The 72,089-nt window shown below is 36.8% G+C and overlaps 3 protein-coding genes across 3 annotated transcripts; 2 read left to right on the plus strand and 1 right to left on the minus strand.

Annotated features, from left to right (window-relative positions):
* The first annotated feature begins 13,703 nt into the window (after positions 1–13,703).
* Positions 13,704–14,801, plus strand: LOC110709048. Its single transcript, XM_021887258.1, has one exon. The coding sequence runs from the start codon at positions 13,704–13,706 to the stop codon at positions 14,799–14,801; it is 1,098 nt and encodes a 365-aa protein (XP_021742950.1).
* A 4,463-nt stretch (positions 14,802–19,264) lies between these two features.
* Positions 19,265–21,385, plus strand: LOC110709068. Its single transcript, XM_021887279.1, has 4 exons — positions 19,265–19,508; positions 20,270–20,340; positions 20,436–20,824; positions 20,909–21,385. Exons 3-4 carry the CDS (start codon positions 20,451–20,453, stop codon positions 21,168–21,170), a joined length of 636 nt encoding a protein of 211 aa, XP_021742971.1. The 5' UTR covers positions 19,265–19,508; positions 20,270–20,340; positions 20,436–20,450; the 3' UTR covers positions 21,171–21,385.
* Positions 21,386–43,009: 21,624 nt separating this feature from the next.
* LOC110709069 (3-ketoacyl-CoA synthase 11-like) lies at positions 43,010–47,847 on the minus strand. Its single transcript, XM_021887280.1, has 2 exons — positions 46,989–47,847; positions 43,010–43,983 (listed from the first exon to the last, which is right to left on the minus strand). Exons 1-2 carry the CDS (start codon positions 47,751–47,753, stop codon positions 43,186–43,188), a joined length of 1,563 nt encoding a protein of 520 aa, XP_021742972.1. The 5' UTR covers positions 47,754–47,847; the 3' UTR covers positions 43,010–43,185.
* Between the last annotated feature and the right edge of the window lie 24,242 nt (positions 47,848–72,089).

The following is a 72,089-nucleotide window of genomic DNA, read 5'->3' on the forward strand; positions in this document are numbered from 1 at the left end:
TTTGTAATTAAAATGTTGCTTTTGTAAGGTAAAAGGTACGCCAGACATAATTTATGAATTATGATGATAATAGTACGACTAGTTGGGAATAAAAGAGCAGGCGTCAATTTTCTTTTCCCCTGCCGCCTTGCAATACCGGATACCGGCTAGCAGGGCTTCATATTCGGCCTCATTGTTAGAGACCTGGAACTTGAACCGTAGTGCATATTTGTACTTATCTCCCTCAGGAGATTGACAGATAATCCCTGCACCACAGCCGTTCGTAGTGGAGCTCCCATCCACATACACTTTCCAAACCTGGCTATTATTGTCCGGTGCAATCGGCCTTGTCATTTCAACAATAAAGTCGGCGAATGCTTGCCCATTTATTGCCGTTCTTGGTTCATAAGTGATTTTCAATCCTTGCATTTCAATCGCCCATTTGAGCATTCGTCCTGAAGACTCCAAGGTTGTAAGTGGCCGCTTGATCGGTTGGTCAGTATAGACCACTACCGCATGCGCCAAGAAGTAAGGTTTTAGCTTCTTGATGGCCATGTAAAGAGCAAGGCCAAAATTTTCAACCATGGGGTACCAAAGCTCTGCGTTCCTAAGAACATGGCTAATGATATAGACTGGGAGCTGAATGCCGTCTCTTTTAGCTAAGAGAACGGCACCGAGGGCATGATCGGAGACGGCCAGATACATGAAGAGCTTCTCTTTGGGCAAAGGGCTAACAAGCCTCGACAAAGAGTGCAGATGAGTTTTTTGCTTTTGAAAGGCCGCCTCTGCATCATCCCCCCATTCAAAGTTGGTCTTCTTCTTGATTGCCTGGAAGAAGTAGAGACACTTGTCACCTGACCGGCTGAGGAATCTCCCTAAGGCTGCCAGATAACCTGTTAGCTTTTGAACTTCCTTCATAGTACGGGGCGACTGCATGTCGTTTACCGCTTGTATCTTTTCAGGGTTGGCCTCTATTCCCCTTTGGTCAATCTAAAATCCAATAAACTTCCCAGACTCAACAACAAAGACACACTTTTTTGGGTTCAGCATGACCTTGTGCTGCTTGAGTGTGGTGAATGTTTCTCGGAGATCAGCAACATGATCCGCCTGTTGTTTGGATTTGACTATCATGTCATCAATGTATGCCTCTACATTCCTTCCTATTTTATTAATGAAGACCGTATTAATCATTCGTTGGAAAGTCGAAGGCGCATTCTTCAAACCAAACGGCATCACCGTATAATAGAACAACCCCTGATCAGTAATGAACGTCGTCTTCTCTTTGATCTTTTTTCCACAGGGGGATCTGGTGGAAACCTGAATAGGCGTCCATAAAACTCATCAGGGCATGTTCAAGTGTTGAATCGAATCGACCAGACTGTCGATCTTAGGCAGTGGATAACTATCCTTCGGACATGCCTTGTTGAGGTCGGTGTAGTCAACACACATGCGCCAAATTCCATTCGGCTTTCTTACTAACACAACGTTAGCTACCCACTCAGGGAAATTGCATGGCCGAATGAACTTGGCGTCCAGCAGCTTTTTCACTTTGGCGGCTGCCGCCTGACTTCTTTCCTCGTCGTGGTTTCTCTTCTTTTGCCGAATGGGCTTCTTTTTGGGATCCACGGCGAGTTTGTGGACAGCGAGATATGGGTTGATGCCAGGCATCTCTTCCACTTAAAAGGAAAAAAATGCCTTTGAATTCTCTCAGCAGCAGGTGCAGGCTCTCACCCAACTTAGCAAATGCAACCGTCCCCACCTTAACCGTCCGGTCTGGCCGACTGTCGTCCAGAGGGATATCAATGTGTTCGCCAGTAGGCTGGGGACAAAGATCATCTGACCGTTCCCCGGTTAGTGATTGCTATTGCTTTTCTTTTTTGACCACCACCAGCTGATCAGTCTTTCTTTTCTTACCGGCTGGTGCGGCCGAATGTTCTTCCCTGACATCATCAACGTCGATTGTTTGTTTGCCCCTGTCGGCTGCTGCGGCCGCGGGCTTGACGTCCGAGAGGTAACACTCTCGAGCCGTCTACTGGTCCCCAATGAGGGAACCGACTATTCCATCATCCTTCTCGTAGTTGAGCGGCATGAGAGCAGGAATGATGAAGGTCTTGCACTCGTTCAGAGTGGGTCATCCAAAGATGAGGTTGTAGGCTGTGAGCTCTTTAACCACTAGGAAACGGATGGTCATGTGCCGACCGTCTCCCTAATTCCCTAGGCGGACGGGCAAATCAATTCGTCCGACTGGGTGCACAAGTCCTCCTCCAAACCCAACAAGGGTGTGAGAGACCTCCATCATGCTATCGGGTTTGTACTTGAGATTGGATAAGCATTTGAGGCTGATGAGGTCAGAGGAGCTGCCTGTGTCAATTAAAATTCGACCAACCAGTTGGTTGGCCACTTTGCATTCAACGACCACAGGGTCATCATGCGGCCGACGGACTTTGCCTCTGTCCTGTTCGGTGATGATGACTTTAGGGAAGGTGGATGTGCTTGCCGCCTCTCCCTCTTCAACAGAATTGACCATCTTTCTCAGATGTTCCTTGGTGCCCCGAATGGTCGGGCCACCCCCGACGAATCCGCCTGCTATTGTATATACCGGATCTTCATCTATTTCGGCACTAATAGCAGGCTAGGGAGTTCTCTTCTTGGACTGGCCCAGATTTGCCTTGGAAGTCACTTTGGACTTCACATAGGACTTCAGTTGTCCCTTGTCGGCCAGACGGTCAAGCTCCCGCTTGAGACTGAAGCAGTCGTTCGTGTCATGGCCGACATCCTCATGGAAATGGCAGTGTTTGCTTTTGTTCCGAATTTCAGCGGAACCTTTCATAGGAGTCGGCTTCTCAAGAGTCAGCCGATCCTTGATCTCCAAGAGGATGGAGCAGCAGTCCTTGTGGAACTCGTACCTTGGAACGTACGGCTTCCACTATTTTTTCTTCTTCTGGTCCGGTTGATCGGAGTTATCAACGGCCCAGATCTGTTTTTTCTTTTTGCTCTCTTCTGGCTTAGGAGCCGATTGAGCAGGCCGACTATCCTTTTGCCGGTCGGACTTCTTTGAGTCCGACTGCTAGTTGGAGGAGCAGAGTTCGGTCGCCTGTATATAGGCTTCCGCCTCTCGTAATTCTCCTTGCAGGGTGAAAATTTATTTGCGGACGAGTTCGTACTTGAAAGTAGACCCGTCCTTCAGACCCTTGAAGAAGTCTGTGTAGGCGACCTCATCAAACAGCCCATGAATCTAGATTCTCACCAGATTGAACCGCCTGACATAGGAACGCAGCCCTTCTCTATCTCCGTGTTGTACATTGCCCAAATCAAGGCTTGTCTTTTTGGTAGGGATGTTCATAGAGAAGTTTGAAGCAAACAAGAACGCAAGCGTCTTGAAGCTATTAATGCAACCAGTCGGCAGATTGCCGAACCACTATTGGGCTATGCCCTTCAGGGTGGCTGGAAAACAGCGACACCATACGGCATCATCCAACCCTTGTAAGTACATGAGGTGGGTGTATGCTAGCAAGTGGTCTTCAGGGTTGGAGGTTCCATCATAGGTTCCAACCAACACATTTTTAACTTTGACCGGTTGTTCGGCTTCGGTTATTTCCCTGAAGAACGCAGAGGGTTGATCTCCAAGGTGTTGCAGCCTAAGCTGCCAATCCATCGGTTGGTAGCCGTATGCCGCTTGGCCTCCAAAGAAGGCATGTTGAATGTAAGGTAAAGCAGGCGACTGGTACAATGGCGGAGCCAAGTACTAGGCCGACTGTATCACATGAGGGCCAGACTGAACCCGAGGGCTGCTTACTGAGGTCTCATGTACATATTGAGAATACCTTACAGAGGTATTCTGGAAGCTATCATGGTAGGTCGACGTAGAGGCCGACTCTGATAGCTGGGTTCTCTTCCGCTCGATGTAATGTCGAGCATCGGAGAATGTTTTCTTGCTTCCATCCAGCTGTATGTGCCTAATGGCTTTTCTTGTACCCGTTTCTGGGAAACAGAGTCTAGAGAGGTCAAATTTGGGCCGAGCCTCCTCCTTGGGGGCAGGATGAGGAGTCGGCTGGCGGTCCTTGACCGACTTTTGTTTACCTGGATGGGCCGGCTTCTTGGCCATCTTCTCCTTTTTAGGAGTAGGCGACTTCTTGGTGGAAAGCTGCTTGATTTCACCCCTGAGACTGCTCAGGAGTTTCATAAGTTCGTCTCGGATGACTGGGATTGATCCTGCTGCCTGGGAAGGATCACCCGGCCGCCCTGAGGGCTTCGTTGGCTGACCAGCAGTTTTGCTTGGCCCCGCCTGATCATGGTGACGCTCCCGCTTTTCTTTACTGCGGATGCGTCTAGAGATGAGGGACCCATTAGGATCCACATAGATTTCGACATCAGCGTCGTCCCCTGAGTCATGGTCCGTCTGGACCACTATGTCTTCTGGAGGCCGATTGGTCTCAGGGTTCGGTACAGGTTCTTGTGAAGCCATCTGAGAGGTACTCTCCCCACAGACGGCGCCAAATGTTTCGGGGTTTTTTGTCTCTCGGGAGAGTTACGACACTAAGACTGGATCCAACAAGGGGCGCCTGTACCTGCAAAGCAAACGGACCGCCAGATGGTCGGTGGTCCGCCTCCGAAGATTAAGTTAGTAAAGTATTCGGAATAAAACGTGCGGAAATAGAGTTATCTGCTCGGATTCCATGCTCGGGTAAGGTGCTGTCTGTTTCTTGAGAACGGCAGCTCTGTAATAAATGTTGATGTGGCGTGTTGTCTCGTGTTACGAAATTTTTTTTCTCCTCCCATAAATGAGGGAATTGTCCCTATTTATAGGGTCTTTTGGGGAAGTGTGCCCTCCCTAGGGTTTGATGACCTAGGGATTGGGGCACGTCGCAAAACGGCGCCTCAAGGTTTGGGCCCTTGAAGGCCGCCATTTCAGGGGTGATATCCGAGTGACACGTGTCACTGATCCTAAAAGGCCATTTGGGCGTCTCTTCAGGTGACACATGTTGGCCTCCTAATGGTCCACTTTGAATCATCAAACATCCCAAATAAAGGGGGATATCTGCCTACCACGTGTCACCATCTTGGAAGGTCCGAGGTGGCACTTCTTCCAGCGACACGTGGCAGGCTCCGATTCGTCCACTTGGCCGGGTATAAAAATACCCAAATCACTACTGAAATTCCCGGATCACCGAAACAAATACCATGTGTTAAGCCCTTTGTCGAAAACAATTTTCACCCTGCACTATTCCGAACCACGAGAGTCCCTTCCATTGAGCCCAATGATGTATCAAAACTTCTCCCTGATGCTTTCCATATCCAAAAGAATCAGCAAGTGCCTTTAAAAGATGAGTTCCAATCACCTGTGGTAGAAGAAGACCTGAAAAGGGTGCAGGTGGACATTGACCTCGATGTTGCAGATCCTCCAATGACTGTTGATGGCGACACCAATCACTCGGTGATCGTTTGGAGCCTAAACCCCGGTGATGTGGGTGTGCTATATGACATACACAGCAACGAGACGTTTGAGGAAATTTACTCCAGAAAATTAATGTCCTTCCACGTGAGATAAGGCTCATGAAATGGTCAAATGATCGATTGATTCTCAGGACCGATAAACCTGGAGATGTTGACCTTAAGAGTTTTGATGATATCTACGTGTTGGGTCAGGTACAAGGAACTTTTTTTTTGTTTTTGAATTGAGTTCTTGTTAAGATCATATATATAACGTTTAATTAGGTATTAAGTTAATATGAATTTTAAATTGTTGTTATGGATGTTTATACCGTTCATAAGAAGTTGTTTATTTAATTTACAGCCTAGTATACTTAACTTAAACTCAAGGGTTAAGTGCTTCTACATCATCGAGTTTCGCTTAGTGGGCTGAAAGGGAGGTTGTGGATCCGAGCAAGGTTTTTTTTTTTTTACGCATGAGCGGAGGTACCTAAGTACCGTTGATACAATTGGCGGTGCGGGACTTTAGAATGGAGATGAGGTGGTTGCTTTCTTCAATATCCCGTGAATGGTGGTTTGTGGGTTCCTTTTGATCTAAGATGGTGTTTATATTTAATTAAGTTTTCGTTCATCTAAGTTTAATTAAGTTATTTATTTTGTCCATCCATGTTCTATCCAGATAGCTTAAAAGTGGGGATAGCCACTTGCTTTTGTTGTAATATATAGTCGGCTATAATACTAGGAAGGCCAAGTATGGTAGTGGTAAGTATTATCTTATGTAATTAGCCTTGACTTTTGTTGTTATTGTTAGGGTATAATCATGGTAGTATGCTTAATTGGGATTAACCCTTGCTTTTGTTGTATGATTTAGGGTGTAATCTTAATAGTGTCAGCATTTTGGGGCAGCCCAATTTTGTATGTACAATGTTGTACTGGATTAAATGATCCACTTTGTTTATCTTAATTGGGTTAGCCCAATCTGATTTTCAGTTGTAATGAAGTGGATTGTTAGGTAACACGGGTATTTGTAACGTTTTCACTAAGCACAGAAGAGGCCGACCCACCAGAGAAAGGCTTATTACTGGGCCACCCATCGAATATAGTGTGGAATATAGAATCATTAGCACAATTTTTGCTAATGTATTCCTATATATAACCGATTCTTTAATACAATTATGAAGCTACCGGTTAAATTGACTTCATCAGCAACATATTAGTATTGAAGTTTATCAATAGTTACTCACTGCCCCTGCAGTGCCGGGTTGTGTGAAATTCGAGTCTTCCATAATTCGGCTAACCCGGATCGCCAGTACTACTATTGCCCGGGACAGTTTGTTAGTATTCTAATTATTATATTAACAAATTAGTAATTATTACTTTAAATGATATTATGTATTTTTGTTTTATTAACTCATTATTGAGTAATTATTATATTAATGTAATAAATCTAAATGAAAATACTACAAGTTAGTACAAAACAATGCAAAGACCTCGACCATTATTATACTTCCTTATTACTTTAAACCTTTAGCTATATATTTATATCAACTTGAATATCTTTGTATATTAACTATTTACACGATTTTCGATCTAAATTAGTATTGTTTACAAGCCTAATTAAATTAGTATAAATTACATATCCACACACAATAAACATATTATATTTGTACGCAGTATTAAAATTTATCTGCCTTATATGCTCAGTATCACTCACAATTTTACCCTTTTAAAATTATTAACTATTATAAATTATTTATTGAGTTTTTAAAATTAGAAATAATACCATACTAATATTGCCAATGCCTTTTCTTAGATTATAATTTAATTTTCCCTTCCCCTTCTCCTCCCCGTTTTTTCTACTATGCACTATCACCTCCATCCCTATACTAATAAAGCTACCTACACAAGTTGTTCTTCAACTACAAGCAAAAGGTAACCTATCTTTTAGCCCTTTCATTAATTGTTGTGGTATTCATCTTTATATACAAAATAACTTAGGTTTCAACTTATGACAAAATTATTGTTATTCTATCATTAAGGCTTATTGTTGTCCTATTGCATTTTACACTGCATGCAATAAATAGAACAACATATATCGCCTCTTTTGTGGAAAGAAACTAGATGGCGGTATTCCATACTACCAAGAGTGTGAATTTTGTTACAAAATGGGAAAAACAAAGATCAAGCATGAAAAAATGGTTCCCTTCACACACTTTCCAGCTGATTAGTTTAACACTTATGACTTAGAAATTCCTAATATAGCTGCTTACTTTTCTGTACATTTCAATAGAAACTTCTAAAAACTTTGTGCCACTAAATACCCCTCTATCTAGCTATTTCAAGACTATGTGATATAAATATTGTCATTTTTCTATTATCTATAGAAGTTGGCTTTGTTATTCTCATTATAACCCTTTTTGATAACAAGTCTTCTGCAAAACCAATTAAGCACAAAATTATTAACAGGTAGCATTAAAAAAATAGGAAAAATACCATTTATTAATCCCAACTTTGGCCAATTCACTCTAAATAATCCCAATTATCGATTATTCTACAATAGTCTCAACTTTCACCTCCATTTTCTTCTAACAATTCCAAACCAGTCAACAAAAGTCAACAACCTCTTATTGTAGGTTGCTGGACACGCGTCGGAATGTCATTGGTTCAAAAAATATATAAATAAAGCAAAAACAAAATTTAAAAAAAAGAAAGAAAAAATTAAGTAGCTGCCTAAAAAAAAAAATTAAGCAGCCACCTCCTCCAACTTCACCCGCCACCTTCTACCCTAGCCGCACCGCCCAAATCACCCCCTCCCCCCCACCAATGAGCTGGAAAAGACCTCCCTTCCACAGCTCCAGTCCCGAAATCGGACGAAAAGCCCAAATTTTGACCCTTAAAACCATCCCGACCCCCCAAAACTGCCCAAGGATGTTTGAGTTATGGGCGGTTTTGAGGGATGGGGTTTGGTTTTACGGGCTAGAATTTGGGGTTTTGTCTAATTTCGAGGGAAGGGCTGGGGAGGGGAGTTCGTTTCCAGATCGGTGGTCGGGGGCGGAAGGGGATCACTTGGGCGGTGCGACAGCGGGTTTTGTGGTGAGGGCTTGTTGTGCGGGGTGCGAGTGTGCGACGACGGATTAGGGGTGTGAGGGTGGCTGTTAGGGACGGTGTTGGTGGTGTACGATGGAGAGTGTGGTTTCCGGTGGTGCTAGGGAGGCGGAGATGGGGCTGGGAAAGGTTTACAGATGGCTCGAGTTGGGAAATAGGGGTGGTTGTGGTATTTTTATTTGTTTTTATTTTTTTCGACCAATCAATGTGTGACAAGTGGCATTTTAATTTATTTTTTTAAAAAAAATAACCTTCTTAATAGGTAACCGGTTTTTGGGATTGTTAGAAAAAATTAAAACAGAGGTGAAAGTTGGGATTATTGTAGAATAATCGATAGTTGAGATTATTTAAAGTAAATTGGCCAAAGTTGAGATTAATAAAGTGTGTTTTTCCAAAAAAAAAATAAATAAATAAGAGAGACGCACCATTTTAGAATTAGTAAGTATCACATACGATAAAGAAAAGGCACATGTCTATAATCATATAACATTACTAACCAAAATCAAAATAGAAGTCATACAATTAACTTAACAAATTAAGTTCTTATTGATTCAAACTAACAACATCAAAAAATCAGCACTCAATTGCAAATAAACATAAAAAGCAATACGATTGCCCCGACTAAGCTTGAACACAATGCCTTCATCTATTTGTACATCATACCCATTGATCAATTCATCAACTCCTTTCTTAATAAAACACTTCACAATTTTATTTCCGAAAGTGTGCATCTTCAATTCGGCTTCAAATTCTGAATCATTAAGGCGAAACAGAATCTTCGTTGTTTCTCCAAGGTTTTGAAAATGGCCTCGATCAAAATCTACTGGAACATTATACATCCAACAAAAGAAACAAAGAAAAAAAAGGTGAAAACATACATGTATGAGCATCGCAATATACAATATAATATGGCTGAAAATATAAACATTATACACATAAATAAACCAAAACAAAAACACATACTATGATTCCTTGTGAATGATACGATTCAGAAATCACAAATTGGAAATTACGCACCTTCAATCTAGCTGACATACTATTTGCCCAACTATTTGCCTCAATCATCCTTGTTGAACGTCCTTGAATCAAAGGCTTACGACCACGCTTCTTAGCACCATTACCAGTTTACCACCTATATTTGCCATTTGTATAAAAATAATTCTCAGAATAAGGCAAAAAACAACACAACAAAGCTGCTTTTATAGGCAAAAATAAAACAACTGAAATATGCCGTCTACACTTAACTCAAACAAATACTTAATACTAATAAGTTTCACATTAAACTTTGACTTTAATATGCATGTGTAGACACCCATTTGTGTCTCCCCAAAACCAAACCCAGTGATGAATACCTTTCACATCATTTGATTATCGAACAAAGCAAAAGTGTGAAAAGTCTAGTGATAAGGATGTTTTTATTAAAATATATCTTCTCTCTGTTTTTGAAAATATTTCTTTTCTTACCCTATTTTTGAAAAACGTGCATTCCAGTTTAGCTTGGTCCATGATATGGGTCCAATAATGGTGGGATGGGCTTTGAAAAGACCTTTTCAACGATATATTATAAGCCCAATTCCGATGAGTAATGAGGAATTTATGGCCAAAATACTAAACTGGGCTCGAACTGGATTTTACCTACGACCCAATGATTATGTGGAGGGTCCAAAGGTCTAATCCTATTCCTAAACTAATTAGGATTCATTAGAAGCTTCTATAAGTTTTTAAAAGATCTTAATTATCCTTTTTGAAAAGATAAGATTAAAGAATTTGAGTTAAATAAAAACTTTTCTTTTTTTAAAACTTTCCTTTTCTTAAATCCTAATTCTATTCGAATTTAAAGATGTTCAAAGACAGTCAGATTTTATTTTCGTGCCTCATAATCTTTATCCAAATTTTATATGGTTGGATAGATCTTGAAATTATCTTCCAATGATATATTATAATATTAATTCCGAGCTATAACGAAAAAGATATGAATGAGATACAAAACTCTATCCAAAACTGACGCCGTCCTACTATTTCGGCCATATCTTTTTATCTACAAAAGATTTTAATCTGATTTTAATTGGGTTGGAAAGTAGACTTCAAAATCTTTTCAGCGACATATTATTTGCCTTATTTGGACTTTTGGATCAAAAGATATGATAAAAACAAAATCCGCAAAAACTACTGTCCATTGAGTTTTATTTCGATTCGAATTCAGATTCTTTTCTTATTCTTCGACCCTCTTTTTTCTCTATAAATAGAGGTCATATCTCCCCCTTTTCAATCACCAACTCTCATCAAGAATTTCTTGATACTCTCTCTCTCTCTTTTCTAAACCAACCCCTTTTACAAAATTCCGCATTCACAAGACCTAGACACACCTAGCATTGTTCGAAGTTGCTTTCGCCCTAGACGTGAAAGGTTTTAATATTTATGAGGGTTTGGTCCTTAATCTCTCTTTCAATTATTTAATTTAACTGTTTGACTTATATTTTCCTTAAGTTACTAACGTGTGTATTTTGTTATAAGAAAGAGGTATGAGGCATCCAAGTAAGTGCTTTAATTGATTTTATTGATATTATGATATAGAAATCATGTCTAGGTTGTTATTATGATTTCTAGTGTCATGTTAGGGTGTTTTGATCTTCCTAGTATCATGTTTAGGGTAAAGAATAAGTTCCTTAGATCAATTATGATTTCTATGATGCCTTTTATTGTCTTTCCTAATAGTATCATGTTAGGGCTAAAACTTTGATTTTTATTGTTTAGTGACATGCTACGGCTTGTTATTAATCTTGTTAGTATCATGTCTAGGATCTTGCTATTATTATTATGCTTTAACATGATTATGATTATTTTTATGATTTATGATTATAATTGTCATAATTATTGTTATGATGATTATTATACTTATTATTATTATTATGATTATGATTATTATTTGTTGCTTGATTATATTTTATTGTTATTTCTTGATCACACCTCTTATGCATGTTTAAAGGGAATTTGTACTTGTAATCACGCTTAATAAGATAATTAATAATCTTGTTTAGGGTTAATTTGATTATAATTCAAGTGATCGCCAATAATAGATTTATTTGTGCATTAATATTCAACCAACATAGATAAATAGGTTTAGGGTAAACCTATTGATTGCATGTTAGTCAGAAAGCGCACATGAATACGATCAGAATAAAGTAGAGGCCTATTATTAGGGCAGGTTCAATCTCTTTTAGGTTGGATTTGTACCTTTATCTCCGAACTAACAGTCATGGTTCCATACCTATTGGAGTTGACAATCTCTTGGATCGTTAAGGGGTGTAACCTTCACCTCGTGAACGGTTTACAAGTTCCTAAAACTTTTTGGCGACTCTTTTGCTCTAGCTTCCTTCCCTTTAGATGCCCCCGTATTTTAGTGTATGATCACAGTGGGGGTTCAAATTTGGGATAATGCTTGAAATATTCCCTACAGCATGAAACTGATTCCCTACAAAAGTCAAGCAACATAGTGTAATTGCATTCACAAGCCTATAACGTCTTAACTCCCTATGCTATTACATAGCATACTTGAATACCAATTTAATAGCAATATTTATAACTACTTATCACATTTTAATCAAACCAAGAAAAAAAAAGTCAACTAACAGTACCAAATTTTCTCTTATGAAATCATGGTTTTTAAAAATCAAAACTAATTCAATTCACACAATAATCTATACACTGTTAGAAGATAAGTCTAATAAGTGAATGCCAATTATTGATTTGATTACACAATGCTCATATAGGTCCAAACACTTGTGAACTCATATGGCTCTATGTGAGTAATTATTGTATTATTAGTGTAACTCATGGCTATAAATACAATGCCATAGAAGTAAGAATACGATGATAACACTACAACAATTTCACCCATCTTCTTTCACTCTTTTACTCCTTTTATTAATCAAAACTTTTCTGTCGGTAAATTCTTTAACATGTTATCAGCACCAGTTTTCAGTCAGGTATATTTATACCTACTTCTAAAAATTTATAACAAATAATACTATCTACTTCTAAATGTTTCGAGGAGTATGCTCTATAGTTGCCCATATTTGGGATCCTCTATAACAGAAACTCAAACATTTACTATATATACCTCAAAAACAACGGTGAAAGTTCTCTTACTTGTGAATTTACTACTATCATCTTTTGTTTATTCATGTTGATGTTTCTTTGTTTGATCCATGTTGATATTACATACTCATTTTATGTAAATTTTTATCTTAGTTATTATAATTGCTAAGTAGTAGCTTTGCATGCATATTATTATTAACTAGATTAACAAAAAGATGCAGCCTTTTATACTTATTATTTTTCTTACTTTTACATACTTTTTGTGTTTCTTTCCGTTTTCGAACCCATGATCTTTTATAGATATTAGGGCTCTCGGACCACTATGGCTTGCATTCCCAGTGTGATAACCTTTTACAATTATAAATATATATATATGGACCATAATTTTATGCCAGTACGTTAGACTATTATATGATATTTTTACAGTTGTACAGAACAGTAACGGATAAACCTACCTCTATAAAAGACGGATTTTTTCCCCCAATTTCACCACAAATCCCTTATCCCTTCCCACTTTTTATCCAAAAATCACCTAAAAAAAAATAAAAAAATTTCACCCCCTTCTTCTGCGATATGTTCCCCGACGACGGCAACCAAAACACCCAAAACACCCACAACTTCACTTTTGAGGAAGATTTAATGAAGATAAAACAATATTTCCTTCTAATTACGGCGCTTGTAATTTTATTAGTAGCAATATTAATTTTTGTCATTATGTATAAGTAAAACTCACTTATTTTGTCGTTTTAGTATATTAAAAGCTTGTTTTTGTTTTATTATGTATGTTTGTTGTTATTATTCATCATTGTATAATATTACCGTTATCATTATAATTATTGTTACTACTGTCATTGTTGTCGTTTTGCTGTTTTTTTTGCAACTAACATGATTAATTTTTGTCTAATCATATAATTACTCACAATAATAAACCAAGGGGGAGAAAAGACTATATTATTTATGGTTTATTATTATTAAATTTAATTATCACGTGTCTTATTAACTTAATTATAAATATGGAAGAACTAAACATGTGAGTTGTACATATAATTTGTTATTATAAACTAATTATCACGAAATTTGTTGTAGCTAAAATGGGAGACCTTATGAAAAGACAGTTCAGCATCTTAGATTTATCTGGAAAGAAATTTCTGGAATGGAAAGTGGACGCAATGATGAATTTGAAAGCTCAAGGCTTGGAGCACACTGTTAAAGAAAATAAAAGTCCCTCTGGTCAAACAACTGATACTACCACTTCTGCAATGACTGTTGCAAAACCTGTTACTGAACAAGATAAGGCAAAAGCCTTAGTGTTGTTAAGGCATCATTTACATGAAGGCCTTAAAACTGAGTACATGATGGTTGAAGATCCCAAAGAATTATGGGATTGCCTTATTGAAAGATTTGGACACCACAAAAGGGTGCTCCTTCCTAAGGCATTATTTGACTGGACAAATTTACGGTTCCAGGATTTCAAATCTGTAATTGATTATAATTCAACCATACATGAGATAGTGTCTATATTGAGATACTGTGATCATCCAGTTTCGGATGAACATATGATTGAAAAAACACTCACTACCTTTCATGCAAGTAACATACTGTTGCAAGAACAGTATCGTGAAAGAGGTTTTAAAAAGTTCAATGAATTAATGAGTGTATTGCTTGTTGCGGAACAAAATAGTGAACTTTTGTTGAAAAATCATAACCTGAGACCAACTGGGTCTTTGGCCACTCATCATGAGGCAAATGCAACAAATTCCTATCCACCCGAGTCAAATGCTACAAGAAGAGGTGGACGTGGAAATTACAATGGCCGTGGAAAAGGCCGTGGAAATTATCGCGGACGAGGCCGAGGACGTGGTAGAAACAATTTTCAAAGAAACAGTAATTTCAAAAATTTTGAAAAACAGAAGGGACAGTCATCTGGAAGCCACAAACAAACTCTTTCAAAAGGAAAAGACACATGTTACAGATGTGGCATGACAGGACATTGGGGACGTACTTGTCGTACGGCCAAACATTTGGTAGACCTTTACCAGGCTTCTGTAAAAGGCAAAGAGAAAAATGCAGAAGCAAATTATGTTAATGAAGAAAATGCTCCATGTCCTACCCTTGATGTGTCCGATTTCTTCATGGACAATGCTGAAACTGGGAATGATTTCATTCTTGGAGAAAACAACAATGCTTAGGTTCCCCATCTACTAATGTAACATATTCTATGTTTTAATGTATTTTCTTAGTTCCCTGTATTTTAAATTTCTAGTCATGTACTTTAAATCTTTATCATCAATAAAAGTTTGTATGATATTATTCTAAACTAATCTTAAATTTATTTTATGAAGATATGGATCTACCTGAAGTTAGTTCCGAATATCAATGCCTTTTGGACAGTGGAACAACACATACTATCTTAAAAGATAGAAAATATTTTTCACAACTAAAGTTGTTTCAAGCAAATGTAAACACCATTTCCGGGTCAGCTAAATTAATTGAAGGATCTGGAAAGGCTTGTATAATGCTTCCAAATGGAACAAAATTAATAATCAATAATGCTTTATATTCGAGTAAATCTCGAAGAAATCTCATAAGCTTTAAAGATGTACGCCAAAATGGCTATCATCTAGAAACAATGACGACAGATCAAAAAGAGTATATATGCCTCACGGCAGAAAAACATGGCAAGAAACATATATATGAGAAATTGCCAGCATACTCTTCGGGGTTATACCGTATAAACATACGACCCGTGGAAATCAATATGATATCTAACCAGAAGTTAGATGACAAACATTTGATTATTTTATGGCATGATCGTTTGGGACATCCAGCAACTGGGATGATGCAAAGAATAATAGCACATTCAGTTAGACATTCAATAAGAAATGTCAAAATTCCCCGATCAGATGAATTAACATGCTCTTCATGTTCACTTGGCAAATTAATAATAAGGTCATCTATGAACAAAATTGCTACTGAATCTCCAAAATTCTTGGAAAGTATTCAGGGAGATATATGTGGGCCAATTAATCCAGCATGTGGACCATTTCGATATTTCATGGTTTTAATTGATGCCTCTACACGATGGTCACATGTTAGTCTACTTTCAAGTAGAAATGTTGCCTTAGCAAAATTACTTGCCCAAATCATCAAATTAAGAGCACAATTCCCAGATCATACAATAAAGAAAATAAGACTTGAAAATGCTGGGGAATTTACATCCCAAACATTTAATGATTATTGTATGTCAATTGGAATTGATGTTGAACACCCAGTAGCTCATGTTCATACACAAAATGGTCTAGCTGAATCACTAATTAAGAGATTACAATTGATTGCAAGACCATTATTAATGAGGTCAAGATTGCCATCATCTGCTTGGGGACATGCTATAATACATGCAACAGCGCTAATTAGATTGAGACCTACAGCTTATCATAAATTCTCATCACTACAACTTGTTTGTGGTCGAGAACCAAGTATCTCACATCTAAAAATCTTTGGTCTGTATATGTTCCCATTGCTCCACCCCAACGAACAAAAATGGGTCCACAAAGAAGGCTGGGAATTTATGTCGGGTTTGAATCCCCCTCTATAATTAAATACCTTGAACCATTGACTGGTGACTTATTTACGACTAGATTTGCGGACTGTCACTTTAATGAAACAGTATTCCCAGCCTTAGGGGGAGAGAAAGTGGACCCACATAAGAAAGAAATTGAACTCATTTGGAATGCAACACAACTGTTGATGTTAGACCCACGAACAAATATGTGTGAACAAGAAGTTAAGAAAATTGTTCATTTACAAAGTGTTGCAAATCAATTGCCCGATGCATTTGTAGACACAAAGAAGGTGACAAAATCACATATACCAGCAGAAAATGCCCCTGCACGTATTGAAATCCCAACTGGTAATAAGGCCATAGAAAATGAATCTCAGGCACGCAGAAAGCGTGGAAGACCACTTGGTTCAAAAGATTCTAAGCCAAGGAAACTAAAAAGATTGGATGGAATAGAAAATGAGACTAATAATGTTCCCCCGTCAGAAGGTCAAGAAAGACCAAATGTGGATGAAAGTAAAGAAAATGATGATAATCCAAAAGGGGACGAACAAGAAGACAACCCTACGGGGAATGAACAAGATGTTCAAAACATCGATAACAATGAAATTTCAATGAATTACGTCTCTACAAAGACTCAGTGGAATAGGAAAGATGTTATCGTTAATGAAACATTTGCAAATTCCATCGCAATCGACATCGTGTCTGATGAAAATGACGTTGAACCAAGAACTGTAGAAGAATGTTGACGTAGGAGTGATTGGCCAAAGTGGAAGGAGGCAATGCTGGCTGAGTTAAAGTCACTTGAAAAACGAGAAGTTTTTGGGAAAATAACCCTTACACCAGCAGGTGTAAAACCCGTTGGATACAAATGGGTATTTGTAAGAAAACGTAATGAGAAAAATGAAATAGTTAGATACAAGGCAAGACTTGTAGCCCAAGGATTTTCTCAAATTCCAGGGATTGATTATGAAGAAACATATTCTCCAGTGGTTGATGCAACTACATTAAGATTTCTGGTAAGTTTGACAGTCACAAAAGGACTGCAAATGCGATTAATGGATGTAGTGACTGCGTATTTGTATGGGTCACTCGATACGGACATTTACATGAAAGTCCCCGAAGGACTAAAAACTACCAGAAAACCACAAGCCTAGACAACTGCTTTCCATAAAACTAAAAAGGTCACTTTATGGATTGAAACAATCTGGAAGGATGTGGTATAACCGTCTGAGTGAATACCTTATGAGAGAAGGATTCAAAAACAACCAAGTTAGTCCCTGTGTTTTCATAAAGCGATCACAATCAGGATTCGCTATCATTGCAGTTTATGTTGATGATTTAAATATCATCGGAACCCCAAATGAACTCGAGAAAACTGCAAAATACTTGATGAAAGAATTTGAGATGAAAGACCTTGGGAAAACTAAATTTTGCCTTGGACTACAAATTGAGCACTTGAGTCATGGCATTTTTGTCCATCAATCAAACTATACAGAAAGAGTTTGAAACGTTTCTTCATGGACAAAGCAACCCCAACCAACTTCCCAATGGTTGTTCGTTCTTTGAATATGAAAAATGATCCATTCAGACCCCGAGAAGAAAATGAAGAGATTCTGGGTCCAGAAGTACCATACTTAAGTGCAATTGGAGCCTTAATGTACTTAGCTAACAATACTAGACCCGACATAGCTTTCTCTGTGAATTTGTTAGCCAGGCACAGCAATGCACCAACATATAGGCATTGGAAGGGAGTTCGACACTTACTCCGGTACCTACGAGGGACACAAGACCTTGGTTTATATTACCAACCAAAACAAGATGCTGCTCTCATTGGGTATGCAGACGCTGGATACTTATCAGATCCTCAAAATGCCAAGTCACAAAATGGATATGTATTCACTTATGGCGGCACTGCAATATCATGGAAATCAACAAAGCAGACATTGACCGTGACATCATCAAATCATGCAGAGTTGATAGCCCTCTATGAAGCAGGACGGGAATGTGTGTGGCTGAGGTCGATGATCAGTAATATCCAAAAGGAGTGTGGAATGAACGCAATAACAGAAGACCCAACCATCATCTTTGAAGACAATACAACATGTATCGCTCAAGTAACTGAAGGATATATTAAAGGAGATAAAACGAAACATATTGCCCCAAAACTGTTCTTCACACATGATCTGCAAAAGGACGAGGAAATAAATATCCAGCAAATTCAGTCTTGTGAAAATCTTTCCGACCTTTTCACCAAATCACTTCCTTCGAAGAAATTTGAACAATTAGTTCACAAAATCGGAATGCGACATCTTCGTGAACTATGCTGAGATCAGGGGGAGTATTATATGTACTGCACTCTTTTTCCCTTCGATCAGGTTTTTATCCCACCGGGTTTTTCCTGACAAGGTTTTTAACGAGGCAGTATACCAAAGCATATAATACAATAATATTGGTGTACTCTTTTGGCTATGGGTCTTATCCCATAAAGTTTTACCTAACAAGATTTTTAGTGGCATTCAAGGGGGAGTGTTAGAAGATAAGTCTAATAAGTGAATGCCAATTATTGATTTGATTACACAATGCTCATATAGGTCCAAACACTTGTGAACTCATATGGCTCTATGTGAGTAATTATTGTATTATTAGTGTAACTCATGGCTATAAATACAATGCCATAAAAGTAAGAATACGATGATAACACTACAACAATTTCACCCATCTTCTTTCACTCTTTTACTCCTTTTATTAATCAAAACTTTTCTATCGGTAAATTCTTTAACATACACATCTTAATCAATGCAGACATATATTTTATGCACAATCGTTTCTATCTTGTTTTATATATACCAAGACCGATCGTACAATAGCAACAGAAAAAAAAACCCGATATCTTGGGGAAATGCGTGCAACGCGCGCGGGTCCACATCTAGTACATATAAATTTGCCAAAATAAGTAATTAAAAGAAAACAAAATATTATATAAATATTATATACATATAAATTTTTTTAAAAAAATAAAAAACCAATTATCCTTTCACAAATGAAAATCAATTCACCCTATCCACCCATTAAACCACGTGCAAAGGGAGGACTAAAAGCAATTGACCTTTTATAACACGTGTAAAGGGAAGATTTTTATTTTTATTTTTATTTATGATGGAAGTGAAAAGGAAGGTTTCGAAAGTAAATTTTCACATTTCAGATACAATGTTTAACTTAAATTTCACTTTAAACCCTAACTCCACTGTATTTAACCCCAAAATTCCCAAAACACAACCACTTCCCCTCTTCCGGTCGTCGGAACGCAGATCGTAGTAAATTCAACTTCGATCAGGTACGTATCCCATCCTCATCTATAAATGTAGTTCCAAGGCTTTATTATTCTTGTATTTAGAAACGTATTATTGTTGAAATTCGATTATCAATTGAGTTTTTGTGTGTAATTGATAAAGACGGTCGATTTCATGTGTTTGTGAAACCTTCTACAATACATGCACCTTATCCTTCGCTTATGAGTGTCAATTTCTTGTCGAATTATGATAATTTCGTGCACTGATTTAGTGTTTGATATGTGTCCTGCGTTTTCGGGGTGGTTATGGAATCGTTTGCCTAAAGGATTTTTTTCATAACCCTCCTCTGCTTTTAAATTGTTTATGAGTTTCAAGTGGTTGTCGAATTCTATTGAGTGCACTAATTTTCGTGTTAGATATGTCCTGCATTGGGGGGGGGGGGGAATATGGAATGTAAAGGATAAAAAATAAATGGAAAGGGTAAATCATAAACTGTCCTCTGTTACTCACGAAATTCGAATTAAACCATAGTTGTTTTGGTTTGCTTAGTTAGGAATGTGTTGACTTGAACCTTGGACTTTATTTTTATGAATATGCCAAAGAAATGCCGACAAAAAATAGCAAAAAGATGGTGCTTATTGGTGGAAAATGTTGTCCCATTTTTAGATTCATTTTGGAAAATGTACTTCATAGTATATGCAATTTTTGTATGGTTTTTTCCTACCATTATGAGCTATTTACTATACATTATCAATTATTGCTTTTTGGTTTTTTGTATTGTTAATAATTTGCTTGACATTGGTAGTGCTAAAGGAAAACAATGTCAGTTTGGCAGTTTGAATTCACACTTGATACTCCTCAAAGGTTTACAATGTGGTGAGTGTTACAAGTGTATTTTCTTAAGTCAACATTGGAGCTTTCTTTTACGCCTTGAACATTGTTAATATTGAACTAATATTAAATGTTACCAGCGCATTCCAAATCGTATGACTAAGGAGGTTCAAGAAATATGGGTTAAGAAGGGTGTTATAGATGGTGTGTTACGTCTTCATTGCAGTACTGAGATCAAAGTGTACCCCGTCCAGTTTAGACATGTGTTTACTGGTCTAGGAAAGTTTGAAACTATTTTAGGTGAAGGATGGAGGGAGTATGTCACCTCAAACAGTTTACAAATGGAAGACCGCATCCAATTAGTGTTAGAGGACAACGATGGAATGCTTTATCGGGTTAGGATTTGGCATGACGAGAAGGAAATTACAGTAGTGGACTCAATGGAGTATGTGCCCATGGAGGTTTTTTTTTTAAACCACCCTCTTTTGAATTCACATTCTCCAAGGGTTACATTGACAAACCTGGAATCGTAAGTTTATCCTATCTTAACTCAAAGGGTTAAATGATATTATTTCTTAGCGTTTATCCTATCCTAGCTAATTTTGATGTTTAGTGCAATTCAGAACATTCTTTTACCCTTCGATCGAGCACATTTCCACAGTCTTAAAGACCGGACTCCAGTAGAATTGTATGTCACCTGGTGGTGGAAAACAACAATGCGCATTAAGTTTGACACAAACAAGAAGATTGTAACTTTCAACGTCAAGAAAGGAGTATCGGAAATGATTGCAGGTGAAGTGGTTGAACTCAGTGAAAAGTCTTTGGTTGAGTTAGAAGGTATGGAACCCCTGGTATTAAGCATTACATTTACTTGATCCTTCTAAGTTAACAAGATGGTTTCTTTTTGTAATTTGGCTATTACTTATCTAGTTGCAAGTTTATGACTCAATGGATCATGGGATTTTGGTTGTGCATATTAGGACATGATCCTTTGCACTTGTTATTATTATTAATGGCTAACTAAATGTAAAGTATTGTACTGCTTGGTTGGATGCTTTTGTTTGTGCATTTTAAGACATGATCATTGCAATTTGTGTTTGACCTATTTATTGTCTTTCATTGTACTATATTTTAAGACATGATCCTTGCAATTTGTCTTTGATGGCATTTTATGGTCTTTCATGCTACTAAATATATGATACTATATTGGTATAATTTTCTGTGGTAGTTTTCACTTTATTGTAAATTTATGGTTTAACCACCAAAGACATCAAATTTATTAGACAAGTATTGTACTGGCCAAATTAAGAGCCAAGCTAAAAACAGCTTGCTCAATATTATCTTTGAACTTAGCAAAGACTGGCCAAATTATGGTAAGCTACTAAAACACTGTTATGATTCCATAGGGACATTGATAAATTAAAGGATGAGTGCTACTTATTGTATAATTAGCCAAAACAGAATTTAACAGTAAAGTGCCATGATCTACTAGTTGCTTCGCTAATATTATAATTTGTAAAGAAAAAGCTTTTACAGTCTTACCAAATGATGAATAGTTGATAATATAGCTTATCTAACTTTTATGGAGAAGAAAAGGAATCTCATATGCAACAACCTTACAAAGACGATGGAGATTAGAAACTTCATGAGAAAAAGCCTAGAAAAATTACAAGGTTATAGAATAATAAAGAAGCACTTTACTATTCCAATGCCCGGTCTTAGTTAAGTGAAAAAGGTACTTATGATAATTAGATTGTTTATTTTATATTTTTATAAAATAAAAGACCTTATTGATATATATTACTTTATTTGTTATCATTAGATATTTTAATTTCATACTTTATCATAAATACTTACATTGAATTGAGTAAGTGTTTTCTTTCATATAATTATAACATACGAAGTATGTCAATATTTAATTTTTTTTTAAAAGCACAAAGTTAAATATAAAAAAAAAAAAACTCAACCAAATGATTAATAATTAAAATATTAATAGCAACCTAAGATATGTAACACACAAATGTTATGGTAAACCTTAATACTCGTATTGGGCCTGATCCTTTTTGAACTCGTGTTGTAATTTTGGGCCTTAATAAACTTGTACAAATGCACATAAACTACATGAGTAGGGTAAGGAGTTGGGAATACGCAAGATTAATTAGATACTTGACTATATAATACATAATACTTTGATAAATAAAGTCATTCTACTACTACAGTAGTATAGCAAATTCTTTAGGTCACCATATAACACGACTGGAGTTCAACAACATGATAAGTAGTAGTTAAAATAAAAGTAGGTCTAAGACAAGACCCGAGACAACTTGAATTTGAACAACAGGGTACAAATACTAGAACACATCACAGTGAAGTTCGAAGACCTAAACACATAAGACCAGTGACCAGCAAAGCTTAAAATAATATTAACGGAGAAGACCATGCAACATAGGTGTCAAATAGTTGGTTGTCATCAGCCGTAATATCAACGCAACGGTCACCAAGAGTCTCATCAACAAGGTGTAGGTGTCGTTCAAAGTGTGCCTACGTTAAAGCATGTTGTGAATATGCTTTGCACTCATAGGAAGTGGGAACTAACATTATGATTAGGGACAACGATTAGGGAAAATGAAAGTAGAGAGTCGCCAACAAGTTTTTAAGGAACTTGTAAACCGTTCACGGATTATTTAAGGCAACCACGATTAAGGGACAACGAATGCAACAACGATTGACCCGTGAAGGTTACAACCCATTCATAATCCATGAGATTACTAACTCCATATGGTTCGGAACAACAAAAGGAGGATAGGGGATGATGGTACGAAGTGAGTTATGGAGTCACGTTCGCCCGTATTGACCTCTACTCGATTCTTATAGAGAAAAGTGATTCTTGTGATCTTAATGCAAACAAAGATTCAAATCGCTCTAAACTATTATTAAACTAAATTGGTTGAATATTAATGCAACACATAATTCTAAAATATTAGTGATCACTTGAATTAATAACAAGATTAAAAAGGAACCTCGGGTCAAGTATGGACTCCTTGGAGTACTTACGGGAAGAATGGTGTAATTAAGAATATAGGTTTAAGGCTTAGAATATGAGAGAGAGAGAGAGAGAGAAGAGAATGATTTTTGATCTTAAAGAGAGAAAGAGAGAATGATTGGTGTCCCGAATTGTAGAAAGGAGGGGGGTATTTATAGGGAAAATGAGCAGAGGGAACACACGTAACCCTAAAAAGATAAAAACCCTAAAAAAGGTTTTCGCGATACGACAAAAAAAAATCCGGCGACACGGAAAAAATTGCCGTGACACGGGAAACTCTTGTGGACGCGGCATACTCTGGAGTGACGCTGGAAATATTTGACCTACGGGAGTAAAAACGCGTGAAGGGTTTACGCGGAAAAGACACGAGAAAATTCCGTGACACAACACACGTACTTGACATGGCAGTGTCCACCGTGGCACGGTACAATTCACTATATCACGGTAGAAAAATTCGTGAGAAAACGCGGAAATTACACGGAAAAAGCACCGTCACACGGTGAGAAATACCGTGTCACGGCAACAGGTACCATATCACGGAAAAAAGGTACTGTGCCAAGGTGGAGTTTCACGCGAAAAAACATTGAAAATAGCACCGTGACACGTTGTAAAGTACCGTGTCATCAGGCGCCGTGACACGGTGCTTTTACACTGTGCGGGGTAATTCTAGTTTTTATACGTTTGTAAAATCATTATAACTTTTGATCTGTAACTCAGAATAAGGCATATAATATATCATTGGAAATCTTATCAAGTTTTCTTTCCAAAGCAATTAGAATCAAGTAAAAATCATTTGTAGAGTTTAATATATGGGCGTTTTAGTAGAAGGGTGTCGGTTTCTTATCAAGTCTTCTTTCCAAAGCCCCCACTTTGACTGAGTTTGTAGAAACGTCTGTTTCGAAAAGATAGTCAAAGTAGTTGATAGGGACGAAGAATGATTTAAGATGTTTTGCGATGCTAAATCACTCTTTATACGCCGATACTTGCAGAAAAGTGTTAGTTCTATAGATAAAAGAGTAAAGGGATCAAATGCTTATCTTACACTAGTGTATCGGTGACAAATGAGTTTGGTAGCTTCCTATGCTTGAAGGAATCCACTGGATGACGTTTGATGAAATGCTTTCCATGCCAGAGGAAAGCCGACTGACGAGTTTGGTAGCTTTCTATGTGATAAAGGAATAAACGTGTCGTCAATTGTCTATCCCTAGATCAAACACAATTTATAACATCCTAAACAAACCTAATACGAGTATAAGGCAAGTATAGGGTCGAACCCAAAGGAGTGAGTCGGTATTAACTTTAGCCTAAATCAAGCTACTTTGAAGATTGTAGTGAGAAAATGGTTGGTACTATGGTAACAAAGCTAGATTAATCAAGTAATTCAAGAAACTAACACTAGGGATGTAGGTTCCACATGCAAGTTCAATAATCATGCTAATTGATAGTTCATTCAATTGATTCAAGCATTGCAAAGGACAAACAATAGTAGCAATCAAAAGAATCCAAGAGCTATCTCCTATAAGCCAAGCTAGGGGTCACTATGAATGGCTAATCAAGGAAAATCACAATCAAACTCAATCAATTAAAGTAATTCTCAAATTGATGGTTCATGTCATTAAGAATTGCAATGCAATCTAGATTAATCTTATATGTTGATCACTCCTAATCAAATTAATCACATGCAAAACAATGTCAACCAATTTAATTGCAACAATTCAATCAATCAATGATCATCAACTAGCATAAATCATCAATCAAGCATGCTTCCCTTTCTCCCTAGCAACTAATCTACTCACTAATAATGGTGTAACTCAAGAACAAATCACTAGAAATTGCAATGATCATCATTATAAATCAAAATCAAGAGAAAACAATATCAACTTCAATATCAAATTCAAATCCAAGGAAATCAAACATGAATCTAAAACAAACAAGTAAAGAGATGAACTAAAAGAAGAGATTCTCACTAGTATTAATGATGAAGATGAAGAAATCCAAACACAATTGAACCAATGTTGAAATACCAATCCAAATCCAAGAACTTCTCTCTAACTTCTCTCTCTAAAACTAATCTAATGAAAATTATCTAAAAGTTCGTTTTCAAAAAGGAATTACAAGTGTATTTATAAGCAAAGAAGGAAAACAGGTTCCTCGCGCCCTCTCTAAGAAATCCCACGCCCGCGGAGAAATGGGTACAAAACCCATAACAAACTCCGCGGGCTGTCTGGGCAACACCCGCGCCCGCAGAAAAAGCCACCGCGCCCGCGGCAAGGGCGCGACAAATGCCCTGCTCCCAAAGAGTAACCAGGGGCCCGCAGTCTCTCTAATATGGAGTGCTCTCTCCGCGGGGAGCCCTCGGGGCAACCGCGGGTAGTTCTTGGTCGATTTTGGCTAATTTGGTGCAATCGAGCCCGCGCCCACGGCAACCTGGCAAAGGCTGATGCCCTCTCCAAGCCCTCTCCAAGCCCTCTCTGAGCAGATTGCTTCCTCCTTGCTTAGACAATATAGCTCATCTTAATCCCTTTGCAAAGACAACTCCTAGGTACCTACAAGAGCAAACAAAGGAAAGGAATAAAAGGGTAAAAGGGCCAAATAAAAATGAAAACACGAAGAAAACACGAAAAACACAAAGAAAGAAGGAAAGATAGGAACTAAAGGAAAAAGGACCAAAAATAAGATAAGAAAGCATGAAAAAGGGATGAAATCATCCTAAAATACTACCCTATGAGGGCCATAAATGACACTCATCACTATGCTTGAAGAAATCTACCGGATGCTACTTTCCATGCTTGAGGAAAGTCAACAAATGAATTGATGGTTTTCTATGCTTAAAGAAACCACCGATAATACTTTACATGCTTGAGGAAAGTCGATAGGTGATTTTGGCAGTTTTCTATGCTTGAAGAAACCCACCGGTTGAGATACTTTCCTTGCTTGAGGAAAGTCGACATATGATGTAATCGCTGACTTCTTCGCTTTGAGAGATGACAACGACTGACAATTTTCCATGCTCGAGGAAAAACTTGTCTAATAAGATTGCAAGTCTCTGTGTATAGAGAACCTTGTGCCATGAAATGATGGTGATTCGATTGTCCCCAAACGTGGGCTATAGTTGGTTCGCTTGTCCCCGAACGTGGACTGTAAATGGTTCGCTTGTCCCCGAACGTGGGTTGTTAATGGTTCGTTTGTCCCCGAACGTGGGCTGTAATTGTTTCGCTTGTCCCCGAATGTGGGCTGTAGTTGGTTCGCTTATCCCCGAACGTGGGATGTAGATGGTTCGCTTATCCCCGAACGTGGGCTGTAGATGAGACCTACAAAATAAAATTTGCCGAGGGACTCGTATAAACTATGATTAACTTGACCAACTGACTTGATCAATCTTGAATTGACATGACATGACGTGTGTATGAATTTTAATTGTGTGTATATGTGTATTGGGTGAGTGTGTGCACAAACACAAAAATGCAAAAGCAAAATTTTTCGTCATTTTCTTCATGAGACAAGTGGAGGGTACCGACTTTCTCCCGAAAAAGAAAGACATGAAAACGGAACTTTTATTTTGGAACTTCCCTCGATGAGAAAATTTTGAAAAAGTTTTTAAATTTCCCCAAAAGAAAAAAAATATGAAAACGGGAAGAAGTTTTGAACTTCCTCATTGAACAAGATGAAATGAATTGTATGGATTAAATTGCTTCTCTTGAAAATAATGTATGCATGATGCATGTCCTTAGGCCAGGAGGCTAAGGAAAATTATATCATGTGATACGATAGATGAATGAACTTAGGTCATGGACCTAAGCATCATATATGGTGTAAAGGAACGATCTTGAACGTCGCATATAGATGAAATGATTATTGCATAATGAACGTTTCTTAGGTCAAGGAGCTAAGAACGGTATGCTTTGTATGATTACAAATCATTGATAGATAAATTTTGTTCAGCACATTATGCGATGCATGAAACAATGAATATTGCTCAGGTCAGGAAGCTAAGCAAGTATATAATGTTTCTTCTAATGAATGTTGTCTTGAAAGATGATGAAGCATACGCGGTAGGGAAACAAGATTTCCCGATAAAGGGCTCTTAAGGGAAAGATGATATGGCTATGTATGTGTGAAAGAAGTGCGTGAAAGAAGTGTGTGAAAGTGATACTAAGGTGATGGTGATGGAAGGAGATATGAGAAGAGTCGAAATGGTGACCCTTTAGGCTAGGTAGGCTAAATGATGTGCGTTCAAGCCCCCAATTCTAGCTCTAGATGGATAGGGTCATAGGGATAAGCATTGGATATTCTTTGACTCGGTCATGCATATGAATGTGGCCGCACCTCAATGTGAGGTTGCCTATGTATCCGTTAGGAATCAGGCCGAACGTAGCTCTAACCGAACTTTGCACAAGTGTATGTACACCTCAAAGAGGTCTTTCAAGGGTTGTAATGTTGTTAAGCTGATGGTTTAAGGAAGAAAGGGGTAAAAGGCTCAAGACCCGAGAGAAGCCCCCAAGATATGCAATTATGTATTGGACTTTGCAAGTTTTATTTTTCATATATTTTTTTGTTTTGAATTTTTTTTTAATCAATGTAGGCAATCTCATATATGCGGTCCATCACTCACTTAGCATTCATGTTTCTCAGGCACGGTACTAAGCACTAGATGAGAGACGCTATTTGAGACGTGTTCACATCGAAGACATTGCCTTTAGACATTTTTTTGTTTTATTTTTTTATTTTTTTTAGTTGAACTTTCTTTATGAATGTTACACAATTTGCAAACCTTCCCATCCTAGAATTAGGTGAATGTGGGTTGAATAAATGAAGCCAACCGTTAGACAAGGCTCAAAGTGGTTGATGAAGAAATGGATATGTGATTAAAAATGGTTTAAGGAAAATGACAAGATTACAAAGGTGCCTCAAATCATTGGTGTACCTTGTTTTTAGTTCGACAATTGATTTGATTTGATTTTATTTTTTTGCATAAGAAAGTTATGATCGAGATATAAAGGAATAATTCTCTTGTTATATTAATGGAAAAGGTGAATCAACAAACACAATGATCAAATAAAAGAAAGGGAAATCTATGCTAGACTAATGGGGAAAAGGGAAATGATTAAAAAAAAATATCATGAAATCTTGCATGATGAATTCGTTGTGCGCTTGGTCTTTATTACTTCTTGCTGCCTGGAGGGACATGAAGTTTGTTTTCATCCACCAAGTCTTGAATGACGTCCTTCAAATTCCAACATTGCTCGGTAGTGTGACCCCTTCCTTGATGGTACATGCAATGGGAATTGGGATTCCATTTGGCGCTCCTTTATTCAGATTTCGGCTCTGGAAATGGCCCAATAGGTGTGATCAAGCCTTGACCGTAAAGGCGATCAAAGGCCGCATCATAAGTCATTACTAAAGGAGTGTAAGTTCTTTTTTTCTTGGGCAATGGAGCATCAAGAGCTAACACTTCATTCAGAACAACTTGGCTTATATATATTGTTGGTAGTATTTTCGTTCTTAGAAGACGAAGAAGAAGGATGGTCATTCTTCTTGTTTTTCCAAGTGTTATTATTGTTACTACTTACTACCAGTAGTCTTTATTAGCTCATCCTCGATATTGATGCCGATTTTGTATACAGCTTCGAAAGAGTTAGTGGAAGAAATTCGAGATGTTCCCTATACTTGTGAGTCAGATTTTAAATAAAGATGTGAACCATCTCTATTTCTTTGGGAGGATCTACCAAGAGTGAAGCCATTTCCCTCCACCTGTTCAGATAAGCGGTCAAGCCTTCATTCTCTTTTTGTTTGAGAATGGAGAGTTCACATTCAGATGTTTTAGTTTGAATGTTACACTTGTAACGATTCATGAAACTGTCGGTGAAATCTTGCCAAGTCGCAGTACGCTTGGCATCTAGGGAATAAAACCATTGTTGGCAAGCATGTTCTTAGGAGAGAGGGAACACCGTAGGGAAGAGTGTTACGTCCAATCCCTTAAGATCCATGGTTGCAGAGAACGCCTTCAAATGGAATATTGGATTGTCAGTAGGCTTGAACTTTGGAATATCAGCAGTGGAGAACTTTTTAGGGAGCCTGTATTTCACATCCAAAGGAGTGGGAGGCTGTTCCACATAATTGAAATCCTCATAAATCTTACTCATTTGTTCCTTCAATTTGTCAAGGGTAGAAACAGTGACCTTGTTTTGTTCCATGGTAGTGACCCTAGTGGTTAGGGTTTCCATCATGGAAGACAGTGCCTTGATGGATTTGTTGATGTTCTCAATATCTTCCTTAGTGGCTATTGAAAGGTGATAAGTAATGTGGAGATGGCGAAGTTCTCTTTGAACGCTTCTTGGATTTAAGAGATTGTTGCGGTAATGAGTCAAACTGTATTAATCCACCCCTGCTCCTTGGCCAAGTACTGTGAAATAAAACAATTCACTTAATTGTTTGACTCATTTCTCAAGATAGGGAAGGAAGGGAAAAAATAGACATTTGAAAATAGGTGAGAATAAAATCCACTCATTTTTTTATTATGACAAAAAAAAAGGTGCATGAACCTAGTATACGATCATAAACGACATGGTGCACGACTCGAGTCGGAACATAAAGAAAGTGTGTGGACTATACTTAACTAGTGAGTGATTAAGTGATGTTATAAGACTTGTGGAATGATCGTATGGCTAAACATGTGAACAATAACCAAAATGACTAACACGTGGACCAAATTAGCACGGAAGACCAAAATAGGGGCTGATTGGACTTAAACTTGGGCGTCGTGTCGCGGCGCAACTGCCGTGTCACGGAAAACCTGCATTATGGCGCGGTATAGGTTGTCGTGACACGGTACTGATTGTCGTGACGCAACGTTTTTTGCTGTGTCACGGTAATTAGTTCCAGTTTTTTTTTTTAATTGATAGTCATAAATAATCCACCATAGACAAAGAAAGGTCATTACGGATGCAAAGAATAGTTCGCAACCTAAGGTCCAGTTCATGTTCCACTATGGTCAGGTTTTATTTGGTGTCAAAAGGGTACCATGGTTAAGAGTTTGGACGCGTTAGCAAGGCAACCCCCCTTGAGGGTGTATGCTAACGGGCGGCTCCGCGGGTTCATGATGAAATCGAACTCGACTCCATAGTTTGGGCGGATTTAAAAACTCGGATGAACCCTTATTGCCATGAGCGTTTTTGGGTTAATAGAGCTTAAATCCCCCGGGACTAAGACGTATGTAGAACACACACGTTTTTTTAGAAAAATCGAAGGAAGCTGACTGTGAGAAGAGAAATAAAGCAACTGGAAGGATTTCAAGACTGCCGTGACATAGAAAAATCTACCGTGTCACAGTGCCAAACACCGCGTGACGATGCCCAGCGCCGTGACACGGCAGTTAAGAAATCTGACCGGTGCCTCTATTTTCTTCGTTCACGACCAGGTTATCTAATTTTTTCTACGGGATAGACCTGAGATACGACGTTAAAACATCTATGCATATGCAAAAATGCCAAATTAATCACAAGAATACTTTTCAAGAATCTTTTAAGTCTCATCCGCTCATCTTAATTAAATACTAATCACTTAAATCAATAAATAACCAAGAATCCTCCCCAGTGGAGTCGCCAAATTGCAGGCGTCGTTCGAAGTGCGCCTACGTTAAAGCATGTTGTGAATATGTTTGGCACTCATAGGAAGTGAGAACTGAAATTACAATTAGGGACAATGATTAGGGACAAGGAAAGTAGGGAGCCGCCAACAAGTTTTTAAGGAACTTACAAGTTTTTAAGGAACTTGTAAACCATTCACGGATCATTTAAGGAAACCATGATTAAGGGACAACGAAGGCAACAACGATTGACCCGTGAAGGTTACACCCCATTCATAATCCATGAGATTACTAACTCCATATGGTTCGGAAACACAAAAGGAGGATCGGGGATGATGGTAAGAAGTGAGTCATGGAGTCACGTTCGCCCGTATTGGCATCTACTCGATTCTTATAGAGAAAAGTGATTCATGTGGTCTTAAAGGCATGTAAACAAAGATTCAATTTGCTCTAAACTATTATTAAACTAAATTGGTTGAATATTAATGCAACACATAATTCTAAAATATTAGTGATCACTTGAATCAATAATAACATTAAAAAGGAACCTAAACCGGTTGTCCAAATTATCTTATTTGGCGTGATTTTCAATTACATATTCCCTTTAAACATGCAATATGGTGATCATAATAATAATAGAATTGACATTAATATTGGAAGAAATTTAATAATAATAACGTTATAGTCAAATCAAATATAAAATAACCTAATCATGATACTAGCAATATTAAAATAAAATAAGTAATTAAATTAATTAATTACTTACGTTCGGTGCGTTCCTCTAAATTGCTACATCATGAGTAAATTGTTAGTAAATTCAATAAAAAATATAAATCAAATAAAAATTAAATTAAATAAAAAGTAGAGTTGATTTGGTCCAAATCCTCAGTTATTATACCTTTCACGCCTTGGTTTAAGGACGGAACCTCGGGTCAAGTATGAACTCCTTAAAGCACTTACGGGAAGAAGGGTGTAATGAAGAATATAGGTATAAGGCTTAGAATATGAGAGAAAGAAAAGAGAATGATTTTTGGTGTAAAAGAGAGAAAGAGAGAATGATTTGGTGCCCCGAATTGTAGAAAGGAGGGTGGTATTTATAGGGAAAATGAGCAGAGGGAACACACGGAACCCTGAAAAGATAAAACCCCTAAAATAGATTGTCATGACACGGCAAAAACTACCACAACACGGCAAAAATTGCCGTGATACGAAAAACTTTGTGTGACGCGACATACACTGGAGTGACGCGGGAAATTTTGACCTACGGGAGTAAAAACGCGTGAAGGGTTTACGCGGAAAAGACACGAGAAAATTCCATGACACGGCACACGTACCGTGACACGGAAGTGTCCACCGTGGCACGGTACATTCCACCATGTCACGGTAAAAAAGTGCGTGAGAAAATGCGGAAATTACACGAAAAAAGCCCCATGACACGGTGAGAAATATCGTGTCACGGCAAGAGGTACCGTGTCACGGCAAAAAGGTACCCTACCGCGGTGAAGTTTCACGCGAAAAAACATCAAAAATAGCACTGTGACACTTTTAAAGTACCGTGTCACGGCACTAGGCACCGTGCCACATCATCAGGTGCCGTGACACGGTGCTTTTACACTGTGCGGTAATTGCAGAACGTTTGTAAAATCATTATAACTTTTGATCCGTAACTCGGAATAAGGTATATAATATATCATTGGAAATCTTATCAAGTCTTCTTTCCAAACCAATCTCCTAAATCTCAGCCCAAGTAAAGGATCCTGGGGCGTTAATCAGGTCAAAATCATTTGTAGATTTTAATATATGGGCGTTTTAGTTGAAGGGTGTCGGTTTTGGACCGAGTTTAGTGTTTGGCTCATATCTTCTCCGTTTTAAATCGGAATTGGGCTTATGATATATGGTTGGAAATCTAATTTCAAAGCCTGTACAACAAAATAATAATTGGATAAAAGTTATTAGGACAAAAAATCAGTTTCTCTCAGTTTTGTGATGTGGACACGAAAAGAGGAAAACAAGATATGGTTTAGGGAAATGAGCTAGGAAATGAATTGGTTTATGAAATGTATAGGATAGAACATGGATTTAAGAACTCCAAATATTAAATACTCAACCCGATCAATAATGGCGGTGAAAGGTTGTTCATCATCGGGTTTGGTTTTGGGGAGACATTTTTAGGTGTCTACACAAGGCAATCATCCAAATCTGCCAGTTTGTGCTTTACCTGTGGGTAATTATATGATTAGGTATGAGTTATAAGACAAAAGAAGGCATACCCAAACCAAAATCAATAAAAAATCTAAGGAATGGAAATATTTAACTAACAGGTTTTTTTAGTTAAGTTGGTTGAACAACATTTTTCTGCTTCCCCTTTTGTGTGTTGTAGTCGGTTTCTGCCAATCATTTGTACCTGGTGTCCTTTGGTCGTCCACGTGGTTTTTTCCTAGTCTTAGGATCCTTCATAGAAACATTGGTCTGTTGCGAATTGGGTTTAGTAACAGAAACTGGTGTAACATGTTGGCCTTCTCGGGTGTTAGAACATGTCTTGTTTGAACCTATCTCAGATGGAGGGATGGGTGCTTTTGGCATTAGAGGAAGAACCTTCTTTTCCTGAAAAGAAGCCTTCTTATTTTTAACTTCCTCTGCAAGCTGAGTTAGCCTCTGTAAAACAAGATCAACCGTGTCCTCATTGGCAGTGGATGCTTCGTCACAAATACACTCAAACCGACTCATCAAATGGTTGAACTTTTGAACCTGTAGTGTCTTAGAAGGGGCATAGTAAGAGACTTTGACTCTAGTGTATGTGCTTCCTCACAATGTCTTTTCTCCACCTATCAAGGATGTACTTCTGTGGAATCTCAGATACCAAGTTTAGGTCATAAACGACAATGGTGTGCTTGCACAAAATACCAAATGTTTCAATTCCTGCAATCACATGACACGTCCTTCGTTAAACAGTTATAAGTTACACAATATAACCCGCGCCTCCCAGTCAATTTTTCCATCTTTGATCCTTCGAGGATTATCCAAACCCGATCCTCCAACATGTACTCAAAAACATATTTTTCAACTTGCCGCTTCTCCTTGGGGTAGACATACATCATACGGGCATACTCTTTTTGCACTTCTTGGAATTTGGCATCTGTATAGATTTTTTGGAACAATTTCTCCACCTTGAAATCGCTAACAAGGTGCAGAATGTACTTGGAGAACCTGACGTATGCATTTGTTTCATCCTTCACCCTCTTTGTTATTTCTCTTGTGTACTTCATAGGAAACTCAAACAACTTCGTGCTCCTGTTTACAAAGCCGTCAAAGAAGCTGTTAATACTTTCCACGCGTTGTAATGTTTTCATTCCCGCCCAAAAGTGCTCCTTCATGAATGAGGGAACGCACATGTGCCTTTCTTCATACAGATCAGTTAACCATTGATTTTCCTCCAGTTCATATGTTGTATTAAATGAGTTCTATCTGTTTTCAAATTCCTTGGGTGTGAAACTTTCATATACAAGAGCCTTTAGAGGGCATTCACTACTACAAAAATGGCCAATGAGACCTATAATCAGTCTCTTTGATATAAGAGACCTGATATTAGAGATAACAGGTCTATAAAATGTCAAAGGACCCACATGAGATAGAGGGACGAAAATAAGAGACCTGTTGGTTTGCTGAACAGGTCTCTTATGTTATAAGGACCCATCAAAATTCTCGTCATTTTTTTTTAAAAATGTTTTCCTTTCTTAATTCTTATTCATTTATACAGCTCATTATTAGTCATATCTCATGACTATTTTCTCGTTCCCCCTTATATGCCTCTTTCTCTTTCACCCTTATCACTTAACTCATCTCATTCTCGTGTGTTTTTCCCTCACGAAGTAATTGATCGCGCCACTAATTCCTCCTCATTAACGGCGCTGCTGCATCCTCCTTCAACGCCGGCGTTGCCTTCTTCTTTTAATTCAAATTTGAAGCTTTCATGTAAATTTTAACCATAAATACTCCAGATCTAAAGTCTTATAGTCAAATTTGGCCAAATAATTCTACAATTGAATTAGTCTTGAAAAGGTATGTTTCCATATCAATTTAATTCTAATTTTTTTTTGGGTTGGTGACAAGTTGTTACTATGGCGGTGGTTTCTGGTTTGTTTGTGTTTTTTGTTAAAAGGTTGTTCTGGTTTAGATTGGGTAGTTTTTGGTTTTTTCACGGGTGGATAGTGTTTTACGGGATTAGGATTGTTTTTCACGGGGTTGGGGTTGGGTCGGTTTATGACGAGGTTGGGTCGGTTTATTTCGGGGTCGGGATGGTTTTCGTAAGGGTGGGTGTGGTTTATACGAGGGTTGGGGTGGTTTTAATGGTGGTGTGGGTGGTTTGTACGGGGTTAGGGCTTAGGGTTAGTTTATACAGGGTTGGGGTAATTTTGGGTTTTTTCTGGTGAGGGTGGTTTTCTTGGTGGTGTGGTGGTTTCTACGGTATTGTTAAGCGAGGTTAGTTGAGGCCTTTGTTATTGATGATATTTTCTTGGTTTTTTTAATGTTAAATTAAGTATATTATTTCCTTTGCAGTTTGGGTCAATTGATTTCTTGAATATTATTGATGATTTTTTTGGGTTTATTTTGTAGAACATGATTGATTTAGGTGCCCAAGAGTTGATTTATCTGGTGAAGGTTGCAAATGGGATAATATATGTTTAACTTGATTTTATCATATCCCTTAATTTTGTTATTGATGTTTAAATCAGTTGTTAAGGTTGTGTTTATGTTGTTGATGTCTAGTTTTTAATCTGAATTATAACCCTTGAAGCTTTTTTTTTTTTATTGATTCTCTTAATGGTGAACAGGAGTTAGGAGGCTGGATGACCAATTCAAGAAACTCACTTAGCTGATGTATGGAGGGCTAAAGAAATTACCAAGGAGATGTGTTGGATTCACTTGACGTATAAAAACGATGGGAATGTAGTTAGTTTTGATAACTTGTAAATTATTATTTCCATTATACTTGTAATTGTTACTACTAGCTTAGTAATTTACTACTAGTAAATTCAATAATTATATAAGTTTATGAAAATTTATTTAATTGTTTGGTTTTGTAATTTTCAATTTTAGTAGAATAATTACAAAATAATAAATATATATATCGTCGATTTATAGTTTTTTAACTTTTGAAAAATAAATAATGAAGAGACCCGTGATCTGACAGAACATGTCTCTTCATGGCTATCAAAGAGACCTGTTGTGTGAAATAATAGGTCTCTTCTCCTTCTTAAATATATGATGTATATACATGCAAAGAGACCTGTTACCTTACTTAACAGGTCTCTTATTAATTACAAAGAGACTTGTTTAGTTGAACAGGTTTCTTTAGCAAAGAGACCTGTGAGCTAGAGACCTCCTCTAAACAGGTCTCTTATGTCATTTCTAACGGGTCTCTTTGGCCTTTTTTGTAGTAGTGATTTAAAATCCATGTACCTAGATACTCCATAACAAGTAAATACATTATATTATATGAAATATACAATAACACAAAGAAAAAAATATAGATCCAACTATCAAACATCAACAAGAACAACAACTTTGAATATGCAAGTATGGCACAGAAGATACAAAAAAAAAAAAAAAAAAAAAGGAGATACAAACAAATTTAAATCGCCAAGTATGACACAGATACAAAAATAATATGATACAACAAATAATGATGCATGACATTAATACTCTAACAAAACCAAATGTGTTACATCCAATACACAGAAGATACAAACTGCAACAAACATAACAATATACAACAATACCACTTGGTACTTGTAGAAAATGTAGGCCATTCAAACAATACACCACAATGCAAGTCTTAGTTCCCAATTAACATACCTTGAATCTAATAGATTGAAACTTTTGTCGTCTGTTCCTATTAAGTATATTGAGTGCAGGTATATGTATATGGTCATGATGTTAATGATGCTTACTATTAATCATAATAGGGTGTTGGGTGTTGCCAAAACATCTTACTTTGAAGTGCCTAAGGCTTTTAGCATATGCATAGTAAAAAATAATTCTATGACTTATCCATCACATTTGCCTAACTTTTCGGGGATTTTCCGCATGATGTGCCAAATGCACCAACGGTGACGAGCGGATGGCATTTCGAGCATCAATGCCTTTCGTATGACTGCAGCTTGGTCAGTTAGGATTGCATTGGGCGGCTTATTGCTCATGCAAGCTAGCCATTGAGGAATTATCCAAGCATAAGTGTCTGTGTGTTCATGTGATACTAACGCGCATCCCAACAAAATAGATTGTCCGTGATGATTCACACCAACAAAATTTACGAAAGGAAGCTCATACATACTCATTGGTCAAGTAAGTTGCATCCATGCACACCACATCTCCGAAATACTCAAATGCTGCCTTACTACGAGCATTGACCCAATGACATCTTTCATCCATCCCTCATCATCTATACTCAAATGCTCCTTGTACACTTCATGTTGTAAATCCTTTACTGTTGGGCAGTTCTCACCATCCTTACCCAACCATAAACAACCACGTATTTTTGTAATAGGGACACCTTCCTTAAAGTAATGAATTAAATTCCTTCTCACATTGGTAGTGTATTTCTTCATACGGTATTCTTTCACTAACTTGGACTTGCTAGGGGATACTTTGTGGGTATGGTCGACAATGACCTTTCTCAACACCCAAAGCCCCTCCTCATTCACACTAGCATAAATTTTTGCTTCATATTCACATTTTTGGAGGTTCTTTTCTCACGCACAAGCTCATACTCCACAACAAATCCATCTACATCAGCACTAGTCCTACTTACATCCATAGACTTAGCCCTTTTCTTTGACTCCCTCCTAGCCCTCATGTCTGGATGACTCCAACATTCTCATTTCCATGTTGTCCCTCTCCTCTCCTTATCCTTCTTGGAAAGGTATCCTTGAGCCCTAGTGACACCAAATCCTTTTTGCTCAGCATACTGTTTATAATAGCATTCAAACATCCTGCCACGATTTAAATACCATGCCTACTCTAGGAGTTTCAACCGAAGCATATACAGAAACTTTGTTAGTTGAGACAATGGTTTCCACTGTCTCAATAGTCTTTCGAAGGACCTGCTTCAGAAACCATACAATCCGATACTGGATCAGACAAGGTAACATGCCCCTGTTCCCCGACAGAACTAAGTTGTAGATCATTGTTTTCCATTAATTATCCCTGTATTCACAATTGTATTAAAAGGATTTCACATAAATGACAAGATTAATAATTAACAGCAGTTCACATACTTTTCACAATAATCAACAATTTATACTATATTATTAATCTTATTAAGCACAAAATTATAAGTAGAACAAACAGTTCAAATTAACAAAATCGGGGACAATATCCAATCTCAAACCTAAAACCCAACACCCTAAATTATATGAACTCATGATTCCGTCATAATCCTGATTTTATGTGAAATCGACACCACTTTCTTATTTCAGAGCAATTGCAACTCTCATTAAGCACAGTTATAGAGCAATTGCATGCGCAACTCTTATTAATACAGGTACAGAGCACAATTTCAATGATATCTAAACAAATTATCACTAGAAAGTACGATTTAAGGAGAAGAGCAAGAAATTAACTTACCGAGCTAATTGAGCAATGCAATGTCGATTGATTTTAAACTACCTGACCGATCTACCACATCTTCTTTGGTGCGAGCTATGTCGTCGCTTCCAATGGGTAATTTGAGTTCAGAGGTCGCAGGAGGAAGAAGATGCAGATCCACGATAAATTTTTATTTTTTTTTGGAGGATGGGAAGGACGTTAGTTTAGAATTAGACGACGTTACTAACGGCCTTTTTAACGAGGCAAAATTTGGACGTCAACATAGCCATGTCACCATCAGTACAATTCAATATAAAAATATTACTTTTGCTGAGGAGGGCCCACAAATGCAGCTGATTAACAAGATTTCGTTAATCAGGCTGATCAACCGGGTCGGCCTCAGGTTAATCTATCCATATTAGGTCCAAGTTTGAGTATAATTAAGTTGAGTTTGAGTGATGTATGTTGTTGTGTTTGGTAAACAACTTATTTGAGCAAAATTAGCTTATTTGACCACTATTAGCTCATTGACTATTAAATAAGCAAATTCAAGATGTTTGGTGGGAAGCTTATATGAAGACCTTATTCCACTAAATAAGTTTTTTTTTTTTTAAAAAAAAAAAAAAAAAAACTCCTTTTATGAGTTTTTTCAATTAGCTTATTCATTAATTTATGGTGTAATGACACTTATACCCCTATTTAATTTAAAATCATACCTACAATACATACCCCACAATTAGCTCATTGGTCATTTCACAAACTCAATCAACTTTAAACATTCAGCTATTTACCAAACACTTTTATAGAATAAGTTAATAAACTATTCAAATCAGCTAGTCAAAATTAGCTAACATTACAAGCTTCAGCTTTCGAGCTTTAAGCTATTCACCAAACACAGCCTAAGTCTTTTAGTTGTAGCCTGCAGGCTAGACTTGATTCAAGTCAAATTTAGGTCGAATTAACTTTAGTTGTATCAAGTTGTGTTTGGAGTTGGTTTATAGCTTGTAAATTCATGTTTAAGTTAGGTTTAGGTCAGATGCTTATAGGATCACACAATATTTAAGTTTAGTCATTTTTTATTTTGGCTAAATATCTAATATGAGCAATATTAATATGTACAAGTTGAAACAATATAATTCCAATCCGTTTTAAAAATTCAATCAAATGTTATAAATATGGTATTGCTTGAACCTATATATATAATTGCATACAAGAGGTATCAAGGAGACGATATGATATAAGCAAATTAAATTGTATCAATATGTTAAGCAAAATTTAAAACCTTAATTAATAATAGAAACATAATAAAATGAAGCTTAAGATTAATCTCGGTTGAACTTGTTCCAAGTTGGGTAAAAATAGGAGAAAATTCAAATTTATCAGGTTGATTTACAAAATTTATAAATCATCCACATTTTATTTTATTTTTTTTAAACAAATACAGATAAAATCAAAAAGCTACCCCGTTAATAATATGAAATGGTAAAATTACCCCTCCTTTGTAAGCTAAAATGATAAAACTACTCTTTGTAAATTAGGTTTACACAATGGATGCTTCTCTAATAATAAGTCTAATTGACATCTAGTTTTATGCTACTTTTAGGCTAAGTAAATGGTGAGTCTAGTTAACAATGATGAGTCAAGCTAACAATGATGAGTCAATTATGATTGAGTTACAAGTCATCACCGAGGTTGCATCAATTATAATAGGTTGTGTCAGGTTATAATTAATAAGTAAGGTGATAATTCGAGTTTGGATCGATCATTGTCATGTCAAATTAAAAATCAGTTGTTGGATAATATTTAGTCGAGTGCAGCTTTGAGTCTGGGTCATAGGTATCAAGTCAAATTGGTTGCCAGTTTACATCGAGTTTGTTAGGGCAGGTTACATATCACTGCTTTCACTCCATTGTTCTAGTACAAGTCAAATTTAGATCATTGCGGTAGAAGTTGATTTGTCGGGTCAGGTCGGTTTTTGACTGCGCTAACTCGCTAAGTACATGCACTTAAGATGCGATAAAAAATATACTATTTGTGCTCTCTTTACAACCAATGAAACAAAATAAAAAATATGGATTATATAAAAACAAATCTTGTTGTTTCTAGCCATTTTATCTAAGAGTGCTTTGCAATTATAGTGCATTCTTTGGGCTTGTTCGCTTCAGCTTAATTTTAGTTCATTTCAGTTCAAGCTCCAATAAGTTCAGTTCAGTTCAGCTCTCATCAGTTCAGTTCAGCTCTTAATATCATTCTTTCATAAAATATTCAGTTCATTTCAGTTCAGTTCAGCTCCAATGAGTTCAATTCAATTCAGTTCAGCTCTAATCATTTTAGTTCAATTAAGTTCAACTCAGTTCAGTAAATATGAAAAGGTATTAGGGCCTGTTCACTTCATCTTCATTTCAGTTCAGTTTAGTTAATTTCAGCTCCAATCAGTTTAGTAAATGTGAACAGACCCTTAGTATAGTTGTGGCGAAGAATTATATCTACTTGCGAATATTTGACTTCTGCTGTTGAAAAATAATCAGAAAAACAAATCAAATAATGGAATCTAAGCTAAGCGTGGATGAAGAACACTTTCTAAACATATCATTTGCCCCTTTGTGCTATATATCAAGGCTTTGATTAGTACGTTTTTGGGATATAAAGAATCCTACATACACTCGAGAGAGTTTAACGCTAATGATAATAAACTACTAAAATGTTATGGAGATATGAACAGAATAAAAGATTGAGTGAAAGTATTCATTCCGTTCAATCTAGAAAACCGATCTTAAATAAATGATCAAAAATAATAATTGACAGTTATGTTAAAGAGATAAGAAGGAAGAATTATCTATGACAAAAAAAAAATTACTCCATCTTATTTGGTTTAATTTCTCGTGCCAAGTGGCCACGTTGCTAAAGTTTTTAATATATATTTGTTATTGTTAATATATATGCACCACTTAGCCTAACACACTTGCTAAAAACCACACTTAGGCCAATTTCGAAACTCATATACAAGTATTTACAATATAAACAACTCACATCCTCCTTACTCTATCCATGTGGGCTGTGAGTTAAGTCCAACCATACCACAATAAGAAGTAGAGAAAGAAATTGTAGCAATTTAGTAAGTAATGAACTAGCACTACAAGGTTCAACAAGACACAAAATTTGATGATTCATGAACCTAAATTGGATAGAGGACATGGCGTGAGCATCGGGGTAAAGGGAGAAATGGGGGCAAATGAGCGAGTTTTCGGGTGAGTGAATTGGGATCGGTTTCCTTGTAGAGATTGAGTGAGTTTGAGGGTGATGAACGAATTGGGAATTTTTTTTATTTTTTTTTGTGTGTGAACAGATTGAGTGAGTTTTAGGGTGAGTGAGTTGGGATCGGTTTCCAACTAGTATAATAAAATACTAAAGTCAATTGAGATACCTAAAACAATATGCTGGTCCAACCACGCCAACAAAATAGGAACAAAGAGAACTTAATTTATATTATATCTTGCCTCATTCTCCTTTCTTTAATCCTTTCTCACTTCACACATTTCTCATATGACACATGATCGCATAATGCGCATTAACAAGCAACATATATCTAATCTAAATCAATGGTCACATACAGTTAACAATCTTTTAATGCTCTTTTAAATCATATACAAAATAATAATGCTTCTCTTTTGGCGTCATCTTCTGCACTTTCCTTATTTTTCAAATACAAATAATACCACAAAATTGCAAAAAGCCATAAAGGAGGTGTCATCTGACTCGTGTCTAAAGAAAAAAAAAATGGGACTTGTCTATCTTAATAAGACACGATCCATGTCCAAGTGTCAACATGGTTTATTTATTAGCTTTAAGGTATAGCATGTTTGAGATGTATTGTAGTTTGTATCCTAAAAACGCACATGACCCTATATATGCTCCAAGACCGACTCCTCGGCCTATTCTAATAAAATACTTCTCGCCCCTACACTGACTTCTATTTGATTCACTAACAACATGCTTCACCAATTTTTTTTCCCAATTGTTTCTTGCCATGATATGAATATTCGTTAAATTACGTTTTGGTCATGTGAGAAATTGTGCCTAATTTAATCTCTCCTAATATCTTATCTTTAAAAGAAACAACTATTTCACCAAATGCCACTGAGCAATTCAAAAATTCACCAAATGCCATCAGACTTTTCAGAATTCACCAAATGCCACTAGTTTTTAAAAATTCACCGGGTGCCATTAATGACCAACGACCGTTAACTCCGTTAGTCATTAGGGTTTAATCATGACACATGTCATGATATGATTTGACCATTTATCTTAATTGATTGATGTGGTGTCCACATATAAGTTTATGGTATCACCTATGCTAGAATGCTAGATTGCTAGGTGAGTTTATTGCCCAATAAAAGAATAAAGAAGAAACAAAAGGACTAACATCAACTAATTATGTTGTACGAAGTAACAAGAATTGAAAGGGGAAATATTAAATCGTTCCAATACAGTTTACAAAATAAACCAAATTCAAATTTAATTTCATAGAGCTTATAGAATACATGGATCAATTTGAACCCACCCCCCATTTTTGGTTAACGTCATAGAAAAAGAGAAACAATTGCAAGAAATCCAAGAAAAACAGCATAAGTAGTTAATTGTATTGGTAGAATGGTAGCATAAACTCATCAAGTCTTTATCCCTTAGTTTGCACATCAACAGCTGCTACTCGTGGTACATGAACTGGAAAGCTATCAATCTCATCACTCCAAGGGTTCTTCTCCTTAGCAGCATCAATGCTACGTAAAGCATGCCAAATCGCGCTATTACACTTAAATCCTGACCCGAATCCAATCTGCCATATCCTGTCACCCTTTCGAATTCTTCCCTTGGCCTCTAGGTAAGCAAGCTCGTACCACAACGAGCTACTAGACGTATTACCAAATCTATAAAGAGTCATCCTAGATGGCTCCATATGCAAGGGAGTAAGCTCGAGATTCTTCTCGAGCTCATCGAGTACTGCCCTGCCTCCAGCATGGATGCAGAAATGCTCGAAAGCTAGCTTAAAATCTGGTATATACGGCTTAATCTTGTGCAACCGTAACACCTTTTTAGCTATCAAAGTAGCTAAAAATAGGAGTTGTTCCGAAAAGGGAAGGACTAAAGGTCCTAAAGTGGTGATGTTTGTCTTGAGAGCTTCCCCTGCAACGGCCATTAGGTCCTTAGACAGGGCAACACCGCGATATCCTTGTTCATCTTCCTGCTGGTAGGCACACTTGTAGCTCTTGTCATCTGCACCTTTGTGTGTGCGGACTACGTGAACGAGTCGGTACTTTGATCGACTACGATCACTGGCCTTGTTCGAGAGGAGGATGGCGGCACTGCCCATTCGGAATAGGCAGTTTGGAATGAGCATTGAACGGTTGTTACCACAATACCAATTTTGTGTTATGCTCTCCATGCTTACTACCATTGCATACGAATTTGGATGCACCTTTGACAACAATACAAATTATATTCAAAGCATATCATTGATATAATATGAAACCTAAACTTTAACAACTTCTATTCTCAAAGAATGGCCATATTTTGATGTTTTGATTAATCATTTTTTTTAAATGAGCTCAAACAACACAAATGATCAATATAATTGAAAGAACTTAAAATATGATTAATCAAATTTCTTTGTCCATAAAAGTTGCACTAAAAGTAGTAATAAATCCCAAGTCAACCCTCTATCCTGAAATGATTTTCTTGTTTAGATTTTTGTAGATTCATCTTTTATGTGGAGTTTGATACATCTTTATACTCCGTACATAATTGCAGAAAATTATTCTTAGATTCGTGTTTATGTGGAGTTTGATACAATCTTTATGCATAATAAAAGATATATTTTGACAAAAAATATATATAGATATTGATACTCAATTATACCATTCTAAAAATTGTACAAAGTCAAATGAGAATGAGAGCAAAATTATGGAACGGATGGAGTAACATTTTACATTTATATAACTTTTTATTTCTTGTTACTAATTTCGAAATATAACTTACTAAGATTAGTTGGTAAATGGATACCACTATTCAAGACGTAGACATGAAATCTCACTCTCAATGTGACAACGTGAGATATTAGAACGCCATGCATCTAATTCCAAAGTAGTAATAACTTATATACTTCGTATAATATATCAATAGTTAACACACATGAATCTAATCTTGGAAAAGCACTTACAAAGTTACAAGTAATTGCTTATTAGAAAATAACTCATTGTCAAATTACTTTAATCTTGATTATTATGGTATGTCTCTTTATTGTAGATAAACCATTTAGAAATTAGGTCACTTAGCATCCTTAAATGAGTAATTTTATCATACAACGGCAACAAAAGAGTTTAATTATCACGTTAAGACATTGCAAACCTAACTAAAGCAAGACAAAGTAATTCTTCATTCAAAGTAAAATACAATAAATATTAAATTTAATGCTATAAAAAGGTGATCAGTAAAATCGAACCAATTTAAAAATAATAAATTATTACCCAAAATAAATGTATGAAAGAAAAGTCATACGTCTAACAAATAAATTTTGTAAGAAAGAAATTTTTTTGAATACTCTCTCCAACTCTATTTTTTTGCCCCATTGCTGAAATCAGGGGTCAATCTTTGAAAAAAATTTGATCATAAAATTTTATTATTTTGCAAGAGCTAATATAATCGTATGAGATTTTGTTTGATTTAATTCATTGTATATTTTTTATTTTTTTGAAAGAATTCATTGTTCATTTTATTAGTACTCGTATTAATTTTCTAAGAGTATAATTTTTACGTAATAAAAATAAAGATGAACGTTTTAATGTATGACTAAAAGACTGTGAAAAAATAAATGAGGCAGAAAAATAGTGAAAGCAAAAGTAGTTCATATCCAATGAATATGAATATAATCAATGAAGTGGGGCCTTATTTTTCTACCAATTGTACTTTTTTTTCCTATAAATAAACTATCAATTGCTGATATTTACATAAATTGGCATTAGTTATACAATTTTGTACCCTTCAATCGATCAGAATAGATGCATTTATGAGAATGGTACTACAAATAGGTCTTTCACAAAAATCTTGAGTGAATTGATTATGTATACTTTTGTGTCCTATTCAATCTCATGTAGAGGTAGGCTTGCAAACAACTATTAGCATTGATGACCTCCGCCAACCCCATCAATGTCGTGTTTAGATTTATCTCTTTATATCTCAAATTGTGTGTAATATCTCAAATTGTATGTAATCTATAAAAGATGTTCACCAAAATCTTAATACATGAGGTATATGACAACGAAATAATGATAAAAAGAAAAGATTAAGAATTATTAGGGTTTGATAAAATCCAATTGGCACGTGATATTGTCATAAAATAACAAATATTGACCAACTTAGGAAGTGTATTATGTTTGTATGTTGCGATTACCGTCTTATAAAAGTATTTAAATACTTGTGCACAATACGGAGTACTAAAGTTTTGGAGTATATGAAGCACAAATTGTTATAAGCGAAGGGTATCTAGTGAACTATGTTCAAGACTGAAAATAAAGGATCCAAAAATTTTGGCTTAATCTCATGTAGTAGCTAGTTTGCAAGCATTAAGGGCCATCTAACGTTTTTCTTTTTTTTTGACAGAAGGGGCCATCTAACGTTAAAAACTCATATGTTCGTCAAATGAAAGTGAGACTGAAAAATGATTATGTAGTGTGACAATGATAAGTTGTAATTCATTTGGACAATGTAAAATATCCAATTGAACCACCTAGTATAGGAAAAATGATGCAACAACTTTAATATAATCTTAATTGACCAAGTTTTAGTAAACAATTTGACACTTTAGAAAGTGAAGCTACTACATAATTTAAATTGATTTGTTATAAGATTGGTAACGTGACAACTACTTACATAAAAATCGAATATAACATATTCTTACAAATAAGGAAAATGAACAACTCCATATGAATGTTTCTTACTATACATCATAAGCCAACTTATCATAACTACACCATGTCCCAAAATATTGCCCAATAATTCTTGTAAAATTGCTTGTAAGAGATTGTCTTATTATCATTTCAGTTATCATTGTCCCCACTATCTATCACAATTTTTATTACTCTCTTGAAATTTCTAGTCAACTAATACAGTATGTCACACGTGATTACGTATCGAAAACTTTAATAAACTTTAAAAGAAATTCCATTAAATTAAAGTTCTTGTTAGAATATTGATAATCACCACTTGAATATCCCAGCCATAAATTTGTTAAATTGAAAAATTAAATTTAATAATTTTTTTTTTCAACAATCTTATCTCCATTTTTATTTTAATTTACATTATCTTCTCATAATTTAGTCAAAAATCTACACTTCTAGCAAGTTACTCGTGACTAATATAAAAGCACAACAATAAAAATAATTAAAAGAAGAAAATTGATGTAATAAAATGCAACGAACAACAAACCTTCAATAGATCTTTAGCAAGATCCATGGAAATTAGACCAGCACTGCACCCCATTCCACCAAGATTGTACGTTATAATGTTACCTCTAAGCTTGTAACGATTAACGATCATGGCCGAAAGAGAGGGCAAAGGCGTAAACACACTACAATTCACAATTAGTATCCCAATTTCCTTAGTAAAAATCCTTGTTTTCGCAAGCAAATCATCAATAGCATCAAACATGAGCTTCTCCGTTTCCTTCCTAGCCTCGGCCAAGGTCGGCTTAGGAGGGATCCTAATAACGGAGTCTGGTAAATAAGTCTCGTCTCCAACACCAGATCTCTCGAAAATCTTCCTTTGAAACTCGATATTTTCATTAGTGAACGTACCATATTTGACAATTCTCTCCATGCACGTTACCTTAGTGGCTTTACGTGATGATTCGGGTTTACAACACGCAAAATCGACTAGATAGACCGTCTTAGGGCGACTCTTAATGTGTACCGTGCCTAAAAAGACTAGTATAGAAAGACACAAAGCTACCGCGAAAAGGTTGAGTTTTAAAAGGTTCCAAAGGTGATCAAAATTTTGGTTTGTGACTAGGGCTGGCAATGGGACGGATGATAATATAGCTAGGAATGTTACGACACCAAGGTATACCGCGTTTGAGATGAGATAGTGGTAGCCTAGCTTAACATACTTGAGTTTAATTGATGGTTGGAAATTTTTTGTATCATTTGAAGAAATTATTGGAATTTTTGAGTTGGGTTTAACTTGATCAGCCATAGTTGTTGACAAGGTAGAGGAAAAAAAAGGTAAGGGTGTTTGTATGAAGGGCAATAGTTAGTTTCAACACTTTATAGCCAATAAAAGTGAACAAAAATCTAAGTAAGCAATAAATGTTTTTAACTACTTACTCAGTTTTGAGATTGCAGAGATATGAATGGTTGTTTGACTTAGGTTTTATTACTACTTTACATGTAAGGTTGGCAAATAAGCCAACATGTTATTAAAGAGTTGAGGTTGAAGAAAAGGAAGTGCACCTTAATTATGTTCAATGAAGTTAATAGTGTACTTCAGAGTCTATTTCTAGTGTTTAACAATAGAACCATATAATATGCTCTCTAGTTTGGTCACATACACCCTCTTTTTTTAGCTGTTACAGCTTGATGTTTGCTTACACACAAATTAAGTCATAAATAATATCTCTATTTGTCTATTGAAAAAATCTATTACATACTTCATACAAATACTCTATCCCTCCCATATATACCGTCTCTTTCATCTATCACGAAAGATGAATTGATCATCAATATCTTAAATTAAAAATATTAACAAAAATTATAAGAAATAAAGCTGATTTATAAACTAAAAATGGGACAAATCTAATGCTACCTATACAGGGCCGTTGCAATGTTTTTGGGGGCCCTGTTCTAAATTGAAAAAATGGGCCCTTAATAATTTGAGGTAAAGACTAGAATAGACCCGGTCTACAATAACTTATTATAGACCCAATCTTCTAGTGTACCATACAAATGTGATTATATTATACGAAATGTGATTATATTACTACAAAAGTGATTATATCATTCTGAAACTGTTATGTAAATGTATCACTCAAAAAGTGAATTTATCATTATAAAAAGTATCAAATAGTAAATTACATCAGTCAAAAGATGATTTTTAAATTTTATCATCCTAAAGAAAATTATATAATCTCATTAAATGATTTACTATGAGATTATATAATTCAAAATATGACTCACAAAAAAGATAATTATATCATCTAAAAATGTGATTATATCATCCAGAATGTGATTATATTATTTGAAAGTGTCAAATTTTGGGTCTACAATAATTTATTGTAGACCGGGTCCATACAAGACCAACTAATAATTTGAAAGAAAACATACAAAATTTTAATTTTTAACCTATTATTTACGCCATACACAATTAGGTAACCCTTATATATTGGGAAGATATTTAGCAGCTTGATAAGAATAATTATGAAAAATTAAAATTAATTGCTTAAATGTTTTGCCGTTGTTACGGAATACGAATCGTTTAATTTTTAATTTCACTGAAATTAACTTTTTTACGCCAAATTTTTTGGAATGGGGAAATATTCATTACAATTTCATGGAATTGAATTGATGTAATTGTGAAAATACTAATTTGAATTGATAGAAGAATATGAAAAGTGTTAGAAATTAATACGAGAGCTTGGATTAATAGAGGGAATATGATATGCATTACAAATAAGTAGGCTCTTGAAAGTTGCAGCACTGTAAAAAAAAATTAAATAAGAATTGAAAAAAATAGGCCCTCTAATAATCAGGGCCCTGTGCTAGAGAGGACTTTGCACTCCCTAATCTACGCCCATGTACCTATATACATATATGATATGTTAGTTGTGTATATACAAGAGAATCTTTAGTCATATTTTAAATTCGATCAAAAAAAAAAAAAAATAAAAAAAATAAGAGGGAACAAAATAAGCACTACGCCACTACTCGTATGTATTATGGTACGAGGGGTATATAATTTTATTAGAAATATATACATTATGACATATGTAACAACATTGCTCAATTATATTGAGTTTTATTGTAGGTTAATAAATATTTGAAGTCAAGTATATGAACAATGCAAATAAGGCAAATTATAACACTGCACTTAAAAAAATGGATGTTTTTATTGTGGTCCACTTTATTTGGACCATCAATATACTTAATTATCATTGGTCGAATTTTTAATTTTTTTTTAACCTTGGTCAAACACTATTTTTAGTATTTTTCTTTTCTAATTCAATTTTTATTTTCCAAAGTATAATTATTGAATTATGAAAATTATTTTATGATTTTCAAAATTTATTTATTAAAATCAGTTTTAATTAAATAAAAAAATAACATTAAATTAAAATAACCAAAATAAAAAAATAGTTCATCATTGTTCTTCATTATTCATCATTGTTCTTCAAGTTTGTTTATCCATGGATGAGATTAACCATCATTATGGTAATCTTTGTCCCGTAAATACACTCGCACATCAATTGAAAATATGCATCGATTTACATATTATATGTGAAGAGTTCATTCGAAATTTGGATTCAACCTTGGTCAAACACTATTTTTAGTATTTTTCTTTTCTAATTTAATTTTTATTTTCCAAAGTATAATTATTGAATTATGAAAATTATTTTATGATTTTCGAAATTTATTTATTAAAATCAGTTTTAATTAAATAAAAAAATAACATTAAATTAAAATAACCAAAATAAAAAAATAGTTCATCATTGTTCTTCATTATTCATCATTGTTCTTCAAGTTTGTTTATCCATGGATGAGATTAACCATCATTATGGTAATCTTTGTCCCGTAAATACACTCGCACATCAATTGAAAATATGCATCGATTTACATATTATATGTGAAGAGTTCATTCGAAATTTGGATTCATTTATGAATCTTGGATTGTTTTTAATCCTAAAAGAATAAATGTTAATTGGATAATCGCAAACAAGGGATGAAAAATCAGTCATTATATGTATACGAAAATAAAAAAAAAATAACAATTTTTCGAAATCTGGGTTTGTGAGCAAATTGGAGAAGACATTGTTTTGAAATACATGTTTGATCCGAAAAAAAAGATATAGTTTTCGATTCCGTTTGCATATAAGGCATTAACCCAAATGCTAATAGGACATTAACTATAAAACGCAATATTATTGTTTATTTGGTCTACGACCATACATTATTTTGGACATTGCTAATGTTCATACTGTGCATGCATTAATATCCTAATATTTTTCTTAATTGATAACAAATAGGATCGTGGTCCTCAATCCTTATATACTAGCCAAGTCACAATTTACATATACCAAGTTTGGTATCAATGATCACTTATATATCAGCTATTGTGGTTTGATTTCTCTATGCATATTCCTCAAAAATAAATTAACTCTCAATTAAATCACCTTTAGAGCTATGCTAATGTCAACCTAATTGACAAATTAGATGATTATCTTCTTATCTTTCGTGTGACCCAATGGTTGGATTACTTGATACAAGTTTGTTATTAATTAAAATAATGAACCGCCTTCGGTTATTATTAAAATTTTACAATAATTAAGGAGATTGAGACCAATTCTAAATATATAAGTAATGTCATATCCTAATATTGAACGAATCCCATATAATAACCAGATGAAAAGAAAAAAAAACGTGGAGGTGAGAAATTACATGGCAATTTTTTTTTTTTTTGGAAAGAATACAATGAAAAATTGTTAAACATAGTAAATATATTTTTGTATTTATAAATTAGGAAACCAATATTCAACCCCTTATATTTAGGCTAAATACATGCTACTATTGCTAGTTGTATTCCTTATAATTAGGACATATCATGCTTCTGTTTTGTATATACACGAATTCTAGTTATATTAATGATAATCGAAAATATTCTTTTTCCTATTTGTCAAAATAGCGTTACATGTTAAATATGATTTTTTGTATCTTGTTTTTTACCCAATGGTTAGTACTACGACTCTGCGAGTATCTTTTTTTGATTAGTTTAATTTCATTTTTAATTTATAGTCTATATTTTATGTGTCATAAAAATTAATTGATAACAACACTATTGTATATCATTGATTTATTTCCTAAATAGTACGTTAGATATTATAATAGAATATTTGAAAAAGATTTGGATGACAATTTATATGGGATAACTTATGTTTCATTTAGGGCCTGTTCACATTTACTAAACTAAGCTGAACTGAACTGATTGGAGCTGAAATGAAATGAATTGAATTGAATTGAGCTGAAATGAATATTTTATGAGAGAGGGAAATTAGGAGCTGAGCTGAATTGAACTGAGTTGAACTGATTGAAGCTGAACTGAACTGAGCTGAAATTAAGTAAATGTGAACAGACCCTTAGTAACAATATTTCCTAAAAATAAGCAATCAATAGCCATCATATAGGCAATATTCTTCAAATAGATCTTAAATCTAACACATTCCATTGTTAATCTAATTTTCAAATTTGATTGGTTGCTTTAAATATATGATTTTTTTACCTTATAGAAATATGGTTTAAATTCCAAAGTATTACACAAACCAACAAACAAAATTAATGTCCAAACCTATATAATGAGAAAATTGATCAAAGAAAGAAGACGCAATTTTAGGATACAAAGATATATAATGAGCAAATCGATTAGAGGAAGAAGACGCAATTTTTTTTTAATATTCTTCTCATAAACCTTGTTTGATACGTAGAACACAAGTATGAGTTTTGTGATCTGTTTATAGTTCAGATTTTAACTTATATGTACTTTGGTTATTACCTAAAAAGGAAAGTTTATTGAGTTTGACGAATGACCATATGTATTTTGGATATTGTGAAAATTCCAGCTTTATGATTTTTTTGACATGGAGCTAAGGGAAACCAACATTTTGATTTTATTTTATGATAAGCATGTCAAAAGAATCTGAAAATCTGATCTTATTTTAGAAAAGAAAGACTTAAAGTGTTTCCTTAAAAAAAATAAGATAGATTTAAAATCATAAACCTTAATTAAATTATGGTATTGTCCTAATTTTTTTTAGGGAAAGTACGTAAGTTTTTATCCTAAGATTTTATATTCTATTAACCAAATTGGGTGAAGAAATAACAAAATCTCAAAAAAATCTAAAATTTGAGGGAAAGTAAATCAGCAATGATCCTAAGATTTATTAATATTCCATTTACTAAAGTTTATCCTCTTTTTAAGTTCATTTTATACAGTTGTTTATCAAACATTCCATGTTTATTGCATTATTAAAAATATATATTACCATAATTCTAGGCGTGATAAAAACAATAATTTTACAAAATCATAGGATATGTCGACAAAATCAGTAAGATATATATATACTCCGTATTCTAATATTTAGATTATATTAGAATATAATCTTTTGAAATTTGAAAATTATACTGATTTTAAAATCTTCTATATAATAATAATAATAAGATAAGAAATTAGGAAACTATCCTTATTATAATTGGTGATTGAAATGTTTTTAAAATAATATTTCTAATGTTAAAAGATATCCTAAAAGATATTAATTTCATTATATTTTTTTTATATATATATAATCATTAAAATAGATTCATTTTAAATTTTGTACATGTTTAGCTACAAATATTTTGCAAATTAAAGGTCGTAAAGTACTTTAAAATAATTGGTTAATTTTAACATAACGTATGGTCATAGTCGTTTAATATTTAAAATATATGTAATAGGTAATGTCCCATCCGTATGTGGGTAAATTCCTTAAACACAAATACGATTTGTAATTCGGTCTCCTTATTTTTGGATCAAACAACGTTTCGAAGAAAAATCATACGTTTTCTTATTAGATTATCTTGAAGAACGTAGATTACCGAATTAAGAAGATAACAATATATTAATGAATTATTAATCAGTAATTGGCAATGTCCAAAAGAACTTAATGTCATTTGTTTTTAATAATTACAATTTTCATAACAGGTAATGTCCTATCCTTTATTTGGGTAAAAAATTTTACACAAACAAGATTTAAATTTCAATTTCCTTTTTTTGGATCAAATAAGGTTTCGAAAAAATAATGATGCAATTTCTTTTTCAGATGTTCATGAAAAACTCCGATTATCGTAAAACTTAAAAATTGTTATTTCGATTATATAAAATCACAATTTTTGCAAACGTTGACTGATTTAGTACAATCCAAACCTATTGTTTAGGGATTTAAATCGCTGCCCAAATTCGCAACGACTACAACTTTTTGATATCTTAAAATTTCACATTTGCTTTTTAAATCGGTCCATATTGTTATTCGCTTTCGATGTGCGAGTGAATTTAATGGACATAGATCATGTGTTTGTGTTTAATCTCATCCATGAATGAAAAAACTTGAAGAACATTGATGAACTATGAAGAACGTTGCTGAATAATTTTTTTATTTTGATTTTTTTTAATTTAATCATTTTTTTTATTTTTTTAAAATCTGATTTTAATAATTAAATTTCGAAAATGTAATTAAAATGATTTTCGTAAATTCAGTAATTAAATTTTGGAAAATAAAAAATGAATTAAAAAAGGAAATAACTAAAAATAAGGTTTGACCAAGGTAAAAAAATAAATAAAAAATCGGCCAATGATAATTCAGTATAGTGATGGTCCAAATAAAGTGGACCATAGTAGAATTTTCGTAAAAAAATTCTACTAACTAGTGGCTTCATTTAACCTGGGAGCTTTTTTCACGTTACAACAGACTAAGAAGCTGGTTGTTCCATGTTTCGACTTTCTAGGAATTGAAGCTGGTTTCAACAAGATTACTTTTACGGCGTTGTTTTATGAGAAACACTATGATGAGTTGGGTGCTAATTAGAGGTGTTTGACGGAGGATTTAATGATTTATCTTTAGATGGATCACGGGTTCGGGATATCGACCTAGCACATGACTATTTCAATAGTGTTACTAACGATATGTTAGAGGTAACATTGAAAGTTTCATATTGAAATCAATTTTTGGAAGTTCTTGATATAAAACAAGAGAGTCGGGAAAAACAAAGAGTGAGAGAAAAACAAATGAAAGAGAAAAGTTCCACATTGGTTGGGGAATGAGGTTTTTCCTTGTTTTTATATTGTAGTGCTTTAGCCCTACTTAGTTGAGTGAGTGAGAGGTGTGTGTTACACCACACACACATGCGCGCCGGGCTAGGTCGGGCTCGGGCCTTTGGACTTGGGGTCTTGGGGAATGCGATGTTGACAAGCGCACTTTAGGGCGCGCTTTAGAGCATATTTTAGGATGATTTTGGATGTATTTGGGGCCGCTTTGGCCGATTATTACCTTGTTATGCTTACGTTCCCCATATTACGTGCTTCACGGGTTTTCGGTTTGTTTTTTATGTGTTTTCAGGTAATATCAACCGAGTTTAATCGGATCCCGAGCCCTTGATGCGTAACCGAGCTAGCCTTGACCGGAGTCCGAGGAGTTAAGGAAGTTCAAGTGCCGTGCATTGATTACATAGCACAGGCAGCACAGTCGTGTTACCATAGGCACACTCGTGCTGGCCTATAAGCAAGCAACCCCAGGAAAGGCAGCACGGCCGTGCAAGCCAATAGCACGGCCGTGTCAGTATCCACGCACCCGCACGGCCGTGCAGGCCATTAGCACAGCCGTGCCAGATGTTGCCCGTTCCCGTGTCAGCTTCAGTATGAGCCCCGTGCTAGAGCATATTCAGCACAGCCGTGTCATTTTTAGCACGGCCGTGCCAGGAAGCTGCACGACCGTGCCATATATAGCACAACCGTGCCAATTTGAAGAAGAAATCCGGTTTACTTACTGACAAGCTAGCACGGCCGTGCTGATCCAGGGTTAACTGCGCGCTTGACTTCTCCGCATTAGAAGACGTATATAAGGCCCAACTTTAAGAGGATTCCGCAGACAGTTTTAGAGATAGTTTTGAGAGCCTTTGTAGAGAGTTATTGGAGAACGTTCTTAGTATTAGAGATTCATTAGTTTTCTTAGAGATATTTCTAGAGATTTTAGTTTTCTTGGATTGATTTGAAGCAAGATTTGCGAAGATTCTTTGTATTATTCATTGACGACGGATATCAAAGTTCTGAACTTTTCCATTGATTCGCATCAATACAATTGGTATTATTCATTCTTGTTTATTAATCAAGCTTTATTATTCCTTAATCAGAATTCATGTTTATATCTATTATGCTTTTGGAATTCATTATTTCTTTGATTATGAATATGTGTGAGTAGTCTCCTAGCTAGGGTTTCGGGATGAAACCCGGCCTAGGTAATCTATGTAATTGAGGATTGATTTTGATAAACGGATTGTGATTAAATTGATTATATGCGATTGCATGTTAATTCATTATAATAGGAGTAGCTAACCTAGAATCTTGAATTTGATTGCATGATATTCTTGATTTGAACAAGAGATTGTGAATTGAGTATTTCATTATTGAATGTGGTTTGATTATGTATCGAGTAATGTTAAGTGCATGAGAAATCCAAGCTTAGTATTGCCCGTTGTCTTCCTATCACATGATATTGATCAGACTTATAGTCTTTGCATATCCCGTTTGTCTCTGTGATTCCTTGTTGCTTAGTTACCAATGGTTAGGCGGATTCCCGTTCTCCCTAGTGTCTTAGTTTATTGATTTATTCCATCTTATTAGTAGTATTTTAGAACACCATTTTCCATTGATTTCGAACTAGCTTAGGTTTAAGATTGATTTGCAATTACTCTCGTTCCTCGTGGACCGAACCTTTATTTGCCATTTTACTTGGTTATAGGGTGTTCGTATAAGTATTGTTTGATTGAGAGTTAGATTGTAGCGACCATTTTAACCCTCGTCAAAATGGCGCCGTTGCCGGGGAGCGGTGTTTGTTAATTGCTTTTTGATTTCTTGAGTCTAGTTCATCATAAAAAAGCACAAAAAGATTTTTCCCTTTTGGCTACACTTGTAGCCCTGCTATTTAATTTGTTTGGTTAGTGTGTATGCGCAGGTCTAAACAGAGAGAATTAATACCCTTCGATCCAGAAATCGAAAGAACTTTGAAGAGCAATCGTAAATCTCGATTGACGTCATCAAACTCTCAAGGAAAGGAACACAACACACAACAGGTTCCAATGGAAGACATACCGCGCCAACCCAATCGGCCAGCACCACGACCCCTTAAGGAGTTGGGAACTCCTGGGGCGTATAGAGCTTCAAGTGGGATTGCTCCACCCACTACTGAGGCCAATGATTTTGAGATCCGGCCGGCTATGATCACCCTCATCGAGAGAAGGCAGTTTAGTGGTGCCAAGCATGAGAGCCCTTTGGCTCATTTGAACGAATTTGAGAAGTACTGCAATACCATCAAGGTTAATGGGGTGAATCAAGAGTTCGTGAGATTGAAGCTTTTCCCCTTTTCACTTATTGGGAGAGCTCTCGAATGGTTAGAGAAGGAGGTGAAGCCGAACTCTCTACACACTTGGGATGATGTCACGACAGCATTCTTGGGAAGATTTTATTCCCAAAAGAAGACGGCCGATGCTAGAGCTTTGATCCAGGGATTTCGGCAAAGGAGTGGGGAGTCAATCTACGAAGCATGGGAAAGGTACAAGGAGTATCAAAGAGAGTTCCCACACCACGGAATCCCAACATATCAAGTTTTACAGATTTTCTATGGAGGATTGAGTCCTCAAGGGAAGACCAGTTTGGATGCGGGAGCAGGTGGCCCCATTATGAACAAAACCGAAGAAGAAGTCATTGATATCATAGAAGATGTGGTATGACACCACATGGATTGGAAAGATGGAGAGCGAGAGGCCACGAGCAAGAGTGAAGGAGCGGTCTATTCGGTAGACCATCTTAATGCAATCGGGAATTTGACATCGCAAATTGTAAATCTAGGTAAGGAAATGTCAATTATCAAAGAGAAGCTCAACGCTCCACCGCATCAAAATCTTCCATCCTATTCTAAGGGAGCAGGTATGCACTCTAACTCTAATAATATGCCTGCGGGATGTATATTCTGTGAAAACTGTGGGTCTTATGACCATGATACCTCTGCCTGTAACGTAGATTCCCAATTTCAATCCAACTATAATGATGGTAATGAGTGTGATAATGAACAAGTCAATGCCTTGTCTTATGATAATAGACCTAGGAATGACAATAACAGATATTTACCACCTAATCAAAGAGGGAACAATTATAATCAACAGGGTAATAATTCTGACTACCAACAGCAAAACAAGTGGGGAAACAGGAACCAAAGGGACCAAAATCCCAAGGGTCTTATAATCAACATGGTAATTTTGGTAATCAGAATAATTACCAACAAAATGCAGGTAATCAAGGGCAATACAATCAGAACATGAATGCCAATAACAGGGGAAATTGGAATAACAATGGTATCAGGAACAACTTCCAAAATCAAAATCCCCAACAGTCTAATGCGCGTGGCTCCCGAGCCTCTAATGACAGCTACAATGCTCAAGGACCATCGCAAAGGACTAGTTTGGAGGAGATGATGGAAGCACAGACCAAAATGTTCAACACTTTCATGGCCACCAGTGACAAAAAGTTTAATGAAGTGATGACACATAATAAAATGCTTGAAACCCAGATTTCTCAGTTGGCTAGTGCTATAAAGGATGGGGTTGGAGTGTCAAAACTCCCACCTCAAGGTATTGACCCTAAAAACTCTGTAAATGCTATCACCACTAGGAGTGGAAAGACATTGAGGGGGAGCGATGAAGTAGTACCCCCTAGGAGTCAATCTGTGACTACACCTACCACTGATACTGTTATAGAGAGTGAGGAGGAGAGGACCGGAGAGAATGATAAAACTGTAGAGGTCCTAAATGAAAAGGAAGTAACACAAGTCAAAGAACCCAATCTATTGCAAAAACTTCCTTACCCCCATAAGTTTGTGAGACATAAGTTGGATGTTCAATTCGGTAAGTTTTTAGATACTTTGAAGCAAATTCACCTTTCCATACCATTCACCGACGCTATAAAACAAATGCCTAACTATGCTAGGTTTTTGAAAGATATTTTGAGTGGCAGGAGGAATTGTGATGGGGTGGAAACTGTTAACCTCACCGCAAATTGTAGTGCAATCATCATGAACAAGATGCCTCCCAAATTGGGAGACCCAGGTAATTTCTCAATCCCTTGTGCTATTAATAAAATGAAAATTGATAATGCATTATGTGATCTTGGGGCTAGTGTTAGTCTTATGCCATATTCTGTATATCAAACATTAGGGGTAGGAGAACTTCTTCCTACCAACATTACCCTACAGTTAGCTGATCGTTCGATCAAATTTCCTAAGGGTAAGGTAGAAGATGTTCCCCTACGAGTTGGGAAATTTGTAATACCTGTGGATTTTGTAGTTTTGGAAATGGATGAAGATAATAATATACCTATTATTCTTGGGCGACCTTTCCTAGCTACCTCTGGTGCTCTCATTGATGTGAAGAGTGCCAAGATTTCTTTAAAGGTAGGAGAGGAGGTCCTTGAATTTGATCTGAACAAAAGCATGCAATATCCTTTGTCTACTTCCGAAAACTGCATGATGATTGACACTATTGATTCGATTGTCTCTAGTATGCATACACTATTGCTTTCTACTAACCATGATCTTGAGCCAAGTGATACCGATGAGATCAGGTACATAGAGGAGCAAATGCTAGAGGAAGATGATGGTGATAACGGTTTCAAGGAAATTACACCCATGTATGCACTTGCTAAGGCCACCACAAAAGAGGTAAATGAGGCCCCTAAGGTAGAATTGAAACCTCTACCATCACATCTAAGGTACGAATTTCTTGGCCCTGATTCAACTTATCCTGTCATTGTGAATTCTTCTTTAGATGCGGATCAAACTCGGAAGTTGTGTGATGTATTGAGAGAGCATCAAAGTGCCATAGGCTATACCATTGATAACCTCAAGGGTATTAGCCCCGTTATATGTATGCATCACATAACTATTGAGGATGGTGCGAGGCCTTCTATTGAGAGGCAGAGGAAACTCAATCCTCAAATGGGGGAGGTGGTGAAGAAAGAGATCACCAAACTTCTTGATGCAGGTATCATCTTCCCCATTTCAAGCTCTAGATGGGTTTCCCCTGTGCATGTTGTCCCTAAGAAGGGGGGAATGACTGTAGTTGAGAATGAGAATGGTGAGCTCATCTCAACTAGAACGGTGACCGGTTGGCGGATGTGCATAGACTATAGACGTCTAAACACATCTACCAAAAAGGACCATTTTCCCCTCCCTTTTATTGATCAAATGCTCGAAAGACTAACTAGGCACAAGTATTATTGCTTTCTTGACGGTTATTCGGGGTTTTTCCAAATACCTATAAACCCGGATGACCAAGAGAAGACGACTTTTACTTGTCCATATGGTACTTTTGCCTACAGGAGAATGCCTTTTAGACTTTGCAATGCACCGGGCACCTTTCAACGGTGTATGATGAGCATTTTTGGGGACATGTTGGAGGCCGAGATGGAGGTTTTCATGGACGATTTTTCTGTTGGGGGAGCCTCCTTTGATGATTGCCTAGTGAACTTGGGGAAGTGCCTACAACGGTGCGAGAGAGTGAATTTAGTCCTGAACTGGGAGAAGTGTCACTTCATGGTTGAAGAAGGTATTGTCCTCGGTCATAAGATCTCAAATGCAGACATAGAGGTGGACAAAGCAAAGGTTGAAGTTATAGCAAAGCTACCACCACCGGTCAATGCAAAAGGGGTAAGACAATTCCTAGGGCATGCGGGGTTCTACCGACGATTCATAAAAGATTTCTCTCTTATAGCCAAGCCTTTGACTGCCTTATTGCAAAAGGAAGTCGACTTCAAGTTCGGCAAAGAGTGCCTACAAGCTTTTGACACACTTAAGAAAGCTTTGATTTCGGCACCGATTGTGCAAGGACCACGGTGGGAATCTACCTTTTGAGTTGATTTGCGATGCTAGTGATACGGCTATTGGAGGTGTTCTTGGGCAACGAGTTGAGAAGAGGGTTCACGTGATCTATTACATGTCCAAGACCTTAAATGAAGCACAAAGGAACTACACCACTACAGAGAAAGAGTTCCTAGCCATTGTTCATGCATTTGAGAAATTTTGGGACTACCTCATTGGTTCCAAAACGATTGTTTATACCGACCATGCTGCCATCAAGTACCTAATTTCGAAGAAGGAATCCAAACCACGCCTCCTCCGATGGGTCCTCTCTTTACAACAATTTCATGTGGAGATCCGGGACAAGAAGGGAGCCGAGAATGTGGTTGCGGATCACCTTTCGCGCATGGAGAGGGAGCAACAAGAAGATGATGGGCTGCCCATTTGTGATGAGTTGAAGGATGATGTTTTATACCTCCTCAAGGAGAAGATTCTACCATGGTTTGCGGATTTGGTAAACTACTTGGCTTGTGAGGAGTTTCCCCCCGATTACTCCAAGAACCAACGGAAGAAGATTAGGAGAGATGCAAGGCATTACATATGGGATGATCCAATTTTGTTCAAGAGAGGTGTAGATGGTCTCCTAAGAAGGTGCGTTCTGGAGGAAGAAGTTCATAGTGTGCTGAAAATGTGCCACTCCGACCCTTGCGGAGGTCACATGGGGGCTAATAAGACAGCCCAAAAGGTTTTGCAATGTGGGCTATGGTGGCCCCATATCTTTAGGGACGCGTGGGCATTTGTGAAGACTTGCGATGCTTGCCAACGGAGTGGAAACATTTCCAAGAAGAATGAAATGCCTCAAAAACCCATACTTGAACTTGAGATCTTTGATGTGTGGGGCATTGACTTTATGGGACCCTTCCCTTCCTCCCGTGGGAACCAATACATACTTGTGGCTGTGGATTACGTGTCTAAGTGGGTGGAAGCAATTGCCTCCCCTACAAATGATCACAAGGTGGTGGTGAAACTCTTCAAGAAGATTATATTTCCAAGGTTCGGGGTTCCTAGGGCGGTCATAAGTGACAACGGGTCACACTTTGTGCATGGGGCCTTTCAAAGGATGCTTCGAAAGAATGGAGTACATCAAAGGTTTGGGACAACCTATCACCCTCAATCTAGTGGGCAAGCGGAAGTCTCCAATCGACAGATAAAGTCCATCCTTGAGAAGACAGTGGCGAAGAATAGGAAAGATTGGTCCGATAAGCTTGATGATGCACTTTGGGCATACCAGACTGCTTTCAAGACCCCAATAGGCACCACCCCATACCGCTTGGTCTACGGGAAAGCATGTCACCTCCCGGTCGAACTAGAGCACCGCGCTCAATGGGCTATCAAGAAGATAAATTTTGATCTAGCAAGCGCGGGAGAGCAACGGATGTTGGACCTTCATGAATTGGAGGAGCTTCGGATGGACGCATATGACAGTGCGAACCTATACAAGTCTCGATCTAAGGAGTTCCATGACCGGAAGATAGAGCGGAAGGTGTTCAATGTTGGTGACAAAGTCCTCTTATATAACTCTAGGATGAAGCTCTTCCCCGGTAAGTTGATGTCAAGATGGAGGGGTCCATTCACTGTCAAAGATGTTTTCCCTTCCGGTGCGGTTGAGCTTTATGATTCTAGTGGGTTGCAATCCTTCGTGGTTAATGGGCAAAGGTTGAAGACATACTATGAGGGAGCTCATGTTGGTGTGATAGATGTGTTCGAATGCGGTCACAAGAGTTGAATGTGACCACGTCAAGCTATCGACGTTAAACTTAGCGCTTCCGGGAGGCAACCCGATTTTCTTGCTTTTACTAGAGTAGTTTCTTTTGTTTTGTTTGGTTTAGCTCCTAATTTGTGTGAGTTTTGTGTGCTCTTGTGTGTTTTTGTGCAGGTAGAAGATTGGTTAGAAGTCGGAATGAAGAGAGTGATGCGTGCCTTGAAGGAAAAGAAAACCTGCAGACTGCAGCAGACAGCACGGCCGTGCCAGAATCCAGCACGGCCGTGCCAACTTCTGCACGGCCGTGCCAAACCTCAAAAGCCCACTGACATTCTAGCACGGCCGTGCCATTTTCAGCACGGCCGTGTCAAGTAATAGCACGGCCGTGCTAATTTTAGCACGGCCGTGCCATCTGAAATTCAATTTCGCAAAAAGCCTGCCAAGCCAACACGGCCGTGCCAAATTCGGCACGGCCGTGCCAAACCTCAACACGGCCGTGCCAGTTATAGCACGGCCGTGCAGCGCGGGTTCTGGATAGTTTTTTCGTGTTTTTTTTTAAACACGATTTCACTCAAACTCTCTCATTATTCCCCAACTCTCTAACACTCTTTCCTACCCTTTTTCTCTCTAAACTAACCCAAACCCCCAACCTCCTCCCTCAATTCCTCAAATCAAACCCTAATTCCCCATATTCTTCTTTCAAGATCTCGGCACCCTCCTTGCATTGGAGCATTTTTCAAGTGATTGGACGCAAAATTCGGCCCTCTTTGAACTCGCCACAACTCCACTTCGTGGAGTCCTCGGTGAATTCGTTCTTAAACGCATTGATTTTTGCAATTTTTGTCCAATTTCATTCGTTTTATTGAATATTTGTTGTTGAATTGTGCTTTATTGTTGCAAGTTTGGGTGAACTAGTAGTGTTAGGGTAGTACATTGCATGCTAGGATAGTTTCTTGCTTGTTAATTGGTATATTGTGCTTAATTTCTTGAATCAAACATGCCTAGAACAAAGACATCGACTAGGAGACCGGGTCGGGACGATGCATCCTCATCCATGGTTCCACCCACGGTGGACACCATGGGTATTGTTTTTAATAACCCGTCCTTTTTGGACAAATTTGTAGGATTATCCCACCGACCGATCCGGCCTACCAAGTTCTACGACCCTTTAGTCGCTAGGGCTCTAGGGATCGAAAGCGACATGGTTCAACTATTTTCATTTACCAACTTTGATTCTTTCCTTACCATGCATGATCTCACTTACAAGAGGCTTACCCTCAAATTTTTGTCTTCTTTGTACGTGCATCGGGATGAGAATAACTCACCCCGGTACTTGTCCTTTCAACTAATGAACTCGGGCACCATTCAAATATCGGTGGCCCAAGTTAATGCCGCCTTTGGGTGGACATCCGACCTGAAATATGGTCCTAAGGATGGCCACTTAAAACACTACAACTCCGGGTTGTTTTGGCGGCAAATCACGGGGAAAATGGATAGAGATCCCCGTAGGGATAAGGCGACTTCCATCGTCAATCCCGCCTTTCGGTTGTCCCACAGGACCTTCTCCTCTACTATCTTTGCTAGAGGAGATAGTTCGGGTGTAGTCTCCATTAGGAAGTTACAGTTTATTTGGCAACTCACCCGTGGGGACGGGCGTCTAGACATGGGAGCGTGGTTACTAGACCACCTCGACGGTGTAGCCCGGGGTAGGGGTGATATTACTATCGGTGGCATGATCACCATTCTTGCGCAATATAATGGGATTGATTTTTCTGAATTGCAGGCTATCCCAGGCACTACGAGGCTTGATATGCGCACCTTGAGAGCCATGCAGTGGCTTGAAGGGACATCCCAGCCGGATTGCTATTTGTGGCTCGTAGCAGGCAAGCCATACGCCTACTTGCCCGATCCGGAGAGGACGGTGGTTTACAACAAAGACAACTGGATCTTCGACCCCGACTTCGCCTGGCACGAGGACGGAGGCACGGAGTATGTAGACCGCAATCCCCAGCCTCACCAGGGGGATGAGCAGGCCCACGGGGGCCAAGGAGGTGACGATGCTGATGATGATGATGATGACGAGGAGGGTGGCCCGGATGCGGCCCAGCAGATCCCGGCGCAAGACTTCGCCTGGCTCCGCCAAGGAATGGAAGATTTGAAGCTCGAGGTAGCGGATTTGCGCCGGTCGAACGAGGATATGACCTCCGCCTTCAGAGACCTGAAGAGGAGTGTTGATGATATGGCCTCCCGTTTCCCTTATGGCCCGGGCGGGCCTAGCTCGTGATCCCTTTCCCTTTCCCTTTAGTTACCTCCCTCTCCTTACTATTGTAAGTCCTTGATGTATAAACATTGAGGACAATGTTTGATTCTAGCTTGGGGGGGGGGGGTCTTACTTGTATTCATTCTAAAAAAAAAAAAAAGATTTACTGCTTTCCTAGACTAACCTTAACTTGTTTGCTAGTATGTCTTTCCTTTTTGCAGATTGGGAACATTCGAGACGCGACATGAGTTTGAAGAACGATGCTATGGCCGTTAATTGGAGCTCCCGGGAAGCAAATTTGGTGAGATCTTTTCTTTTTTTGTGTGCTTAGGATAGTTTAGTTTAGGAAGAAGTTGAATGGTTCGAGGATGTTTGATCGGTTCTAAGGAACCTGGGATCGTTGATGTTGATATCATTCGATCACTTGTTTGTCGATTGGGATTTTATGTGATTTTTATGCCTCGTTATGTGCCTTTCAACTTATTCAGTTGGCTTAGTTGTACATATGTTTGTGTTAGATAGGAAAAGCTTCTGCTATGAGGATGTGTGGTTTAGCTTATATGATATGCCTCGTAGTCTTTTCCTATGTTTTTGGATCATAATAAACTTGTCTAATTGCAAAATTTTGGAATATTGTTCATGTTGGATTCGAAATGTGAATGAATGTGTATGGAATGTCTATTTCCACTTAAGCCAGTGATGAATACACAGTTCGAGTCTATTGTTGATCAATGTGGACGAGTCTAGGCGAAGGGTAGAAATAGAACACTTTTGTCATGTGAAACTCTATGCCTTTGGGCTGTGGTAAGATGGAATCGCTTCCCGGTTGTGGATTTGACCCCCTTGATTGGTAGTTGCTTTATTTGTTAGATCCCGTGAGGTTTATTTGTTCTGGCTCAAGATCATGGTTAGTAGAAAGCAATAGTGTATGCATACTAGAGACAATCGAATCAATAGTGTCAATCATCATGCAGTTTTCGGAAGTAGACAAAGGATATTGCATGCTTTTGTTCAGATCAGATGTGCGGGTGTGAGTCCTTGTTATATTTTTGTAGAAATTTTATTTTCTTTCTTTGTTAAATAGAATATTCCGTTTTGACTATTGGGATTACGGAATTTAATCAGCCGTGAATCCTTTGATTGTAGCTGGCTGATTTAATTCCTTGATTACTGTTTCTGTTCTTGACTGGCCAAATTAATCTTGACAGTTTCTTGGCCAAATTCGTCCCTTATTTTATGCTAGCCGTTTTCCATTGGGTGGCTATATATACCCAGTCTTTCTTCAACAAGAACACACAATAACAGTCCAATATTTTCTCTTCTATACAATACCTAAACACGGTTTCTATTCTTCTATTTTTTGGGCAAGTGTTCTGAATTCCAATCAGGTTTGTGAGTGCACATAAACTCTGGCGCCGTGCTTATCCAGAGGGCGACCGCTTCTAGTCTACTGCACCGGGAGGTAGCGCAGAATCGTCTTTTAGGTCATTGGTACTCCACCACACGGCTACTATCACTTTGGTTTACATATCATGAGATAAGTAATTTATGTTTTATTGCTTAATAGTATAACAATCTAAAAGACGAATATGGCTTCCAAATTTCTGATTCATGATATGTCTAAGTTAGAACCTCTTGATGGAAAGAATTATAAACGTTGGGCTGTTAGGATGCGTTTTTATTTGGAGCAAATTGATGTTGCATATTGATGATAGTGTTGAACCTGTTGATTAGGATGATTTGTCTGAAACTGATGTTAAGTTTGCTAAGGATGATAGAACTTGTAAAGGCATGTTGTTGAATTATATGTCAAATAATCTTTTAGATATTTATATTGGTTTTTATCATGCTAAGGATATTTGGGATGCTTTAAAGAAAAATAAGGGACTGATGATGCTGGTACTAAACGTTATTGTGTTACTAAGTGGATGAGTTTTCAAGTTGTTGATGATAAGCCTATTATTGATCAGATTCATGCTTATGAGAATGTGTGTTTTAATATGGCTGCTAAAGGTCTGTCTATTTGTGATATTACCCTTGCTATTGTTTTGATTGAGAAACTCCATCCCTCTGGGAAGGATTTTCGTAACCAATTGATGCACAAAAAGAAAGACCTAACCTTAGAGGAGCTTGTAGGACACCTCAAAATTGAGGAGGAAAACCGTATCAAAGACAAAGCCCCTTCTTTTTTCCTTCCTCCTCCTCTGCCAAAGCCAATCTTGTTGAACAAAAAAAAAAAAAAAACAACCAATCCAAAGCCAATAACAGTTCTCTTAAGCGTGAAGGGAAGGTTCAGAAGTACAAGTTTAAGGGCACCTGTTTTGAGTGTGGTTTTACTGGTCACAAGGTGAGGCTAAGAATTGCAAGGTTAAGAAGAAGAATGGACAAAGTCAAGCAAATCTTATTGAGGATTCTGACGTTATTGTTGCTATTGTTTTAGAAGCTAACTTTATAGGTAATGCTGCTGAGTGGATTGTTGACACTAGAGCTACCAGGCACATCTGCGCCAACAAGGATATGTTCACTACCTATAACAAGGTTGAAGGTGAAAATGTCTTCATGCATGGGCAACTCAGCTTCTGCTTCTATTTAAGGAAAAAGGGAAGATCGTTCTCACTCTCACTTCTGGAAAATTTCTTACTCTCACTAATGTTTTGTTGTTTTAGAAATGCACATTAATTTAATTTCTGGCAGTTTGCTCATAAAAGCTGGATTGAAGCTATCTTTTGATTCTGATAGATTAGTTCTTACTTGCAATAGGGAATTTGTGAGGTTGGGGGCATTTTACTCTTGATGTTAAAATTGACACTATGAATACAAATGCTAGTACTTCTTCTGCTTATATTGCCAAGTCTATTGATTTATGGCATGCCAGATTAGGTCATGTTAATACTGATTCAATTAAAAGTCTTAAAAACTTAAATTTGATTCCAAGTTTTTCTAACATTGATTTTTCGAAATGTCAAATTTGTGTTGAAGCTAAATTTACAAAGAAGCCATTTAAATCAGTAGATAGACATACTGAAGTACTAGAACTTGTTCATAGTGACTTGGGTGATTTTAATAATCACGAAAGTAGAGGGGGGTAAAAAGTATTACACTACTTTTGTTGATGATTGTTCACATTTTTGCATGGTTTATCTTCTTAGGTCTAAGGACAAAGCTGAGGAAATGTTCCTCAAATATAAATATGAGGTAGAAAACCAATTGGACAAAAAAATTAAGAAGGTTAGGAGTGACAGGGGTGGTGAGTACATCCCTGACACTCTTAAGGCATTTTGTGAGCAATTTGGCATTGTACATGAAACTACGGCTCCCTATTCACCCGAACAAATTGGTATAGCTAAAAGGAAAAATAAAATTTTGAAAAATATGATGTGTAATATATGCTTATTAGTTCTGGGCTTCCTAATAACATGTGGGGGGAGGCTATTATTTCTGCTTGTCATGTTTTGAATAGGGTTCCTCACAAGAAGCTTGACAAGACTCCATACGAAATATGGAACGGTCGAGCGCCAAACTTGAAATACTTGAAAGTGTGGGGTGCCTAGCAAAAGTAGGCATACCTAGTTTCAAGAGGGATAAAATTGGTCCTAAAACTGTTGATGCTATTTTTATTGGCTATGCTTATTAAAGTGCAGCTTATCGTTTCTTTGTCATAGGTACTAACAACTCTTATGCAGGTGGCCATATTATTGAGGCTAGAGATGCTGAGTTCTTTGAGAACATTTTTCCTTGGAAAATGTCTCCCCCTAATGATAGTGAATTACTTTCTAGTAGTTCTCTTAGTATACTTATTGATAATTCTCCTATTACTAACAATGATTCAGTTTTGGAGCCAAGGAGAAGCAAAAGGGCACGAAAGGAAAATAGTTTTGGTCCTAATTTTATTACCTCTTATTTATCTGAATCTTCCTTAATTGATGATGATTTTGCATATATTTATTTTGGAAGATGATCCAAGGACCTATGATGAGGCAATGAGATCAGCTGATGCTGATTTTTTTGGAATGAAGCAATTGATAGTGAATTACAATCAATTCTCATAATAACACTTGGGAATTTGTTGAACTTCCTAGAGGTTGTTAGCCCATTACTTGTAAATGGATCTTTCGGAAAAAAATTGAAGGCCGATGGATCCATAGAGAAGTATAAGGCAAGGATAGTGGTAAGGGGTTTTTCTAAAAAAATTGGCCTTGATTATTTTGATACTTACTCCCCTGTCACTAAAATTGCAACGATTCGGATTTTAATTTCTCTTGCTTGCATTTTTTATCTTGCTATTCACCAAATGGACGCCAAAATTGCATTTTTGAATGGTGACATGAATGAGGAGATTTACATGGTCCAACCTGAAGGTTTCGTTGTTCTGGGCCAAGAGAACAAGATTTGTAAGTTGATCAAGTCATTGTATGGGCTTAAGAAAGCTCCAAAACAATGACATGACAAATTTGATAAGACTATGACTGGTAATGGTTTTCATGTTAATGAAGGTGACTCTTGTGTTTATTCCAAGCATGATAGTCATGGTTGTGTAATTATTTCTCTTTGTGAGGATGATATGTTAATTTTTAGGACTGACTTGGATCGAATTAATAAGAGAACAATTTTTGAGTTCGAATTTTGAAATGAAAGACATGGGTGATGAGGCAGATGTGATTTTGGGAGTCAAAATCAAAAGGACTCCAAATGGCATCTGTCTTAATCAGTTACACTATGTTGAAAAACTTCTTAAAAATTTAGACTCATTTAATGTCGATCTAGTTAAGACTCCATATAATCCAAGTTTCCATCTAAAGAAAAATAATGGTGATCCAGTTATCAGTCTGAGTATGCTAGAATTATTGGTAGTGTTATGTTTCTTATGAACTGCACTAGACCTTACATTTCTTATTTTGTTAGTATGTTGAGCAGGTACACTCATAACTCAAGCATTGATCATTGAATTGCTCTAAGAAGGTTGCTTAGGTACCTTAAGGGTACTACGGATTGGGGTTTGCACTACTTCAAATTTTCTGGAGTTTTGGAGGGTTTTTGTGATGCCAACTGGGTATCCGATAATGATGAAGTTAACTCTACTAGTGGCTATGTCTTCACCCTTGGGGGTGGAGCCGTATCTTGGAAATCTTGTATTACTATGTCTACTATGGAATCTGAGTTTATTTCTCTTGAATTGGCAAGTTACGAGGCAAAGTGGTTGAGGAACATGCTTGCAAATATTCCAGTGTGGGGGAAGCCAGCTCCTCCAGTTGCACTTCATTGTGATTCGAAAGCTGCAATTGCTGTTGCACACAACCATGCCTATAATGGGAAGAAGAGACACATTTTTCTGAGGCATAAAGGTGTCAGAAATTTGTTATCTGAAAGGGTGATATCACTGGACTATGTTAAGTCCGAAAGGAACATTGAGGATCTGTTAACTAAAGGCCTATGTAGAAAACTAGTTTTGGAAACATCGAAAGAGATGGGGCTAAATCCTGTTGTATGAATTGGGAAATAATGAACTCCTACTCACCATGAGTTCAAAGGGGAACATTATGAAATAATTCGGAAGCACAGTTTTTATTTTATTTGTCCATCTCTAGATGTTTTGTGCTTAGCTACAAATGAGAAGGAGGTTGAGCATACGACTCTTAATGAACCCATATCCATATTTTTGGAGGTGTGTTGTAGCTCACATTTGATGGTGAAGTATAATACGTCATCTTTATTGGCGGAATTTCAAAATATATATTATACATGTTCAATTGTGTGGCTCAAAGTGACGGGCCCCTAACTCCTTATTGAGTTCAAGACGAAAGTCACTTGGTAGGTGAGGGATCTTAGCTTGATGTCCACTATGTGTTAATTCAAGTCCCGAGACATTGACACTTATGCAGTTGTTTTGTTTTGCCCAGAATTATTTTCTCCTTTCTTTCTTTTTCATATCTTCGAACCTGTGGGGGATTGTTGGAAATTCTTGATATAAAACAAGAGAGTTGGGAAAAACAAAGAGAGAGAGAGAAAAACAAATGAAAGGGAAAAGTCCCACATTGGTTGGGGAATGAGGTTTTGCCTTGTTTTAATATTGTAGTGCTTTAGCACTACTTAGTTGAATGAGTGGGAGATGTGTGTTACAGCACACACACACACATATGCGCGCGCGTGCGCCGAGTCGAGCCGGGCTCGGGCCTCGGGACTTGGGTTTTGGGGAATGCGATGCGCGAGCGTGAGTTCTTGTTATCTTTTTGGAGAAATTTTATTTCCTTTATTTGTTAAAAATAATATTCCGTTTTGACTGTTGTGATTACGGAATTTAATCAGCCATTAATCCCTTGATTGTAGCCGACTGATTCAATTCCTTGATTACTGCTTTTGTTCTTTACTGGCCAATTAATTTGGACAGTTTCTTGGCAAAATTCCTCCCTTGTTTAATGCTAGCCATTTTCCATTGGGTGGCTATATATAACCGGTCTTTCTTCAGCCAGAACACATAACAACAATCCAATATTCTCTCTTCTCTACAATACCTAAACACAATTTCTGTTCTTCTGTTTTTTGGGTAAGTGTTCTGAATTTCAGTCGGGTTTGTGAGTGCACATAAACTCCAGCGTCGTGCTTATCTTGGAGGGCGACCGCTTCTAGGCTACTGCACCGAGAGGTAGCGCGGAATCGTCTTTTAGGTCAGTGGTGCTCCACGACACGGCTAATATCACTTTGGTTCACGCATTAAGAGATAAGTAATACCTGTTTTATTGCGTAATAGTATAACATCAATGACTAAAAGTCTTGGGTCTCTTAAGGGGATTTACCTACCTTATTGTTGTATTCAATTTTTAAGATGTGAAAAAGAAGTAATGAATTTTTCACTCACAGGTGTCTAGTAGTAACATAATGCTCAAGTTAAGGATTGGTTTTTGACTCCATGCAAAATTTCTTCGCAGCAACCAGGGGATCGGACTAACAATGGACTTGACTAGTAAACAGGTCAAGGTTTTAATTAACCAGCTCATGATAGCAGAAGATGTCAAGAAAGTTATGTTTAGCCTAAATGGAGGAAAGAGTCCCAGCCTAAATGCTTTTCCGGCGGAATTTTTCAACAAATATTGGGATACGGTTGTTGTAGTAGCTCAGAGTTTCATCTCTGTGGAGTTTCTATTTTAAGAGTGGAAACATTTAATTTGGTTATGATTCCCAAAGTTTAAACACCTTAGGCAGCGACACAACTACGACCAATAAGCCTTTGCAAAACTGACTACAAATGCATGTCCAAATGTCAAGTAAATCATCTAAAGAAGGTCTTGCCGAATTTGATCTCAAAAGCTCTACATGATTTCATATCAGAGAGATAGATGACGAACAATATTATTCTTAGACTCAAGGTTGTGGATAAGATCAATAAGAAGAAGAACGCCGAGTAAGGTGTGTGAAGTATAATCCTAATTATTTTTTAATAATCCCAACTTTATACTCTATCCCCCCAAATTAGTTCCAACCCAGTTATCCGACTTGTTATTACAAATTATCAGCCACTTGTCATTCTATAATTAGTTTAAAAAAAAAAATAAAAAAAAATAAAAAAAAATAAAAAACAAAAATGAAATTAAGAAAAAGAAAAAAAAACTACCAGTGACCTTCAAGTCTACAACTCGCTACCCCCACTGCCAATTC

Source organism: Chenopodium quinoa, unplaced genomic scaffold, assembly GCF_001683475.1.
Source record: "Chenopodium quinoa cultivar QQ74 unplaced genomic scaffold, ASM168347v1, whole genome shotgun sequence".
In the NCBI taxonomy this organism is placed as follows: Eukaryota; Viridiplantae; Streptophyta; class Magnoliopsida; order Caryophyllales; family Amaranthaceae; genus Chenopodium; species Chenopodium quinoa.

What these genes read in the sequence shown, in the direction of transcription:
- LOC110709048 (XM_021887258.1), top strand. Translation starts at nt 13,704, where the DNA reads ATGGGAGACCTTATGAAAAGACAGTTCAGCATCTTAGATTTATCTGGA.
- LOC110709068 (XM_021887279.1), top strand. Translation starts at nt 20,451, where the DNA reads ATGACTAAGGAGGTTCAAGAAATATGGGTTAAGAAGGGTGTTATAGAT. An exon ending in ACATTGACAAACCTGGAATC is followed by an intron (nt 20,825 to 20,908) that starts GTAAGTTTATCC and finishes TTTGATGTTTAG; the next exon opens with TGCAATTCAGAACATTCTTT.
- LOC110709069 (XM_021887280.1), bottom strand. Translation starts at nt 47,753, where the DNA reads ATGGCTGATCAAGTTAAACCCAACTCAAAAATTCCAATAATTTCTTCA. An exon ending in TTGCTAAAGATCTATTGAAG is followed by an intron (nt 43,984 to 46,988) that starts GTTTGTTGTTCG and finishes TTGTTGTCAAAG; the next exon opens with GTGCATCCAAATTCGTATGC.